The sequence below is a fragment of the Wyeomyia smithii genome, chromosome 1 (assembly GCF_029784165.1).
Source record: "Wyeomyia smithii strain HCP4-BCI-WySm-NY-G18 chromosome 1, ASM2978416v1, whole genome shotgun sequence".
Classification (NCBI taxonomy): Eukaryota; Metazoa; Arthropoda; class Insecta; order Diptera; family Culicidae; genus Wyeomyia; species Wyeomyia smithii.
This window is the reverse complement of record NC_073694.1, coordinates 127413145-127485233: the sequence shown is the minus strand read 5'-3', so window position 1 is coordinate 127485233 and position 72089 is coordinate 127413145. Positions and strand designations below refer to the sequence as shown.

Here is a 72089-nt window from a genome sequence, read left to right as displayed (position 1 = left end):
ATGTTGTCAATAAATCAGAATTTATTTCGGGTTTATTGGTAGCCAAAGATTGAAAATTCGCCAAGAAATCATCGAGGTATGAATTTATTAAGTAAGGGTTTGGCGGTTTTTCCCTGATGGGTACTATATTTCTTTGAGCTTGCAGTACTCTAGCAGAATTCAATCGAACATTGTGGGTGGGTAGGTCTTATTAAACCAAGCAACTTTGCAAACTTGCGTTTGAAAATTTATCTGGATTAACATTTGAAAAGGTCAGATTATTTTCACGCGGATTTTCTCTAAATGGTTATTTATGCAGATTTTCAAATTATCGTGGTATTTTGCGCGAATTTTTGAATTAAAGCGGTTTATCAAGCGGATTTCTAAATTAACAAGGTTTTTTCACGAGGCCTAACTGTATTTGAATCTTTTCTTATAAATCAATATATCTTAGTAAAAATTATCTGAACTTTCCTTCAAAAATATAAAAAATGAGTTTAGGATCCTACTCCGACAAAAATATAATTGTAAAAACAAAAAATGTTTTTAGAAAATATAGGTGATCTCAGATTTTTTTGAATGAAGTATTTTAGATAGACAATTTAGTTGCCTAAAACGTTCCATGCGTTGCAAAAATGTACACTTTGACACACATTCTTGAAATCCGAAACATTTTCGGTGTAGGTTGGTCACACCAAGTTCCCAAGTAATACTAGTATAATACTGTTCTCCAGTAAAATGAAACCGGTTATCAAAATTGATTCATTTTTCGTAAAGTTCTGGCCATTTAAAATTCGAGAGAATTTTTCTATCTCAATTATTTTGTCTACCCCCTGTATAAATCAAGATATTTTTTTGGCGCAACAATTTCGTTGATTTGGATTTTTAGTGGAACTAAAAATTGTTTGTTGGGTAACAGATACTTTAAACTGAAACAGTTCCAAGTTAAACTAAACAATTACCAGAGAAATACCAATAGACTGCCACTATGCATGTCCATCATATTATAAGAGTTAGCAAGCCAAAGAAAATGAATTTTATTACAATTTCGTATCATTGCTTTTTATGAGATGGTGCAAAAAGTTTGGATATTTTTTTAAACTTATCCAGTACTAAGTTGTCGAGTTCATCTGTTCTCAGGAAGCTAAAAACTATAAGTACCTTTTTAGTTACCATTATTTTTCAGAAACTCAGTGACACCTGGGACGAACCTTCACACCACCCCCAACAATGCTAAATCTTGTCGAATAGCAGCACCCAACAAATACCTAGCGACAAAAGCAACTCCTGGGGAAGGGTAGGTGAGGTCTCATTCTTTTGGGTCTCCTCCAGTAACCAGCCGCACTGACTTGTGCTCACCCTGCTCACCCTTAAAATATCGATAATTATCGTTAACGTCAAGAAATTAACGATAATATCGATGTCCTGCATCTATCGATATTATCGATAAGTATCGATAAGTTTCCCATCACTAGATGGAAGGTGATTGTTTTCTTGTTCTGTATCTAAACAAAAATGATTGCGAACAATAACATTATATATTAGGGCACAGGATGAATTTGGGAGGCTCAATTCGTATTAATAAGTTTGGATTGTTTCTGATTGCAATTGTTCTAGTAGTACTAATTTATTATTCATCGTCTGGTAAATCTCGGAATAGCTATAGTGCAAACAAAAATCCTGATGAAGTTAATCTGCGGAAGCTTTTGATTGGATCTATTCAAGCTGCCCAAAGAGGAGGGCTCGAGGTAGCGGAAGCATCTAAAATTATCGACTATAAAGTGCATAGTAAGGGTAAAACAAAAGAAGGTGCAAATGATCCTGTGACAGATGCTGATTTCCGTTCTCATTGTGTTATGGCCGATGGTCTACACAGGATTTTTCCTAAGCTGAAAATCATTTTCGAAGAAGATGAGGCGAAACAAGCGTGTCCAGATGCAAAACTATTTGATTTGGATCCAACGGTGATAAACGAAAATTCAAATGTTCCGGATGATATAATTGATAATAACGACGTAACTGTTTGGATAGATCCATTAGATGCCACACAGGAGTACACAGGTATGCTTAAATCAATCATATAAAAATATAATAGCCTCAAAGTCCCACTTGCAACTTCGCATCGTTTAACTTTTCGATGGAAGTTGTACTTGGAAAATGACATCCATGATTTTTCATATCGAAAACTGATTTCCATACGTTTTTATTGTCCATGGCAAGGCCTACTATATAGGGAAATATAAATTCTGTAGAAGGAAATGTAGGTATATTTATGATGTGAGCCGTTGCGGAACAGAGTGGTCTAAAGACCATTTCTTTCGAAAATGAGTTTTTTTTGCATAAACCGTCACATGTGATTTGTAACATGTTACACGTAATGTAACACGAAAAATGTAACATGTAAAATATTATGTAATATGTAACATCTTGTGTTACATGTAATGTAACACGTGACATCTTACATGTGACATGCTATATGTATCATATAATATGTGACACTAGCCATTTTATACGATTTACCGTCATTTTCTTTGTCATTTACCGGGTTTGTGTACATGGACCACTCTGTTCCGAAACGATTCGAGGATTCTAGTGATTATATATATATGAAGTCAGAGTGGTCTATGTACATTGGTGAGATAAAATCACCGATTTCGCAAAGAAACTGTTAATTTTATGTATCCCAATGTTAAACCACTTCATAACCTTTATATTAGAACATTTTGTTTGAAAGAATCCGTTGAACAGAATTTTATTCAGAGATTTTTCGAAAAATGCTTCTCCTGAACAATTTGCTCGATGGCACATAGACCACTCTGGTTCGCAACGGCTCATGTGTTGTGTACATCTTTAGTATTTCCTGTCTACATAGATGTAAATAGGTTTAGACAGAGGGTATCATTTCATCCACAAGTAATTCAGGAACGGAGACATTCCATACCAAGCGATCTGCATGTAAGATTCTAATATAAATCATACTAGGCCGATACAAATTTTATTTTCATTTTTTGTCGTATGAGGTATCGTGGTATGGTATTATACCGTATGAGGTGTGCAAATGGCGGAGCTCAAGACGGCGCCGTTTAAAATATATTTTTTGCCTGGCTTCCCCGTGCGCAATGCACAGGTTGCACCTATGGACGAGCCGTCCCTGTCCCGTGATTCCGTGTAAAATATTAAATAATTAGAGAAATAGTCGTTGGGTTGTCCGTTGTTACTAATTTATGTCACAACAATCTTGATAATATTTCTGTAGCTTTATTTGTAAAAAAAGACTTTAAACAAAAATAATGAATTCTAACAATCTATTATAAGTAACATTTCTCTTAATAAAGTTTCAGCACGAACTGTAGCTATATCGAGCCGTGTTTCTTGGTATTTAATTTGAAATGTTATATACTTTCCTACACCTTCCAGCTTGTTTCGCATCAAAAACAGTATGACACCGGCTTAAGGTGAAACGGGACGTGGTCGCGATCAACTCGAATTTTGCAATCTAATTTTTACTTGATTTATGAAGACTACGTACATGAAACTTTGATCAATTGTTTTCACAACTGTTGCATGCCTGAAGAAGCAATTTGAGTGCTGTTTATTTAGTGGAAGCCGAATTTTTTACGCTCAAACTACAAAAGTAAAAAGAACTCCAACCTCAAAATTGTATAGGAAAAGACCACAATCCCGTTTCACCTTAAAATTTTCATATTTCATATTTGACCCAATATTTTTTTGTCAAATATTTTGTAAGTTATGAGGGCAACAAATAAATGATTGAAGATTTAATATTTTCTCAAGAGTTAGTTACTTGGTTAGTTAGTTAGTGAATGACGAAACTTGTTTACGCCGCAAAGTGTTTGTTCCATTCCTGTTCAGTGAGTGATATATACTATGTACATATTGAAATTTGGTCTCAACTTCTCATTTGCACAAAATTTTAAACATAATCAATACAAGTGATGTAGTTTTAAATTTTTGCTAGAAAAACTTCTTTCCTAAGGAGTGCCCAGTGTTTTGCTCAGAAGTGTTTGCCAGTGTTTTGCTCAGAAGGGTTCAGGAGGCAGCTAAATTGTCTGTCTATAAAATTGTCTGTCTATAATTTTTTTTTTCAATGTAGGATCTTGAATTAAATTATTTCAAATTGTAGTTCAGACGATTCCCTAGATATGACCTTTTGGTAACTTTTCTTTAACTATCGTCGTTACCGTACCTCCAGAAGGACAGGAAAGTTTTTGTTAGAAAAACTGTTTTCTCTTAAGAGTGCTGATTGATTTGTTCAGAAGATTGTGTACCTTAGAAACTTATTTTGAAAATAATCTGAGATGACCGTTTTTTTTAAAATATTGAGAATAAGAAATGTTTCCATTCAATATCGCTACTAAAAATCGAATACCGCTCAAACTGTCATTTGTTTTTTTTAAACACTTCGTTTTTAAAATGATTCTTCTTCTGTGTAAGATCTCAAATTCAATTTTGGTAATCATTTGCAATAGAAGTTCAGACAGTTTTCTACAAGTCATGCATTGACAACTTTTCTTTATATTTTGTCGTTATTCAGATATACCAAGTTGTAAAAAAAAACTTTAGCCATTTTCAAATGTTAGTACAGTTAAATTTTCAAAAAAAAAAAATGCAAAGTTGTTTATGGTCGGGGTTCTGTGTAGATGCTGCCAACATTTGGACGAGCTGACGATCCTTTTCATGCATTTATCGGTGGACTGTATTCAAAGGTAAAATAGAATTCTTCAATTTTTAACTGTTAGTTCTATGTACTAGAGTGTACTAGTGTTGTATTTTGAGATTGTAAGGAAGGAGGTGTAACAGGTGTTGTCAGAGACCGAGTTTACCTTGGCATCTCCATGACTGCAACAGAAAGGAAGGGTTTTTTATTCTCGCTTATTTTCCGTCGGTCTAGTTCCGCCATTGTTGTTGTGCCAATCACCGACGCCCGGGGAGGCGACTTCACCCAGGACCCTAACTTACGACTCGTTGATTAACGGACCGGCGTCAACGGCTTTACTTTCTCATTCGATGGAAGGCGTGATCCTAGAGATTTTTCGACTCAGAAAATCTCCCGGTGTCGGCTAGCATTAATTCTAGACCAATTGGGTTGGATGTGAGTGAATCACGCCACCCCACAACCATCGACACCTATGTCGGCGGTGGGATTCGAACCCAGGCTACCAGCGTGGTTGGTGGAGATGTAACCAACTACGCTAGGCCCCCACCGCGAAAGAAAGGGTTGTGTTACCGTGGTAAGTGACGGAATCGAACATGTTGCACGCGAAGTTAACTCATTACGAAGATGAACGATGAGTATCTACCGCGACTCTATGCGAGCGGCACGCGCGAAAATCATCCACCACTCGAAGTTTCCTCGTGTTTGATATTTGTCTACTACCAATCCCGAATACCCTTGAGAAAACAAACGCACTTCAGTAGACGCGGTTCGTTGAAAGGTATACATTATGTAACAGGTGCTTATTACGGGAGTCACTTCACGGTGAAATCAGAGTGAAGTGAACAAAATCCTATTACGGGACTCACGTAAGTGAGGAAAACGTCGCAAAGTGACATCTGCCGCGGAATCTGGGTTATTATGAGTGTCATATCAGTGAAGTGAGAACGGAAAAAGCGACGTTTCGCGTGGAATTATTTCACGACCATTTTGAACGGTGAAATGATTCCACGAAGATGCCATAAGTCTTAAAGTTGATTGATTTGTGATCTAATGGTAAATATTGGATTTATTCTTCAGTAACAAAACGAATCAGAATTTGATCCGTGCCTTAAAGCGGTCAAATTTTCATTTTTTTGACCGATGAAAAAAATGCAAAGTAGTTCAGGAAATTTTCGATACCGAAAAAAACATTTTTTTGATGCCGAATGTCTTAAGCAGGTATTAGACGAAGCAAACATTTGCTATTTTTCAAAACAGATTTTATTTTGTGCAAATAAAAATCGTACCAAAAATCGCAAATATTTGCGTCGTCTAATACCTGCTTTAGAAATGCAGAACACGTCAAGATCTGGTGTTATCTAAAAAATCGGAAAAAACGACTTTCTGGGACTTAGAGATTTTTGAGCTGGGAAACAATCTCATTTCACTTGTCCTATTCTCAATTTCACTTCACTGTCAATCTCACTCCACGGAGGTGATTTTTGTCACCTCACTTGAGGTGGAATCGGGAATAGGTCTAAAAAAGTGAAGTGAGCGTGAGAGTGAAATATATTTCACCGTGAAGTGACTCCCGTAATAAGCACCATTCACAACAATATCGCACGCTAGCCGGTGGGGCTAATAGCGGTCTCGATCCACTAGATTAGTTGAGAGAATTCGTTATCGATATTGTTTTTGGTACATTTTGCATGCTGTAGGATAAATCATCGTTGCTGAGTAGAGAAAACTTCCAGGTCGAAAAAATCTTCGACCGGATCGGGAATCTAACCCAATATCACAACCGTACCCTTTTATTAAATTTTGCACAGTGGTCATCGACATTATTCACCGCCGAACATCAGTTAAATTAAAACCTCTGCTCGTTTTCCATCGATTTATTAGTTTTTTTTTTTTTGAGATTCCGTTTGACCAAGACCCAATAACGTTCGATAGGGTTGCTGTTGTAAGAATTGGGGCAAGGGGATAGCATAGATAGGACTGTATCTAAACTCTATACGTTCGACAGTCGCCCGGCTTTATTTAAAATAAAACCCCGAGGTAGATACTTAGCCAAAATCCCCCGGTTTTAAGACCACACGTACATATGGCCTGCCAGGCGAGTTCCCAGCAAACAAATTGGTTCATATAACTTGCACTCAACTCTGTTAAGTGAATTCTTATTTGGTAAAAAATGACCATATAAGATGCATGAAATGCGCCTATGTATACACATCTGGAGGCCATATACGTGCATTGTAAAAACAAAAGTCTTACGATTTTGTATAACTTCGCAGGCGATTTTAAATGGCCTCATTTGAAACTTCAAATTGCATTCTATATGACTTAGAGGAATGACGCGTTTTACAATTTTATATGACACGATAAATTACTTCATATATAATCTGATATTGCGACTTATAAGATTTAAATTTTATACGATATAAGCAAATTTTATGTTGCATCTTAAGCAATTTTAAACTTGGCATGCACATTTGAGCGACTTGGAAATAACATTCTTTTACGACTTCTGGTTTGCTGGGTTATTTTTCCGGGAACTTCGATAGTTAAGGTTCTGCTGGTTTTAAACAGTGTTGGCATAAACTTATGCAAAATTGAACTGAGTATCCTTTTTCCAGGTTTGAGTTTAAATTAAATTTGCTTCTTCACATTAGTTCTAGTTTTAGAATTACAAAAGACGAGGCGAGCAGTCACTGACGAGGTGAACAAAATGTTTCTTTAGGGAGCGCGAATTCGTCCAAAATCTAGCCGACTCGTCATTTGATTTATAGTCAGGCGAGTAACTCGCCGCTCGTCTCGTCTTCTGTGATAGACCTCGTTGCATCGTGCACTCTGATTGATTGAGTTCAAATGCATACAGTGCACGGTGTTTTTAACGATGCGGGCAGATTGAACTGATGCGATGAGTTTTGGTTTCTAGATTGAGTGTAGGTTTCAAAGGACAGTAAAACAAACTGGTGCAGCAAAAACATCACAAATTTCGTCGCAATTAAATTTTTAGATATGAGTTGTTACGCAGGATTGAATATCAAACCCAACGCGAGAGTACTGCACTGTTAGTAGGGTTTCTGTGCAACCGAGTAATAGATGTGCACGCAAACTCTTGCTTATTTTTCATCAATCTGTGTTACCAGGGCGTTGAAATTTATGTGTTATTTCTATTGCAGAAAAATTATTCAATTTCGTCACGACTATGGTTTGCGTGGCAATAAAAGGCATCCCCACCATTGGAGTGATTCACAATCCTTTTACCAAGAAAACTGTTTGGGGTTGGTCTGGCAAAGCCATGTCGGAAACTTTGGATCTTGTAAAAAAGGTGTGTAGAAATAAAAAAGGAAACGGAAATTGATTGTTTTGTAGTCTGCTTATTATACAAATTTGCCACACATTTGTTAACTATCTGCATGATTTATTATTCAAAGGAAGACGACGTAAAACATCTCATTCTCGTTCTCATAGTGGAGATGTAAAAACCATTGCTAAGGATGTGTTTGGAGAAAATTCGAATGTTATCTCCGCTGGTGGTGCAGGTTAGAATGCAACAGTTATGCGATACATATTAGTGTGATATATTTATGTTTTCTGTTTATTACTTATAGGATACCAAGTTTTGCAGGTACTTCATAACAATGCGACAGTATATCTCCATTCGACAGCTATAAAAAAATGGGACATTTGTGCGGGTAACGCGATTCTTGCTGCTGTGGGTGGTAAAATGACAAATCTGAAAAACGAAGACATATTATATAACTACAAAGATTCATATGTGAATGAAAATGGACTGATTGCAACTGCTGTAGAAAGTACACACGAGTTATATATTAAAAAAATTATTGAGAAGAAAGTATTCATTTAAAGCCTCAAAGTGAAAGGCCATTTTCAGTTGTAATTGATGTTGAAACACATCTTATGTCAAGTTTGTGCGAATTTACTTTTCGGTTCCTCAGTGTGTCGGTTGCTTTTTGAAATAAGAACGTAAAAGTCAACTACAAGCTTATATTCTTGTAATACCGAATAAACATAGCATCAATAAAAAGGTAACGCACCTGTTTTCTTACCATGAAGCAAAACGTCATTTTTCAAATTCGAACATTGCTATATTAGCATTCTCTTTATTATTTTAACATTTTTTTTGGAATGCTGTAAGACCCCTACCTGCGAATGACATGATTCCAAATGATTTAAGCTCCCGGAAAAATCTTGAAATAGCATCAAATAATAGGTAGAATTAAACAGGCCTATGATACAAAAATGTCAAAAATGCAAAAAAGTTATTGTCCCTGCTTTGTCCAAAGTATTTATAGTAAGTCTTTTGCCTACTAGAGTTGTTTTTATTCCAAAGGTAAATAAAAAAGATACCTGTTCGCCCAAATCATACAGTCCAATAAGTCTGGATTCAATTTTCCTAAAAGTGATGGAGAAACTTATCGATGAATATGTTAAAAGAGTTCTACTTTGTAAACGACCGTTGAATATAATGCAACTTGCTTATCAAAGCGGTAGTCAATAGTCACTGTACTTCACACTTTGGTAACAAAAATAGAAAGGACTTTCGAAGCAAAAGAAATACTATTAGCAGCATTCTTGGATATTGAAGGAGCATATGTTTCAATAGAGAAAGCTATAAAAAGGCATGGATTCGAAGGTTGCCTGGTGAATTGGATTGTTGAAATGCTCTCAAAACGTGTAATTACAGCAAAACTAGTTGATTTTTCAATAAATGTAATATCTTTCAAAGGTTGTCCACAAGGGGGAGTTCTTTCACCGTTACTTGGGTCTTTAATAGTTAATGATCTTTTAAGGAACCTAGGAATACAAGGCTTCGAAATGATCGGTTTCGCGGATGACTTGGTCATTATAGTCCGCGGCAAGTTTGACAATATTGTCTCAAAACGAATGCAAATAGCATTATATTTCACCGCTTCATGGTGTAAGAAAGAAGGGCTAAATATAAATCCCTCGAAAACTACCTATAACTTTCACAAAAAAGAGGAATACTCATCTCAATATTCTCTACTTAGATCAGCGGTTCTCAACCTGGGGTACGCGTACCCCTGGGGGTACTCGAAAGTCTTCAGGGGGTACGCGAAAGAAAAATCAGTAATGGCGGAAAAGTAATTTTTCTCTATAATACTTTATTTTCTGTTCATTCTTGCTTCTAAAACATTTGAAACCTAAACTAGACTACCACAACATTGCCACTGCCACTGCCTCTCTCCTACTCTGCGAGAAAATTCCAAGCCAGGGGGTAGAATCGATATGCAAAAAATCGCCAAGGGGTACGCGGAAAAAGAAAGGTTCAGAACCGCCGACATAGATGAAAGTCCTCTAACGTGTCCCAATGAAACTAAACACTTAGGAGTGATCTTGGATGGTAAACTAAACTGGAATGCTCATCTGGAGCAAATCATTAATAAAGCCACTTGGGCCTGTAAGCGAACGTCTGGTAAAAAATGGGGTCTAAACCATCAATGATACACTGGATCTACTCTGCTATAATAAAACCTCGAATTACGTATGCAGCACTAATTTGGTGGCCGAAAGTCAAACAAAAAAGTGCGAAAATTAAACTTGAAAAACTGCAAAGGCTTGCCACTATGGCGGTAACTGGGGCAATGGGGACTACCCCGTCTAAGGCCCTAGACGCACTACTCAATCTACTGTCACTATCTCAAGAAGTTGTATTGGTTGAAGGTAAATTTGCCATAAGACTCAGTCGCATGACTAGGTTGCTTGATGGAAATCATCTAAGTTTTTTTTTTCAAAGATTTTAACATCAATTCTCTTATTTCAAAAAATGAAGATTCGATGGTTAAGAAATACGACTTTAATCATTTATTTATTGTATTCGAACCAAATCGTAGTGAATGGGAACGTGGAGGTCCCAGCACCCGAGACGGCTCTATAATTTTCTATACTGATGGCTCGAAATTAGGAAACATGGTAGGTGCAACAATAGATGGTGGGTGCAACAATAGATACAACAATAGATCTAAATACTGGTCGCAGTGGTAATATGTCCCCGACAGGGAAAAAAAAGACCCTTACCTATGAAGCTCTATTTTACTTCTGTTGTCCTCACCTAGCAACAGTTATAATTCCGTTTTCTGTTGTATTTTTTCCTGAGTTTAACCAAGACGTTTGAATCAATCATATACACTAACTAGTTGAATATTCCCGGTATTACTCGTGACCAAATGTTTTTTATATTTCACTGTCTCTTTAGTTTATTCCAGAAATATTACATTAACAATATCCATAGTGACCGGTATTTGGCCATTTTAGGCCAAATACCGGTCACTATTTTTACAGCGCAAGCCAAGCCAACAGGACATCCTCAAAACGAACAAAACTAGGCTGTCATGTCGGAACGAGCAAAATACATGCGCAAGAAAGAGCTGTCGCGTGCAACACAAGATAGTTTCGTTGCCTTGTGTGAGCTTCAGTTGTATGTGAGCTCTCATAAATAGCCTCGTGAATAGGCTGTTAGAGTAAAAAGAGAGAGCTGTTGTAAGTTTGGTGTCGCACCCAGTGGCGTAGACAAAAATGTGGGCCCAATGAAAATGGCTAGGCAATTTTTTTCATTCATAAAAGGAATTAAAAAGAAGCAAAAAATTTAGATTTTTCTACTTATTTTTCTGTTTTCCGTAAAAAATAAAAATTAGGGTAATTGAGATACTTACTCTCCGTCCTTTTTGATTGGCAAAATCAGAAATTACAGATTTAAAATCAATTGAATCAGTGATTTCACGTTCAATTGATAAAATGGTAAGGTTTGTTAATCTTAAGTTACTCATCGTTGACCTCAAATAGTTCTTGATCAACTTTAACTTAGAGAAACTTGATCAACTTTAACTTAGAGCCAACTGTTTTCGGGTGCATATTAGAGTGCCAATAAAAATCGATTTTTCGAATATCGTTTAGCGGTAGGGCTCAAAAGTTTCGGCTTCTCGAATACCCCCATGCCAAACTTCAGCTCGATCAGACATCGGAAACACGTGGCTCAAAGCGGTCAAAGTTTCACGAAAAATATCGATGAAAAAAAGCACAGGTAGTGATACATGAAATTTTCGATATCGAAATTTATTTATGCCAAATGTCTTAGAAATGCATGAAATGTCGAGATTTGGTGTCAACTCGGAAAAATTTTTTTTTCTAAAAAATCAACTTTCTGGGTCTTAAATAAATACACTTGCAGTGATGGATAATTTTTCGTATTTGCGCACTGATTTCAATTGTTGTATGATGTTATGTTACGTCATTATGATCCGCAGACACTCTTTTTTAAAGAGGCACAGAGAAATGACTGGAGTAATTTCTTTGTCGGTGATTCCGAAAAATTTTGCGTGAGTTAGTGTTTTTAAAGTGGCGACAAAAATAAATACACTATTGAAATATATATACAAAACAATCCAAATTAGCTTCATTTCTCTACATATCATTACCAAAGTGACCTTTAACGTTACAAAACTCACTTTCAAAGTTTTGTGGCTTGTCCTTTGTTTTGTAAAGCCATATTCAATCATCCGGGTATGTTTACCACCAGGTTTTCACGAGTAGAAGCTGAACTAGCATTTAACGCTGCCTGTCCGACGTGTCATAAGTCTGTTTTATTCTTTGGATGATGCTATGCAACCTAGACTTTCCCAATCTTCCATAAAATTTCTGAAGGATTTAAATTAAAAGTCTACGCTGGTCAAACTAATAATTTTATATTTTCGTTTAAAAATCACCTTCGTGTTTTCAATGCAGTATTTAGGAGAACAAAGTAGTTAAAAGCGATGTTTAAAAACTATGAAAATACGAAGTTCCCGAAGAGTCCCGATTTTGAAAAATATGTGTACTTGTACCTCAAAACATGCCCAAACCAATAACGTTGAGTAATACTTCACAAGCATTCACAATTTTAAATAATTTGATTCTGAAAATTGACATAATTTCACCTTAAAACCGCTCTATCTCGGAGCTGGTTCAACAGAATTAACTTCTTTTTTTAGTAAAATTTGTATTTTGTTATTATCCTAAACTTTCTAGAACATCTCAAGTTGATCAGAAGTAGTTAAGATATAATTTAAGTGAAAAAAATAGTTTTATGGTAGTCTTTCAAGAAAGACAGTTATATCTCTTCAAATATAAGACCTGGAAATTTAGTTTCTTAAGCAAAGTTTCATGAAATTGATAGTTCTACAACTTTGCCGAATACAGAAATTTAATATCTCGTAAAATAAAAAAAAATTAATTTTTTTAAGTGTAATACTAGCTTAATAAGCAATTCAATGAAAACGTTAAAATATTGTAATTAGTATTCTGAACAACTCTTCCGACAACACCAAACCCCTAAAATGTAAAGAAAAGTGAAAAGAGACTTACTTTTGACCGTCTTTTTTCGAAACGGCCTCACTGTGCGCCTTCTTATAATTTAAAATGTTGTCTGAGGTCGATTTGTGGCTTCAGTGCATCATAACAATCCCGGAAATACCCATATTGGGTGGTATTTGGTCATTTGCCGCTGTTTTTCAGAAACCAGAAGTCGCCATCTTGGATTTCAAAATGGCATTAGGAGACACTTTTTGGCCTCTGAGCGTCATTCTGGTTAAAGAAACACTCATATTGGGTGATATTTGGTCATTTTCGGCTGTTTTCCAGACACCGGAAGTCGCCATCTTACAATTCAAAATGTTGTCTGAGGTCAACTTATGGCTTCAGTGCATCATAACAATCCCGGAAATACCCATATTGGGTGGTATTTGGTCATTTGCCGCTGTTTTTCGGAAACCGGAAGTCGCCATCTTGGATTTAGAAATGACATTTGGGAACAATTTCTGGCCTCCGTGCGTCAATCTGGTTAAAGGGACGCTCATATTGGGTGTTATTTGATCATTTTCGGCTTTTTTCAGACACCGGAAGTCGCCATCTTACAATTCAAAATGTTGTCTGAGGTCGATTTGTGGCTTCAGTGCATCATAACAATTCTGGAAATACCCATGTTGGGTGGTATTTGGTCATTTGCCGCTGTTTTTCAGAAACCGGAAGTCGCCATCTTAGATTTCGAAATGGTATTTGGAGATATGCCAGAAGAAGGAAGGGTGTCGTAACATTATGGACATGTTTGTTACACCTAAAAACATTCACTTGCCAAATTTGGTTATATTTGCTTGATTGGTTCTCGAGCTGTGCGAAATTTGAGTTTCATTTGTATGGGACCCCTCCCTTATAGAAGAGGGAGGGGTGTCAAACCATTATGAATATATTTGTCAACCCTAAAAACATTCACCTGCCAAATTTGGTTCTATTTGCTTGGTTAGTTCTCGAGGTGTGGAGGAATTTGTGTTCCATTTGTATGGAACCCCTCCCTTCCAGAAGAGGGAATGGTGTCGAACCAATATGGACATACACTAAAGTCGCTTTTTACGCGGGGGATACATGCCACGGAAAAAAACCGCGTAAATTCCGGAATCCGCGTAAAAAAAACGCGTAAATTCCGGAATCCGCGTAAAAAAACGCGTAAATTCCGGAATCCGCGTAAATTCCGTAATCCGCGTAAAAAAAACCTGCGTTATTTTTGCGATCCGAGTGAAGATAAACCGAAATCCGCGTAAAAAAAAACAAAATACCGCGTAAAATCCGGGATCCGCGTAAAAAAAAACGCGTAAATTCCGGAATCCGCGTAAAAAAAAACGCGTAAATTCCGGAATCCGCGTAAAAAAACCGCGTAAATTCCGGAATCCGCGTAAAAAAGCCGCGTAAAAAACCGCGTTAAGAAAACCGCGTAAAAAGCGACCTTAGTGTATTTGTTACTCCTAAAAACATCCACATGCCAAATTTGGTTCCATTTGCTTGGTTAGTTTTTGAGATGTGCAGAAATTTGTATTTCGTTTGTATGGGACCCCTCCCTTCCAGAAGAAGGAGGGGTCTCAAACCATCATAGGAACCTTTCTCAGCCCCTAAAACCCCTACATACAAATTTTCACGTCGATCGGTTCGGTAGTTTCCGAGCCTATATGGATCAGACAGACAGACAGACAGACCGACAGACAGACCGGACTGCATTTTTATAGGTATAGAAGAGAAGATAGAAGATTTCATAAAATAAGACAGTAGATACAATTGGCTCCGTAATCAAAAATATATAGTGTGCCGTGTCAAATAAATGTTGTTTGTAAAAAAACCCAAATCAATCCACCTAGCGGTTAGACCCAGCCTTTCTCATTCAAACATATCATTTGTTTAAGTAGATTTAAACGAGCACTTCAATTTTCAGAAAAAATACACCTTGATAACATTTGCTGGATTTATTTATCACTATAAATAACAAATTTTTGGCAGCCAGCAGTGAAACTATGCCGAACATTAAAAACATACAATAACACATGCAAATAACATGAAATAAATATGTTTAAAATAAATGACGCGAAATTTGTTTGATCGTGGTATAATCGAAACGTCACTGTACTCATATTTAGGTTGGACTTGATTAACGTATGAGGAAAAAAATCCGAACAAACTTTCAATTCCGATTTAAAATCTTGTGCATCTTATTTTTCTATACCTGTTTGTTTATTCAAGTAATGTAATTCATTAACAAATCTCATAGGAAAAACTCAGCTCCACATCGCGCAGATTTCGTGATCCTCTGGGTACTTGCTTTATAGCTTCCTGAATTCCGGATGCTTCAATTGTTTTGAGCTCCTTCTTGATTTTTCTATCAAACAATCGACGTTTTTTACTCTGTAACCTTTATGGTAGACCATTTGCTTCAAATTTGCTCAGAAAGTTTTAATAGACTGCAGCTGTGGCACATTTTGAGGATTGTATCCTTCCGGAATAAACCCGAAATTGCCTTGTCGCAAATCCGCTAAAGTCACATTAGCATAGTGTGACAATGCAAGGTCTGGCCAAAACACTACTTTGTCATTTTTATGGTATTTATATTTTAAATTTTAGACCCATTTCGTGCAGATACTTGTTCACCGTTTTTGAATCAATCTGATATTTATTGCCCAGCCAAATTTATCTGCAGGAGGACTATGGACAGAGTTGCTGTAAAGCTTTAAAGCTTAGGACCTTAGGGATCATTCATATAATACATAACGCGCTCAGGGGTGGGGGGGTATTCAGCGAAGCGTTACTTTGCGTGTGTAAAACATATAAAATTGTGTTACGTGGGGGTGGGTGGGTATTAAAAACTGCCAAATTCCGCGTTATGTAACATTTGAATGGTTCCTTATTCTCAAATGAAAATCGCCAAAAATTGGTGGATTCTCGAACGTAGAAGGAGGAAGCACAGATGATGATGTACGAACATTTGGACGAATTTAAACAAGAACTCATCGTTCGTAAGAAAGGTATCATTGAGATCATGGGTTTTTTTGCAGTTTTCCAGTACACACACACACACACACATACAGAAAATGCTCAGCTCGTCGAACTGAGGCGAGTGATATATGACATTCGCCCCTTTGAAGCACTTTTATACCTTCGGTTTTGCAAGTGATTGCTATACCTTTCTAAGAGGAAATCAAAAACATACCAATCTATAGATTGTATTCTCAAACGTATTGCAAGAAATATATTGACATAATGCGATCGTGTCTTATGAACAGCTTCTTCAACAATTTTATTCCTATTGAGTAAGTACCGCATCATCTATATCTTTCTTATATCGGTAAAGATGGGCCAGCAATGAAAAAACTATTGCAACCAAGTACTAACAGGTTTGTGTTTCAGGATAAGAAACGTATATTAACTGGAGAATTATGTATATTTTGCTTTTTCATATATTTTTATTTGCAACTTACAGTATTGGCCTGTTTCAATAGGTGAGTATATGATTCAGTTTTTCATTTAATCTAACTATGTTTTTTTTCTGGTTTGTATTTGCGATTGACTAGAGTTAAACAAGTATCACAGCTTTATTAGTGCACGACGTCGCCAATCCAATTGGTGAACTCACTGACTCGTGTATATATTCCTGGAAAACCAGCCCTGGCACAGCCAATTCCGGTCGATACTATACCAATCAGTACATCAGTATCAGAAACAAGCGGTCCACCGGAATCAGCCCAGCACGAGTCTACACCGCCCGTCCGCTTCCCAGCACATAGCTGTGTATCCGCTATGCTTCGTGGTCTTTTGCCATCACGATAGAAGATTTCACATTCCTCGTTTTGGAACACATCCACCACTGCACGTTGTAACGTATCAGGTTTGTTTCCGTCCCTTTGGTTCTCTTGGTTCCAACCCCAGCCAGAAACGATCGCACTCTTACCTTCTACTTGACCGGAATTATCATACTTACTAGCCAAACAGATCGGCCGTACGTGTTGATCAAAAAAAATTACTTTGGATGCTTCCAATAAAGCAATATCGTTGTACGGAAGATTGCATGAATACTGCGGGTGTGATACTATGGTTTTGATGCTAGATTCGTATGCGGACTGGAGGCTACTAACGCCGTTTTCAATTCGATTCCGGTTAAATTCGGAGATCTTGTACAGCCCGAGGATTGCTTTTATCTGACTGGGACGAACTGGTTTATTCAGAGCACTGAGAAAAGATAATAGTAATTGATTGACGTTTCATAATACAAATGACGTTACCATACAGAACCGGAAATAACTTTCAAGTAAACTGTCAATGCTCGGAGTTGTGTGATATAATATTATGCAAAAATGTTAAAATAATAGATATGAGGGCTACATGACTCTGATTAAGGCAAAATTATAACTTCTTCAAAATCGATCGCCATGGTTAGTTCGTTTTCAACAGACTAGATTGGCAAGTTATTCAAGCGAGACTACGCTATAACCGATCTTAAGTAGTTCTTAATGAACCTAAGCTTCGAAAATACCTTTGTTTCTCTGAAATCTCACTTCACGATAAATGCGAGTATTTCACGTGAACTTCAATTGAGAACACCTTCTACTGCTACTCCTGCAGCGATTATCCGTCTTCGCAATTTTGGGATTCCATTAGAAGATTTTGTTCTGAAGCTTTGTTGTAGCATAACGGCAGTTAACAAAATTTACAATTGTTGTTTATTGACAAGAAAAAAAATTTTAAGCTGAAGAGCTGCAAAAAGCTTGATGATCCCATTGATACCGATGAGTTCTTGTTAAAAGCTGTCCAAACATTCGTACATCGCAGCCTGTGCGTTCTCCTGCAACTTTCGAGAAGTTACACCGGGTTCTAGTTTTATTGACGCTGATGTGTTTTTCGTCACATACTATGAATGATTCCTTGCGCGGTACCTCTCGTGTTAATATTCCCCGTTTGATCACGACGAAGTTGTAAAGCTTCAATGGTGCAATCAAAGTTACCTTGGGTTAGCTTGGTTGTGTAGGGCAAACAAAAAACACGTAGGTACCTGCAATGCTTCTAGAATCCCAAAAAACTTTACGCATAGCGTAATAATAACAAAAGAATACTTTCCACATAGATAAAAAGAGTAATCTATGCACCTATCTAACAGCCCAGTAGGAAACTGTGAAAATTTATGACGTAAACCAGTTATAATGACAAAACTCCCTCCTTGTTTGAGGTGAAACGGGATTGTGGCCTTTTCCTATACAATTTTGAGGTTAGAGTTCTTTTTACTTCTGTATTTTTATCGTAAAAAATTCGGCTTCCACTAGATAAACAGCACTCAAATTGCTACTTCAGGCATGCAACAGTTGTGAAAACAATTGATCAAAGTTTCATGTAGTCTTCATAAATCAAGAAAAAATTAGATTGCAAAATTCGAGTTGATCGCGACCACGTCCCGTTTCACCTTAATCTCCGACTAAGCGGGAAAGAGAGAAAGAGAGACTTCACTCGCTAAAACAGGAAAGACCATCCAGAAATCATAGTATTCAATGGAAAAGTTAGCGTTAACAGCTGGATGCTAGTGTACCTAGAAAATAGGTAGGTGGTTTACGCTGAATGGTTATGTACTTAGTAGTGTGAAGGGTTTTCAGAAAATTTTGACCTAATTTTCGACGTAGAATATGTCGTACGACAATATATACAGGGGATCCCTGTATTTCGAAATACTACAAGGTATACAGTCCTAGGGTTGTATGAAATGGTGACGTGGGACTAAACACTGTAATTAGGGAATTTTTGTTACAAAATATACAGAGTCTGCAGACAGAATCAATGTGTTTGCTTAGCGACTGTACGTATTTTTATTTTCAGCCTCCCCTGGAAATCATATTTTGAAGTATATTCAACAACACTGGAAAGAACATCGTTTATATTTCATGATATTATGCCTGTAGTATTTTTTTGTGCAAACAACTTGTATTCGACAAAGCACAAGCATATCGTGCTTGTTGGAGAAGCACCAAGAATTTCTCGTAATGCGTCTAAGTCAGAATTAACTCTATATCCTCTAAAACCTAATCCAATAATACTTACGTTATTATAATGAATAATTTTGTCTTATTTAACTCTGATTAAATCAAATCTATAGTATAGATGTTACTTTCAAAATAATATGGAAGTCCTCACAAAGGTTCATTAATTGGCAAACATAAGAAGATATGTTAAAAAAATTATTGACAAGTTCCAGCAGAAAATCGTAGCAATCAACAATTCCGTTTTTGTTTTTTGCTTGACAATTTTTTTCATTTGCCTACAACTACATTCGCTGCATTACGAAGACATTTAATATACGTTTATTATGGTAAAGCTTAGAATAATAATATATCATCTAACAATTGTGAAATGTAAAAAGAGATTCTGAATGAGGGGAAGGGAAGTAAATAAACCAAAAACTCACAAGCATTCGCAGGCTCGTACTCTTCTATAAATGTTAATTGGTGCTTATTACGGGAATCACTTCACGGTGAAATCAGAGTGAAGTGAACAAAATCCTATTACGGGACTCACGTAAGTGGAATCTGGGTTATTATGAGTGTCATATCAGTGAAGTGAGAACGGAAAAAGCGACGTTTCGCGTGGAATTATTTCACGACCATTTTGAACGGTGAAATGATTCCACGAAGCTGCCATAAGTCTTAAAGTTGATTGATTTGTGATCTAATGGTAAATATTGGATTTATTCTTCAGTAACGAAGCGAATCAGAGTTTGATCCGTGCCTTAAAACGGTCAATTTTTCATTTTTTTGCCCGATGAAAAAAATGCAATCTAGTTTAAGAAATTTTCGATATCGAAAAAAAAATGTTTTTTGATGCCGAATGTCTTAGAAATGCAGAACACGTCAAGATCTGGTGTTATCTAAAAAAACGGGAAAAACGACTTTCTGGGACTTAGAGATTTTTGAGCTGGGAAACAATCTCATTTCACTTGTCCCATTCTCAATTTCACTTCACTGTCAATCTCACTCCACGGAGGTGACTTTTGTCACCTCACTTGAGGTGGAATCGGGAATAGGTCTAAAAAAGTGAAGTGAGCGTGAGAGTGAAATATATTTCACCGTGAAGTGACTCCCGTAATAAGCACCAATATTTGGGAATTTACTCTTTCGATACTATCTGGTCATGATTATTTAGTGAATATCGAAGATAAAATTAAATAAATATCCGTTGCAAAAATTTACAATTCTTGTTGAGTAATTTATGGTAATCATATTTATGAGATAAACTTTCAATCACCATCAACAGCAGCATTGCAGTTTTCCTCAATTGCACACGAATGGAAATGTACGAACAAAAGTGTACCACTGCAATACGGATAGTACCGCTGCAGTACAAATAGTACCGCTGCAGTACGAAGAAGTGTACCGCTGAAATGTACGAATATAAGAGTGCCACTGCAATCATAGACGACGAGAGACCCGCGGTTCTTTACTCCACTGGTTCTGTTGCTTTTACCTGCATCTTTTCTTTGAAGACATCAGTTTTTATTACGTTCTGACAGCAGGTTTGGTAATTGTTCAAGTATGGGGATTGTTTCAAACTTTACGGAAAACTTTTACCTTCGAGACATCACATTAGTCTAGGCTCATGAAAGCAAAAATGAATTGACCTATTGGGACGGGGAGACTCTGTCAATTTTTTTTCGTTATTAAAACAGAGAATACAACAGGGAACGGTTGGTGTCCATTCACGTCGTCTGTGCTAGGAATGCTTGCATGTTATTGGTTCATTGTTCGCGTGAATTTGTCATTGAATCTTTTTTATCAATTTTACCGCTTAGCAATGAAATTAGAGTGATAACTAGCATATTACAAAATTGTTATACATTTTATCTATCCAACAACATATTGGTTATTGTTATCCATCATGTGGTTATACTGTTATCATCGTTTGAAATCTGACGCGACATTTGCCAGTTACATTTCCAGTTTTACAGAATGCATCTCAGTATAGTAAACAAAGACGTTGTCCCACGTCAAAACCGAAACGTCACGAAAATTGTCCACTTTCAAACGTTCAAAACTTAGTCGGTTTCCAACCGGTTTCCTTCATTCTTACAGCAATCGATTGGAAAATCATCTATGTACCCGCCCAAACGTAGTAAATTGTAATTTGATTTTTCAAACTATTGTATTATTGAAAATTGTCAGTTTCGTCAAGATACGCAGATTTTGACCTCTGATTGTTCGCTTAATGCTTGCTCTCCCTAACATGGTCGACGGAATATACCTAGTTAACCGGGAATGCACTACCTGTGATCGCATAACTGTAACATTCGACATTTTATGGGATTCCTGTTTCTATGGGGAGTTGCTCAAAATAGTATGTACTTTTACATCTGCAAAAATATGTTTATGTTTGTTCGAAAAAAGTCGTAAAAAATACCAAGTTGTTTTGTCACATAGCGTAAATAAGCACATAATTGTCACACTACTTTACTTTTTTTGCTTTTTTTTTTTCAAAAAAGTTGCCATCTGAATCTACATCAGCATCAACTGGAACTTGGGTGTTATTCTGGTCCGGTAATCAACCACCGGTGATCCGTTTCTGGTGTTCAGCTCATGATTGTTGAATCCAAGAAATAAAATAATTTTCGCTATGGTGGCATCCATAAATTACGTAACACTCATAGGGGGAAGGGGGTATCCTTGAGCGTTACGATTTGCTACATAGGGGTGAGGGGGGGGGGGAAGTAAGATCAGTGTTACGTAACAGAGGCACTCTGGAGAGACTCTCCAAAAGCGAGCAAACAAATTCTTCTATAACGTTACGTAATTTTTATGAGAGGTGGGTGTTGGCGTTACGTTTGGTTACATATGGTTACATAATTTATAGATGTCGCCTTAGAGGTTCCTCAGAGCGCTTAAAACTTTAGTGAGTGCCCCTCGAAAATTGACATTCCTAATAGAAAATTGTGTTTAAGATGCCAAATAAACATTAAAAGGATAAAATAATTTCATGTTTTGCACATTTCTGGTATGTATTACTTGAAGTGGTGGAGGAGGCTCAAATTTATCTGCAAGAGGACTATGGACAGAGTTGCTTTAAAGCTTAGGAACTTATTCTCAAATGAAAATCGCCAAAAATTGGTGGATTCTCGAACGTAGAAGAAGGAAGCACAGATGATGATGTACGAATATTTGGACTCGTCGCTCGTAAGCAAAGTATCGCTGAGATCATGGGTTTTTTGCAGCTTTTCAACCCAAAAATTCTTATTCTTGTGAATAAACAACAATTGCTGAAAATTGTTCGAGAGCTGTCGTTATTTCACAGTTACGAACAAAACCTCCTAATGGAAATGTCAAGATTTCGAAAACACATTATCGCTGCAAAAATATCAGTAGTGGACGTTTTCAATTGAAGTTCACATGAAATACTCTCATTTCCTTGGAGTGAGATTTCATGGAAACTTTACCAATATAAGCGCTGCATCTGACATTATTTCTAGCGATATGTGTATCTGTAGCGTCCAGTTAATAGGGTTTTCGAAGCTGAAGCTCATTAGGAACCATTTCGGCTGAGCTGCCGTGGGCTGAGATTTTGACGTAAGCGCCAAATTCACAAAATCGCTCCACAAGCGATTTATTTTAAATCGTTCGCAAATAAACAGAAGCGCTTTATTGCGCAATCTGATCTGATATAATCTGAGTAAATATGATGAAAAACGTACCCCATTGCTTTAACACGTTCATTTCTGTAAATGCATTGAGTTCTATTGTCAACGTCACGTCTTCTGTAAAATAGCAAAACCATTTCAACGTTTTGCACGAAAAGTGACGTCGATGCGCCTGAGCAGTCTAGTTTGCCATGCGTACTGTCGGTAGTCAGCAGCAAGGATATAATTGAAAGAATACACTCCACAAGCATGATACTCTATCGTTTCCGTACCTCAACGTCACTTCTATGCAAAATGGCGCTAACGTCACATCGTATCTTTGATATTTCTCAGTTATTTATCGAATGTTTTAAAAACGGCAACAAGCATCTTAAAGGTGATTACATATACTATAATAATTCGTAAAAAAATGAAATTTGAAAATTTGGCGCTTACGTCAAAACGCCAGCCCACGGCAGTAAGACGCAGTATTACCTGAATAACTTGTCGATCTTGTTTGTTTAACGTCAAACGAAGTCGAATTAAGTGTTATAACTACACGCGAAAAGTTCAAGTCTTGTACAATCATTGTAGCTTCCCGATTCGCACAAATTTTGCACTAAAATCGCACAATAAATGTGCGAAAAGGATAACGCAGCAGTTGTACTGCGAATACATTGACATAGATTGAAATCCGAATATGTATCATATACGGACACTTTATTTCTCGAATCGAGTTTATTAGTGACTGCTCTTTCTCTCTTGCTCGTAGATTTTCCATGTACGTGCGACAAGACTAGATACGTCACATATAATTTGCAGGTTGCTCTTTCGCTTCTTTTTCGGTTCGGATTGCGACGCGCAAGACGATGTCTCGTCGCTTTACGAAATGAGCGAGACACCCGTGCTGTACATACTTGATGCCAGTGTTGTTAGTCTCACTCATACTGTCGGTGCGTGCTTGCTGCTACTCAGGGGAAAGCGTGTGTGCAAAAAAATGAGAAGCGTAGCATATGTCTCGTTCTGAAGCAGAAAGGAGGAGAAAGGTTTTCTCGCTCGCTTTGCAATGCTGCCTGATACCAGCTGAAACTGTTTAGGTGTAGTAGTTTGGAGCTGACAAATACATTGAAAAAACGCTAGAGCATTAACTGCGTAATGCCCAACACGCAATCATTGTACTGGTTCTAAATCACATCAACAATTGCGCTAAAAACGCACAATTTTGTACCGGTTTCGCACCATCCAACTTTTGCGTGTACATTGGCCCCTTGAAGACATGTTTCGGTGGTCCTGAATTTTTCACTTGGTTTGAATTATGCAATCAAATATCCTAAAGAATAAATGGAACGCATTATAATGATTATATTAAACAAAATAAAAAATTAGGCTAGATAAATTTTGAGTAAAATGCTTATTTTGTGAAGCATTAGTTGTCACAGTTCAACCGGAATTTAGAATACAACATTAAGATCAATTTCTTGTAGTACAAAGTTTGCCAGGTCAGCTAGTATATAATAAAACAGTTTGAGCGAGGATATAATCTGAATATAAAGAAACGGGTTTTAAATCTACTGAATTCTGTTTTTACGCGGCCTTTTTACGTGATTTTATTCTACACGATCATATTTTACACGATTTTTTTCACGCGATTATCTCAAAAAAACGCATTCTTTTACGCATTTTTTACGCGATTTTCTTGAAATTACGCAATTTGCGACATGGAAAACATTTGTATTTGAACCAAGATATAACACACACTTACATACACTCATACACACATATGAACACATACACGCACATATACACACATACACACACTTACCACGTAGCGAAAAAAATTTCCAAAACCACGCGATCTTTTTACACGATTCGTTCAAAATTACGCGATTCTTTTTTTGCGCGAACGCATCAATCGCGTAAACAAAATCAGTGTAAATCATTGTAATTTGAGGATTTGGTGCATTGGTATGTGACTACACATGGAGAATAAACTTTCGATTTTTTCCAGTTCAACAGTTCAAATCTTACAATATACTTCATTGATAGAAACGGAACGTCATTTGCTTGTAGAATGCTACCTTTAAAAGAGTATGTACCTACCTGCAAACGCAGTGGCCAGCGGTAAGAAACCATCGCTCGTTTAGTATGCTTGCAGCACAAAAGTGCCCTCCACGTCTCATTAGACTAGCGATGTATGTAGTCTGCCCTCGAGCGGAATCATGTCCTCCTACTATTCTTTGCTGCCGACTACTGCTGACACATGGGGTTGATGAAACTATCGGTATATGAGTATATGTGTAAAATTGACATAATTGATATAGGTATAAGGTGTCGGATTACTTCGGAAGTGGTTTTCATTGGCATGTTTTAAACAGTTTTCCAATTGGCAATTTGACGAAAAATTTGACCTTTGAACAGATGTTCTTATGAGCTAAAGATGTCATGTTGTGCTATTAGTTTTTTTTTTTGAACCACGACTTATTTTTTAAAGTAAAAATGGTATTGATGATTAAATTACAGTATTAAATATTTCATGACCTTGTTTGAAGATTCCTCTCCCTTGTGGACGATTATATTTTTGTCTTCCTAGAAAAAAAATACACCGTAGGACAAAAGAGACTAGTGTCTTGAAACACCACTTTAATAAAGTATGATTGGTTTCTACGAAAACTTCACAATGTTAGCTGAACATTAATAGTTGTTTGAAATTGTAGAAATAAAAATAAAAAAGTCAAAATTTTCGACAAAAAAATATGTTAAACTTTTTACAGTGTATATATTTTTGGAAGGAGACGTTTAAAATCATGTTTCTTTTTCATGAAAACCTTAAATTTTTAAACTTTCCATCAGCGTTGCCACTAAGTTTTAAATAAAATCTGGCAAAACGAAAATAAAAAGCTGAGCGGGGGCCTAGTGTGGTTGGTAACGTCTCCGCCAACCACGCTCGACGCCTGGGTTCGAATCCCACCGCCGACATAGGTGTCGATGGTCGTGAGGTGGCGTGATCCACTCACAACCAACCCAACTGGTCTAGATTCAATCCTAGCCGACACCGGGAGATTTTCTGAGTCGAAAAATCTCTGGGATCACGCCTTCCATCGCATGAGGAAGTAAAGCCGTTGGCGCCGGTCCGTTAATAAACGGGTCGTGAGTTAGGGACCTGGGTGTGGAGTCGCCTCCCTGGGCGTCGGTAATTGGCCACAACAGTGGCGGAAATAGACCGACGGAAAAAAAGCGAGAATAAAAAAAGAAAATAAAAAGTCTGGAACTCATTTATGGATAAAATGCCTTGCCTGAATTGAAAGTGATGAGGATGACCTTTTTTTTTGTTTGCTCTCGCCGGGTGTAGGTAGGTAAATGCCAGGCACGGTTCATCTCGCAGTAATGACCTTTTCGCGAGACGACGCGGATGAAATCTGGCAAATATCTGGCTCATTTACAAATATTTGGCAGATTCTGAGGTTTATCTGTTTGTCTGGCGCCCAAACAAAAATCTGGCAAATCCAGATTTATCTGGCATACTGGCAACGGTGCTTTCCATACTCATCCAACCTATTTGAGTCTGTTATGTACATACTATGAGCAAGTTGTATGAGTTTAAATCTCTTTTCCACCTTCTTTGAAGTATGTTTTAATGTGAATCGCAAAAACAAATCTACTTATAACTCTAGATATTTTGTTAATTTTGAAACGAGTTTTTGTGAGTTAAAACTGAACCGCGTTTGGCATCGTTTGACATCAAAATCCAAAATGAAAAATTTTGAGGTGTGCCGTTGTTGCACGAAACTGACGATATCCCCAACTGACTGTAAGGACGTGGCCGGCGCCGTTATTGGTCTATAAAACATCGGGTCATTGAATGATGCACAGTGAGGGGAAATGGCCACTCCCAGTCATTTCTTCAGTTGATTCATTGTGCATCTTGAATGGCTCGGACCCATCACGGAGTAGCAACCATTGATATGTATATAGAAGCTAAGCTAAGCTGTATATATTTTGGAAGGAGAAAATTACTTTCTACAACTTTGCCGAAGATACAATACCAAATTAATGCACCGTTTAGGCTCTCGAGGTACGATGCTGGCCTAACAAGCCAGTCGTCGTAGGTTCGAGTCTCGGCTCGGGAGAGACTGTTAGTGTCAGTAGGATCGTAGCGCTAGCCCCGCAATTGTCCTGTACACTAAACAGTCGGCTGCGAAGTCTGTGTATTAATGAACAGAAGGTCAAGTCCCGAATCCGGAATGTAGCACCAAGGCTTGGCTTGGCTTAGCAGTGGAGGTGGAAACTTTTTTGAAAGACTGTCAATCAGATTGCCCCATGGTTCCGTCCATACAAACAACTCTCTGTGAAATATTAAAAAGTTTAATGGATCGCTTCATGAAGCCACAGCTCTTGAAAATAGGTGTCATCAGTAGCAATGGAAATGGTAATGGATGATAACAATCATTTACCGTCCAAAGATGTCGGTCTCGGTTTTGACACAAAGAAAGCGCTCAAAAATGAAAGAAACGGATTGAAAGAAAAGGATAAGTTAATATTTCAATCAGAATGCAAGAGTTTTTTAAAAACGCTTATATGCAAGCTGCTCGTTAGATCGCCATTAACATATTCTTTAACGAGAGCTTGCAGTGCATTAGATCCAGCTTTAATATCCAACAATACAGAATTAGCAAAGCGTCGAATGGAGAATTTGTTAACCATTCTATCTGACTGCGGCCGAATTGCTGGATCATCAGCTGATGCTGCATTTCGAAAATATTGTCAGTTTACGGAGCTAAGTAAAAAAGGTTTCCAGTCGTACAACAAAAGTGAAATGCGTCTCGATACATTTTGGACAAATAAGTTGGGGGACGACGCACATGAACTTCTTTCAGTAATTCAAATAATATGCTGTCTTTCACACGGGAATGCAAACATCGAAAGTGGTTTTTCAGTAAACTCATTTAGTCTTTTCGAAAACATGAGAGAGGAATCAATTGTGGTTCGTCGGCAAGTTTATGATGCGGTTCAAACAAGAGGAGGCATTGATAAAATAGAAATCACCAAGAAAATGATAATTCATGTAAGGAACGCACATGGATTATACATCGAAGATTGCGATAGACGCAAGCGGGAGGTAGCAGTCACAGATGAAATGAACATGAAAAAAAGACTACTAGAAGCTGAAGCTCGAGAGCTTCAAGCTAAAAAAAAAACTTCCATTCTGGAGGATGCGAAGCGAGAGGCTAAAACATTAGAAGAAAAAATCTCGCTTTTGAAAAGAAACTTGTAATAAATGTTTTTTGAAAAATAGAGAAAAATAGAGAAAAATGCTGATTGGTCAAACCAATGCTGATTGAATAAAAATTTTATTTGTTTTTGTTGATAAAAAACCTGGATTTTGTTTAAAATCAGCCTGGAAAAGTCAGGTAATTTTATTTTCAAAAGTTAGTCGACACCCTGTTGAACCATTAGAAGCTATGTCAAATAAAATTATCAACAATTTTCAACAAAAATCGTTGCAATCCTCAATTGCTACGATAAGCTCCCATATAGCTCCCAATAAGTTAGCAATTAAGTTAGTTGTAAGAGTGCGTCTTGAACTGTCCTACAGATCAGACGTTTTTTCGGTTGCTTGTGGACTGGTCTTTGACTGCCTATAGCTTCAAAGTTTGTGTTTTGTCAGTGTGTCTTTTAAAGATTACCTGAAAGTTATTTCCCATCAGTCTTTCTCAAGACTACCTACTTTTGAATTTAACATTTGTTTTAACTTTTTTCGTATCACCTGAAATGGCTGGACGGAAAAAGAAACCTCGCATCGCTGCGGGGAGGAAAAGAGAGGCATCTCTTTCTGACACATCGAGTGTCTGTAGTGACAATCCTTTTGATATTTTGCCTGAGCAAGAAGCTGGTGAAATGGAAGTTACCAATAATGAAACTATACAAAATATAAAATCTTTAAAAAAGGAGAAAGTTCCACCTATTGTGGTAACTATTTCTTCTGAATTTAATATATTCAAAAAGGAACTTTCAACGTTTGTTTCTGACGTTAAAGTTACCTATCAAATTGGCCGTAGAGGTGAATGCCGCTTATTAGCCGACTCAGTAAAGGGTCGTGATCGTCTTGTTCAGTATTTAACTGACAAGATGTACAAATTTTTTACATATGACACCAAGAACACCAAGCCGTTCAAGGTTGTCTTGAAAGGTCTCACCAACGATCAAACCGTTGATGAGATCAAACTTACTTTAACAGAATTACTTGGCATAGCCCCTACCCAAGTAATTCTAATGAAACAAAAATCACGAGGCGAAAACAGTCAGAGAACTGGAATTTCCCTTGTTAATTATTTAATTCATTTTAACCGCAATGAGGTTAACAACTTAAAATTTTTTGAAAAAGCACATGCTTTGTATAATGTGCGTGTAAAGTGGGAAATTTATAGGAAGTATGGCGGAGGTGAAAAGCATATCACCCAATGCCGTACTTGCCAACGTTATGGCCATGGTTCCAAATTCTGTAACATGGACCAAAAATGTCATAATTGTGGAGACTCTTCTCACAAAAAGGACACATGTCCTGTGAAAGAGAGTAAAAATTTTCGCTGTGCGAATTGTAACGGCAACCATATGTCAAATTTTTATCAATGCCCAGTCCGTTTAGCAATTGTTAAGGCAAGGCAAGGTAAACAAAATTCAATTTCTCAATTAAAACCAACTTCAAAACAAAATTCTCCAAGCGTACCAGTGACGCATAGTTTACCTACTCCTTTGCATACCCGTTTAACTTATGCACAGGTTACAGGTAGTTCGAACATTATACCGCCTAGTGTTGGTAGTTCGAAAATGACCGTTAATATGGGTAAGCAAAACAGGCTAGAAAATAATTGTACACCTATCACTCCAGCTAATATTGCTGCCGAAAATATTTTTTCTAATGTCAACTGCCTGGGGCCTATTACGGCAGGTAAACTTTCTTTTTTGCAACAGGCAATGTTCGATCTTATGAACGCCATGTTGCAGGCAAAATCAATGTTTGAAGCCATTCAAATAGGCACAAATTTTACTATTAAAATTGTTTCTAATTTAAAATTTAGCAATGATTTCAAATAAAACCATTAAAATATTAAATTGGAATGCTCGCTCATTGAAGGCCAATGAGAATGAGCTTTTTAACTTTTTAACAGTAAATAATGTGCATATTGCAATTATTACTGAAACATTTTTGAAACCTAACATAAAATTAAAATATGATCCCAATTACGTGGTTCATAGATATGATAGGATTCAGGGTTCCGGCGGTGGAGTTGCAATTGTTATTCATCGCCGAATCAAACATCGTGCTCTTCCCCATCTTGAGACGAAAGTTATTGAAACTTTGGGAATTGAAGTTCAAACTGAACTTGGGATTTTATTTATTGCCGCAGCATATTTACCATTTCAATGCACACGCGAGCTCAAAAATTATTTTAAAGGTGATTTACAAAAACTCACCAGAAATCGTTCGAAATTTTTCATAATCGGCGATTTTAACGCTAAACATCGTTCATGGAATAATTCTCAAAGTAATTCCAATGGCAAAATTTTATTCAACGATTGTTCTTCAGGATACTATTCTATTTTGTCTCCGAATAGTCCTACATGCTTTTCTTCTGTAAGAAACCCTTCAACAATTGTTTTGGTGCTAACAGATCAAAGTCATGTATGTAGTGATTTGATCACACATGCTGACTTTGATTCTGATCATCTTCCAATAACTTTTTCTTTATCACATGAATCAGTTTTAAACCCTATGAGCTCTGTTTTTAATTATAACAAGGCTAATTGGGAAAGATACAAAACTCATATTGAGAGAAATTTCAATAATGAGCTTGATTTGCAAAACGAAGTGAATATTGATTCCGCTTTGGACGCATTAAAATGTGCAATTGTTGATGCCAGGAATTATTCTGTTCCAAAGGCTCAAGTGAAATTTGATTCACCAATAATTGACGAAAATCTTCAACTTCTAATTCGTTTGAAAAATGTCCGCAGACGTCAATATCAACGTTCTCGTGACCCTGTTTTTAAAACTATTTATAAAGATTTACAGAAAGAGATTAAACATATATTTACTCTTCTGAGAAATCAAAATTTTGAGACTAAAGTTGAAAAATTGAAACCATATTCAAAACCATTTTGGAAGCTGTCGAAGATTCTTAAGAAACCTTCAAAGCCTATTCCAGTTTTAAAAGATGGTGAACGTTTTCTTGTATCCAATGAACAAAAGGCTCAAAGACTTGCTCAGCAGTTTGAGAGTGTTCATAACTCAAATTTGAATTTTGTGAGTCCAATTGAAAATGAAGTCACACGTCAATTTGATTTAATTTCTTCCCGGAATTTTTTACCTGCAGAAATAATTGAAACTAACTTGAATGAGATTAAATCAATTATTAAAAATTTCAAAAATATGAAAGCACCTGGTGACGATGGAATCTTTAATATACTAATCAAACATCTCCCTGAGAGCACAATGGAATTTTTAGTGAAAATTTTCAATTGCTGCTTCAAAATTGCATATTTTCCCAAATTATGGAAAAATGCAAAAATTACTCCCATTTAAAAACCGGATAAGAACCCAGCTGAAGTTTCAAGTTATCGACCAATCAGTTTGCTTTCTTCAATAAGTAAACTGTTTGAGAGAATTATTCTTAACAGAATGATGTCACACATCAACGAAAATTCAATTTTTGCAAATGAACAGTTTGGATTTCGCCATGGGCATTCCACAACTCATCAATTGCTCAGAGTTACTAATATGATACGAGCTAACAAATCTGAAGGTTATTCCACTGGAGCTGCTCTTTTAGACATAGAAAAAGCATTCGACAGTGTTTGGCATAAAGGTTTGATTGCGAAATTGCAAACTTTTAATTTTCCAATTTTCCTAATCAAAATTTTAAAAAATTATCTTACTGATCAGAATTCAAAATCTGATAGATTTCCTGTCAGAGCAGGTGTACCTCAAGGTTCAGTCTTGGGTCCAGTCCTGTACAACATATTCACTTCAGATCTTCCTGATTTGCCTCCAGGATGCACAAAGTCATTGTTCTGCGATGACACAAGCATTTCCGTAAAAGGAAAAAGTCTTCGTGTCATATGCAGTCGATTGCAGAAAAGTTTAGATATTTTTTCTTCCTACTTGCAAAAGTGGAAAATCTCTCCCAATGCTTCTAAAACTCAAATGATAATTTTTCCGCATAAGCCTAGGGCTTCTTTCCTCAAGCCAAACAATAATCACGTTGTCAAGATGAATGGAGTTATTTTACGTTGGTCCGACAAGGTTAAGTACTTGGGACTAATTTATGATAAAAAACTTATTTTCAAAGAGCACATTGAGAGTATACAAGCCAAGTGCATCAAATATACGAAATGTTTATATCCTCTCATTAACAGGAATTCTAAACTTTGTTTAAAGAACAAACTTTTGATTTACAAACAAATTTTTAGACCAGCAATGCTTTATGCTGTACCGATCTGGTCAAGTTGCTGTTCAACAAGGAAGAAAACGCTTCAAAGGATTCAGAATAAAATTCTGAAAATGATTTTGAAGCGTCCTCCTTGGTTTGGTACACTCGAATTACATAGACTTACTGGTGTTGAACCATTAGAAGCTATGTCAAATAAAATTATTAACAATTTTCGACAAAAATCGTTGCAATCCTCAATTGCTACGATAAGCTCTCTTTATAGCCAATAAGTTAGCAATTAAGTTAGTTGTAAGTTTACTTCCCCTTTTCTGACAAGTAGGTTTAAATCCCTACGAATGATAAGTCCTAATTGCGAAAGCAAACAAATCCTAACAATTAAAATTACAAATTTCTAACAGTGTTGAGAAGTCACCATTTGTGATTGGACACACATACTCATTATTTACTAATATTTATCATAAATACTTAAGCTACTAACAAATCCCCCCTTTAAAAAAAAAAAAAAAAAGTTAGTTGTAAGTTTACTTCCCCTTTTCTGACAAGTAGGTTTAAATCCCTACGAATGATAAGTCCTAATTGCGAAAGCAAACAAATCCTAACAATTAAAATTACAAATTTCTAACAGTGTTGAGAAGTCACCATTTGTGATTGGACACACATACTCATTATTTACTAATATTTATCATAAATCCTTAAGCTACTAACAAATCCCCCCTTAAAAAAAAAACTCTTAATTTCGAACAATTCTATCACGAGCGATACCGGGAACGTTCAGATAGTACGATACCACATTTAAATCATGTTGGGGTCATTTATATTGATCAAAGCAGGTATAGTGTTGAATAGTCTTTGAATTTTTCTTTCCAAAACTTTTGAACAGCATATCAAATTGTTATGAAGTTTGTTGTTTGTAAGTTTGAGAGATGACTCGTTTGTAGGACACTAGTTATGTTCAAAAAAGTCGTGTAATACTTGCGATAATAGACTTTCGTTGTTTTGACAATTTAATACATAACGGTTGCTTAAGTTCGATTACAATCAAATGAAAAGGGAACGTATAGGGCGGCCAAACTTTGAAACCACGTGTTCAATCATAATTCATCAGTTAACCCTTAACTAGCCCGTTCATCTGATATCAATATTGTTCAAATCGGTTGTGCAGTTTCTAAGATGATGAAGTTTCGTGATTTTCACATTTCGATACATTACAGACAAAGTTACAGTCCGATTATAGTAAAATTCAATAGGGTGTTATGAGGCAGCTAGACCTTTCATTTGATACTAATTCTATGGAAATCGGGTCAACCATCTCTGAGAAAAGTGAATGAGTCCAAGTAGTCTTCGGAATATGTTTCTTTTCATAACTGGATTTCACATTTTTAAACACAACAGGCAAAGTAATAATCCGTTTGCAAAAAAATCATTAGAGTCTTATGGGGCAACAAGACCTTCCATATGACACTGATTTTATGAAAATCGGTCCAGCCATCTCTGAGAAACATAAGTGAGATAAAATAGTCTCCAGAACACGTTTCTTTTCATAACTTCTGAACCACATGTTCAATCTTCATAAAATTCAAAAGTCAAGGTTTTTTAAGTAGCCCGTTCATTTGAAACCAATTTTGTTCAAATCGGTTGTGTAGTTTCTGAGATATTGATGTTTCGTGATTTTTACATTTTGATAAATAACCTTTAAACTAGAAATCAAATTACAATAAAATTAAATAGGTTCTTATAGGGCAACTAGACCTTTCATTTGCAATTAATTTCATTGAAATCGATCCAGCCATCTCTGAGAAAATCGAGTGAGATTGGAAGAGCGTTAAACACACACACACACACACACATGCAGAAAATGCTCAGCTCGTCGAACTGAGTCGAGTGATATACGACATTCGGCCCTTTTGAGCACTTTTATACCTTTATTTGCAGTGATTGCTATACCTTTCTAGGAGAAAGGCAAAAAGTGAAATGATAGAAATGACTTTTAATTTCAACTTCAATCCCGAGCAAGGCCTTGCGGCACATTGAAATAGTACAATATCAAATTGAAATGATGTTGAGGCCACATATTTTGATTGTAGCTATAGTTTTAAACAGTCTGCGGGTTACGTTTCTTTCTATAACTTTCAAACCACATGTTTAAACATTATGTGATTCATTGTTTAAGGGTTTAAAAGCCCATTAATTTGAATTCAACTATGTTCATAGCTTCTGAGAAATAAAAGCGATTTGTACATTCTGACGCAGCGCCAAAACTAAAAGCTTAATTACAATGAAATTCAATAGCAACCTAAACGGACCCTTCATTTGACACCAAGGTAGAAATAATCGACCATTTCTGAGAAAAGTGAGTGCGAATAAAAGGTGCACATACACGCGTACACACCCACACACAAACATATACACCTATACATGCATACATGCAGAAAATGCTCGATTCGTCGAACTGAGTCAAGTAGTATATGACACTCGGCCATTTGGATCACTTTTCTACCTTTTAATTAGCCAGTGATCGTTAGGCGAAAGTCAATATGTTTACTTTGTGATGTGATTTCACATTTTTATGAACAACGGACAAAGTTACAATCCGATTATAATGAAATTCAATAGCAACCTATGGGGCAACTAGACCTTTTATTTGAAACTAATGTTGTGAAAATCGGTTCAGCCATCTCTGAGAAAAATGAGTGAGTTTAAACAACCTCAGGATAACTTTTCTTTACATAACTTTTGAACCATATGTTCAATCATAACGAAATTTAAAAGTTAAGGGTTCTGAAGACAGCCCGATCATTTGAAACCAGTTTTATTGAAATCGGTTGTGTGGTTTCTGAGATATTGATGTTTCGTGATTTACATTTTGATACATAACCTCTAAACTAAAAATCCGATTACAATGAAATTCAATAGCAACCTATGGCGCAACTAGACCTTTCATTTGCAATTAATTTTATGCAAATCGGTTTAGCCAACTCTGGGAAAAGTGAGTGAGAAAAAAAGTTGCACATACACACACATACACACATACATACAGAAAATGCTCAGTTCGTCGAAAGAGGTCGAGTGGTATATGACATTCGGCCATTGGGACCACTTTTATACCTTTGGTTTTCTCTATGATTGCTATACCTTTCTAGGAGAAAGGCAAAAATGTGAAGCTATGAAAAGGAACATATTCCTTTTCATATACTTGGACATATACTTGGACTCGCTCACTTTTCTCAGAGATGGCTGACCCACAAAATTAGTGTCTACTAATAAGTCTAGCTACTTTGTAACACCCTATTGAATTTTACTGTAATCGGACTGTAACTTCGTCTGTTATGTACCAAAATGTGAAAATCACGAAACTTCATTATTTCAGTAACTACACAACCGATTTGATCAATATTATTATGAGATGAGCGGGCTAGTTAAGGGTTAACTAAGAAATTATGATTGAACACGTGATTTCAAAGTTTGGCTGCCCTATAAGTTCCCATTTAATTTCATTATAATCGAACTTAAGCAACCGTTATGTATTAAATTGTTAATAAAACAACGAAAGTCTATTATCTTAAAGATTACATGATTTATTTGAACATAACTAGTGTCATGCGAACGAGTCATATCTCAAACTTACAAATAACAAACTTCATAACAATTTGATATGTTCACCGAGAAAGATCAACCATCCAAAGGGAATAAAATTATACGGTGACTAAAACCTCAAATAAATTTGATATGTGGCTCAAAAGTTATGGAAAGAAAAGAAATTCAAAGACTATTTAAAACTATACCTGCTTTGATCGATATATGTGGCCTCAACATAATTTAAATGTGGTATCGTACTATTTGAACTTTCAAAATTCATTGATTCCTTGCGATGTGTTTAAAGTCTGCAAATGGGCTTCTGTACATCACCTTAAGGTGAAACGGGACGTGGTCGCGATCAACTCGAATTTTGCAATCTAATTTTTTCTTGATTTATGAAGACTACGTACATGAAACTTTGATTTATTGTTTTCACAACTGTTGCATGCCTGAAGTAGCAATTTGAGTGCTGTTCATTTAGTTTATTACAATCCAAAATGTTGCCTGAGGTCGATTATGGACATATTTGTTACCACTAAAAACATGCACCTGCCAAATATGATTCCATTTATTTGATTAGTTCGCTACATGTGCAGAAATTTGTGCTTCCAGAAGAGGGATGGGCGTCGAACCATTATGGACATATTTACACTGTTCGTTCACTAACTGGGCTGAGGGCATAGCCCAGTTAACGAATGTCGCTCGCTAACTGAATGACATTTCAAATGTCGTCAAATATCGAGGGGGATTCCGATGTAATGGCGCTAGGGAAAACTCTCAGCAAAAATTGGAAAGTGTTTTGAACAAATACACTAAAAATCCTGATTGATGAACAGAAAATGAGAAAAAATTAATTATTAGCCTTGCGTGTGCTTTATATGCACTAACCGTTGCCTGGAAACATATTCTTTTCATAAAACATTTATTTGACCTGGAAACGAATAGATTAATATGTAGTGGATCGCATGTGTGATGACAACCAAAATCCATTGAACTGAAAAAATCAATCTCAATTCCTTATTCATGTGCCCCTATCTCGTTTTGACAGCAATATGCCAAACGCTGATTTTTGACGTTCATCCGCTTTTTAACTGGGCTATAGCCCAGTTAGCGAACGCCCAGTTAAAAAGCAGCCCAGTTAAACAGCACCCATTTAGCGAACAGTTACTGTATTACCCTTCCACATGCCAAATTCGATTTCATTTGCTTGGTTTGTTCTTGAGTTGTGCAGAAATTTATGTTTCATTTGTATTGGACCCCTCCTTTCCAGGAGAGGGAGGGGTCTCAAACTATCATAGGAACCTTTATCGGGAGCAAAAACCCCTACATACAAATTTTCACGTCGATCGTGTCGGTAGTTTTCGAGCCTATATGGATCAAATAGACAGACAGACCGGCCGACAGACCGGACTACATTTTAATATGTAGAGATTACATCAATATTTTTAGATAATTTTTTCTCTTTAAACATATTGTTTTCACAGTGTTTTTTTCGGGAAGACAAAATTATTATCAACATTTTGCCAAAGATTTTATATCAGATGTTATTAAGCAAACATTTCTGGCTGTGAAAATATTTGTAATCATCAATACAATTAGAAAAAATCCTTTCAAAAAACTAATTGTTATTCAAAAAAAAAAAAATTATAATAGCACAAAATGACATCTTCAGCGTATAGCGTACATCAGTGCAAAGTTCCATCCAAATCAAAAATCAATAAATTATATTACTATAAGCGCATTTTGTATAGAACTGCGCAGCTTGTTTTTTTTTTTTTGTTGAAAACAATTAACGCATCAGTTTCGTACAACTTAGCAAGCATGGTTATACTAGTGCAACTTAACAGCGAAAGTTCTTTGGTAGAAGTTTTTATAAGGTTTTGTAAATAAGTTGAAAATTATATGTTTTTAGTCTAGCATGATATTTTCTTGTTATTCCATTTAAACAAGTAATAAAAACAAAACCTTGGTTTTACATTCCGGTTTGAAACTTGACCTCTTTATTACACATAGACTTTGCAGCCAACTGTTCAATGTACGGGATGATTGCGGGGCTGGACTGTGACAGTTTAAACAAGTAATATTTGTTTTAAAAGCGTATTTTGATTTTTATTTCACAGCTTATTAAATTATTTTTCTCAATACATAAATGTCAATATTTCCGATACTATTAAATAAAAAAACTGAATTGATTTGTAGTCAATATTCGAAGGTTAAAATTAATAAATAATTGAATTGTATTACAAGGATAGAAAAAAACTTGATAAACTTTTGCTCTTTACAACGGTGGAATTCAGCAATTATTTCTGTTAAAACACTGGTTAAATAGCAAAACAAGATTATGCTAGTTCGACTGTGAGCACGTTTTGTCATCATTGTACATATGTACATAATGGAATGAATACAACTGAATATTATGTCAAAAGACCACGTAACGCAATGGGGAGCCTCAAGAGCATACCATGTGGTCTTTTTTTAATTCTGACTTTTATTTGGTGTAAGTATATCTGGTTTGTTTTGGTATACCGTTAAATGTTGATTAATTCAGATGATTTCCTAAGCACCTATGAATTTTATAAAATTCAGTCAAATTCAAACTACAGGAAACACGGTATTTAAATTCGATCTTGAAAGTTTACATTTCTGAGAAAAGTAACAAATCCGTTTCAGAAGAGGACAAAACAACAGTTGTAGATATTTGCATGGAATGGAAAAAAATGCTGTAAGTAAGAGCTCGATAATTTTCGAAAAAAAAATTCAAAATGAAAAATTTTCACAAACTTTTTCTTTTGGATTTATCTTTCTCGATGAAGATATAAAATTCACCACAGCTATGAACGAAAGCATTATTGATTAAACTATTAAAAAACACATTTTTTAGTTAAGAAAATAGTTAAATTTAAAAAGTTCAATGCACTAGCACACACTATTCTCAACACAATGAGAAGTTTTTTTTAGTTTCAACCACTCTTAGTTATAGTAAATATATGACTGTTAGTCACTCTCCCAGCTGGCCTCGAAGCACGATGCTGGCCTAACAAGCCAGTCGTCGTAGGTTCGAGTCTCGGCTCGGGTGAGACTGTTAAGGCCTAAACACAATGAATACGTTGCGGCTGCGTTTGCGGTAATTTGATAGTTAGCCCATACATTTTCTGTCAAATTAACGTCAACGCAACGCAAACGTATTCATTGTGCTTGAGCCTTTAATGTCAGTATGATCGTAGCAAACAATATCGCACGCTAGCCTGTGGGGCTAATGCGGTCTCGATCAACTCGATTATTAGTTGAGAGAATTCGTTATCGATATTGTTTTTGGCACATTTTGCATGTGTAGGATAAGTACAACGATACACCGTGCCCCAGTGCTAAGTCGAGAAAATTTCCAGCTCGAAAAGATCCTTGACCTCATCGGGAATCGAACCCGACATCACAACCGTGTGGGAGAGCTAGCCGACCGACATCGCTAACCACAGAGCCACGAGGACCAATGATCGTAGCGCTAGCCTCGAAACTGTCCTGTACACTGAACTATTGGCTGCGAAGTCTGTGTATAATAAACAGAAGGTCGAGTTCCAATACGAAATGTAGCATCAAGGCTTTGCTTTGCTTATGACTGTTAATTATTAAACTGGCCAATACAGGTGCACTCTAAAAGCTCAAACCGGAAAAAACAGATTATAGTCTAATTAACCATTCCTGTGAATTTTGGTGTCCCTAGCCATTTCCGTGTTTTAGAGACTCTAATGAGTTTCCTCGTTAACATAATGTTAAAGCGACGAACCCGGCGAGCATTGTCTGTAGACACTCTCACGTAAGTTGGCGCGTTTTGGTAATGGCTGAGGGCACCAAAATTCACTGGAATGGCTTTTTGAGCTGAATACTGAAAAATATCAGAGAAATTAATGTTATATTTCAGGGAATATCAGGGAATTCGATTTTGAAAGCTTTTTTGCCACCCTGTTTATTTTTTCCGGTTTGAGATTTTGGAATGCACTTTTTTCATTTTGTCGGCCAGTGTTCTATATGTTAAGGCAATAGATCATTGATTATGCTCAAGGCAAGGTTTTGATATATTTATTTTGATATAGAAGTACGTCTTACAGTTTATCTGGCAATGAACCCCACTGCTTAGGAATGGAGTAACAACGGCGCTGCACAACCCGAACCAAAAGCACTGCCGCAACTCCATTCTACTGCTCCTTCGTGATATCCTGCCGCTAGTGGTTGACGGTTATATCCGACAGCAAATTTTGTTCACCACCGCGCGGCAGTACACTCGTAATGAAAACAGAACGAAATTGATTCCGTGCAATGGAAAAACTTGCACTATTATATCCATCGTGAAGGTCAACCAGAATGAAAGAAGTAAACGTACACTCCTTCGAATTCTTTTGTCAATTCAGCGATTGTTTCGTTTCCTGGCTCACAATCTCTAGTAGCTCCCACCCATCTTCCACGCGAGTAATTCGTGTATTTTACCCAATAAGCACCTTTAAAACGTCATTACCCTCCTTATCGTTACCAAGTACAACGTCCCCGGCTTTAAATGTATCGGTTCAAAAACATTCAAACAATAAATATTAAAGAAAAAATATTGTATAAGTATATAGTAAAACACAACCCCGACCAACACAATATTTTTGCCCACAATGTTTTCTATTTGTAAAGTTAAGACAGAGTGTATTTCCTGCCGCGCATTCATTCAACTTTTATTTAAAATCATATACCCATACACTAGATAAAGTGTCATTAGCTCGTACTCATTATCCAGCAGGACTGAAAATAACGGGTGTGTTCATGTGTCAACAAATATATGTGTAGGTATGTAATGTTAATACCACTGTGCTACTCAACTATCAGATCCATCGTTTTTTGTTACTGTCGTCTACTCCGGAGCAATACTACGCAAAGCGTTATTAAATGTTTTTAAGTAATGATATCGAGCAAAATCATTTCAAATCGTCTGGAAATACGCGAAAATTTAATCGACCATTTTTGATTTGAATGAAACTTTGCACACGTATTTGGCTTAGCAAACTGAGCATTTTTCGCAGGTGGAGAGATTTTTTACACCCATGAGTTACATTCTAAAAGGGCTTATGCCTTTTGGCATAGGTTTTATTCGAAGCATTTTAGCCCAGAAACCGTTGGTTGTATAAAAAAACTGTCTGAGAATGAGTTGTAGCGAATCGACAATGCATCATAAAAAAAATATACACTGTACAAAAAAAAATTTTTTTGACCACAAAAAATATTAAAAATAAACATTAAATTTCAATTTAAAAAAAAAGAGTTGAATTTTTTTTTATTTTTTTTCGAAGAAACTTGACGTTAATACGCAACTTTTAAAAAAAAGTCCAGGATGGAGAAATGAAAAATAATTTTTTTATGGTAGATTGATTTTTTCATGAAAATTCTAATTCGAACATTTTTCAAAATATTTGTATTCTGATTATTTTAAAACATGCAGAGAGTCATTTTGAATCGAAAAGCTCTTGGTAGTAAACATTCTAAAGGCATTGGTTTTCGAGTTATTTTTAATTTATGCTCGAAAAGGTATTAATATTTCGGAAAATACACGTTTTTCTTAATTTGTCAATGGTTCTCCAGCAAAAACCATACGTTCATTGGAATGCTTGATCAACAATATACAATTCATTCTTTGACAACAAAACGATTGGATAAATAACTCAAGCGCTAAACCTTCCCTTCCGCTTCCGCTAAACGTTCCCCCTTTCCTAATGTTTTATAAAAAAATATGCTTGTCGTGCAGTTATTTTTAATTTAGGCCGGAAAAATATTAGTTTTTTAGGAAAATACACGTTTTTCTTAATTTGTCCATGGTTCTTCAGCAAAAACCATACGTTCATTGGAATGCTTGATCAAAAATATACAATTCATTCTTTGACAACAAAACGATTGGGCGACCGGTTCTCAAGAAAAGAGTTAAATGTTCTAAGTGATATAAATATATATAAGAATCAAATATTTATTTTCGAGTTTTATTATCTTAGGAACATATTATTTTATGACATAGATACTTTACAGAACAAGTTGCACCTTACACACTAAATTTTTATTGCTGGAAACCAGCAAAATTTTGCTGATATTCTACATGCTGGAAAATCAGCTATGATATCAGCAAACTTTCTCGCTGAAACGATCAGCAAATCGAAACGTCAAATTTTTGACACCATTTTGCTGAAAATCAGTTGTTTGAATAAACTACTGCCTGTTCAGCATTTGAGCATTTGACATGAATTTGCTGATGTATCTCAAAAGTTAGAAAACACAAAGAATGTTCTTTTGTTTTTTGTTATTTTACTAAAAAAAATGTTTTACATTGCGAATATTTATTTTAAAGTTATCTGATTTTGAATCTGAATTTTCAGTATGAATTTTCAAATGTCTTTGTAGCCCATCGACATAACCTTCCACTAATTGGTAGCAGAAATAGCATTACAGTATATTGACCATATTCCCAAATTCCTAGAAGAGATTGAAAATTAACTTATCAAACACTTTATTTATATCACAATTATTCTATTTAAGCGCATGCAATACTTTTTCAAATTCCACATCCATGATACATACGCTTATAAGCTCATTTTTATTTCTCTATAGTTTTGTTAACTTTTCACGCACAAAATGGCGACTGTAAGATTTTGGTGTGTATATTTTATATACATCATAAGTAAATGATTCGTCGTCTTTTGAAAACAGCTTCGTTTGTATCTTATTTTCTGAAATCGTAACAAAACAGTAATACTTTTGTGTGGCAGCTATTATTATAGATTTTTTGAAAATATTGCTCCATTCTGTTACTCCTTGTTCATATTCTTCATATGATACCCAACTAAATGACATTTTTGATGAATTTTTATTACTTTTCTGATTAGACCAAACATACAATTCTTTTGCGCTTGTAATGGAATGTTCATGTTCTTTAGCCAAACTTGCATTTCCTGCCATTCGTTTTAATATGCCACCAATTGCTTCGCAGGGGCCTTTAACATGAGAAGTCGCAAAAAAATGCTATTCTGCATCGACGTTATATTTTGTTTTGAACTTGCACAGACTTGCAAAGTTTTTTCTATTTTTATATTGTGAGGCAGCTCCATCAGACATTAATATCGCTTTTTTCAACTCTATTGTTGTTTTCAAAAAACTCATTAATTTGGCAATGAACACCTGAACCGCAACAGTATTATGATGGAGTTCTTCCGATATTATGATGAAGCTGATATTCTTAAGTGTTCCAGATTCTGAATAGTAAACAACGAAGGGATGAATGGTGGCTTGACTATCATTCCAATAACTACACGAATCACAAATTGATAAAGACGTATTAAAATGAGCGTGACTGTTCAATATTTTTATTTTTCAATAACGTTTTCGTTTAATTTGCGTACGCTTGATTAGCACCGATGATCAGGAAAGGGTTTACAGCATTTGGGCTTGGTGTATTCCATTTTCACTTTTTTTTTCTTCATCTATAATTTATTTGACACGGCACAAATACAATTTAATGTTTAACGGCGCCAATTATATCTGGTAGCTTACTTTCTAAAGTATCTTAATAACTAAAAGCAAACTTTTTATCCTCGCTGCCGACTACGAGCTGAAACTAAATCTAACTTAAAGCTAGAATGTTTTGCATTAAAAGCACTGATTTGTTGTTTGATGGTTTTCCATCGCCATAGGTAAGCAGCATATTGAATATGTTCCGCTGCTGGGCCAAGATATTACGGACTGGCATATTGGGTTGTCTCCCTCGGGACCTGAGAGTATCGTGCGGGTCTAGTTGCTGTTTCCGGATCCGGGGTCTTAACGTGTTCTTGTCGTTTGGTAGGATGTAGGCGGAAGGAAATAGGATTAAACTGGGGCGTGGATGGATTTCAGGAAAACGTATATAAGGGACATGTAGGATAGGTCACGGCTCGCCAAGACATCACGAACAGGAACAGCCGGCTGCCACCTTTCGGCCTGCAGGGAAGCTATTAATTTAGACCTGGCGTCACGGTGTACAGGGCATGACCAAACCACATGCTCTATGTCGTGATAACCCTCACCACAGGCACAGATACCACTTTCTCCGAGCCCAACACGACGGAGATGCGCGTCAAATCTATAGTGATTGGACATAAGCCGGGACATCACGCAAATGAAATCCCGACCTACATCCAACCCCTTGAACCCCGGGTTCGTCGATACTTTGGGGATTATGGAATGTAACCACCTTCCCAGTTCCCCTCTGGTCCAAGCATTTTGCCAACTGATGATCGTATTCTGACGTACAAGTGCGAAAAATTCATTAAAAGCAATTGGTCTTTCAAAAATATCACCGTTTGTTGCGCCCACCTTAGCCAAAGAGTCCGCTTTCTCATTGCCCGGTATCGAGCAGTGAGAAGGGACCCACGCTAAGGTAATCTGAAACGATTTTTTGGATAAAGCACTCAGATGTTCCCGTATTTTCCCCAGGAAATACAGAGAGTGCTTAACATCTTTCATCGATCGGAGAGCCTCAATGGAACTGAGACTGTCCGTAAAGATGAAATAATGGTCCGTGGGCATTTTTTCGATAATCCCTAGGGTGTACTTAATTGCAGCCAATTCTGCGACGTAAACAGAAGCAGGATTATAGAGCTTATGGGAGACGGTTAAATTGTTATTGAAAATACCGAAGCCAGTGGACCCATCAAGAAGTGATCCGTCAGTGTAGAACATATTGTTGCAGTTGATGTTTCGATATTTATTGGAAAAAATTTTGGGGATCTGCTGCACGCGTAAATGATCCGGGATTCCACGAGGTTCTTCTATCATGGATGTATCGAAAAAACACAGTAGAATCAGAAGTATTTGATAAGTCGACACGATTTGGAATATTCGAAGAAGGGTTAATATTTTGGGACATGTGATGGAAATACAATGTCATAAAACGGGTTTGAGAATTAAGTTCGATTAACCTTTCAAAATTTTCAATCACGGTACGGTTCAAGACCTTACATTTGATTAGAACACGAGAAGACAGGCTCCAAAAGCGGTTTTTCAATGGTAGTACTCCAGCTAAGACCTCCAAACTCATCGTATGGGTCGATTGCATGCAACCTAAGGCGATACGCAAACAACGATATTGTATTCGCTCCAGTTTGATCAAATGTATGTTTGCTGCGGAGCGGAAGCAGAAACACCCGTATTCAATAACAGACAATATCGTTGTTTGGTAAAGCCTTATAAGGTCTCCTGGATGGGCTCCCCACCATTGTCCGGTTATTGTACGAAGAAAATTCACTCTTTGTTGACATTTTTTCATCAGATACCTCACGTGACAACCCCAGGTGCCTTTAGAGTCGAACCAGATACCAAGATATTTGTGTACCAAAACCTGAGAAATCGTTTTACCCATTAATTGTGTTTGAAGCTGAGCAGGTTCATGCTTCCTAGAAAAAACTACTATCTCAGTCTTCTCCGGAGAGAATTCGATACCTAGCTGTAAAGCCCAAGCAGACAAATTGTCCAAGGTATCTTGCAATGGTCCTTGCAAATCGGCAGCTTTGGCTCCTGTAACAGAGATTACACTGTCGTCTGCAAGTTGTCTTATCGTGCATGAATTTGCCAGACATTCGTCGATGTCATTTACATAAAAGTTGTAAAGAAGGGGGCTTAAACATGAGCCCTGAGGAAGACTCATGTAGCTAATGCGAAAAGTTGCCAAATCGCCGTGCGTAAAATGCATGTGCTTTTCGGACAACAAATTGTGCAAAAAATTGTTTAAAATTGGAGAAAATCCTTGTCGGTGAAGTTTGCCCGAAAGAATGTCAATAGAAACGGAATCAAAAGCCCCCTTAATGTCCAAGAACGCAGACGCCATTTGTTCTTTGCGAGCATACGCCAGCTGAATATCTGTTGAAAGCAGCGCAAGACAATCATTCGTCCCTTTGGCACGGCGGAAGCCAAATTGAGTATCCGATAGTAGGCCATTTGATTCGACCCAATGGTCTAAACGACGGAGTATCATTTTTTCCATCAATTTCCGGATACAGGATAGCATTGCAATCGGCCTATAAGAGTTGTGATCTGAAGCTGGTTTCCCTGGTTTTTGGATGGCGATCACCTTCACTTGCCTCCAATCCTGCGGTACAATGTTTTGCTCCAGGAACTTATTGAACAAGTTCAACAAGCGCCTCTTGGCATTGCCGGGTAGATTCTTCAACAAGTTGAATTTGATTCTATCTAACCCAGGCGCGTTATTGTTACAGGACAGGAGGGCAACTGAAAATTCTGCCATCGTAAAAGGTGATTTTATCGCGTCGTGGCCCGGAGACGCATCACGAACAATATTTTGCTCAGGAACAGAGTCCGGACATACTTTCCTGGCAAAATCAAATATCCACCGATTTGAAGACTCCTCGCTTTCGTTGACCGTTACGCGATTCCGCATTCTTCGGGCTGTGTTCCAAAGAGTGCTCATCGATGTCTCCCTCGACGTCTCGTTCACGAACCGACGCCAATATCCGCGTTTATTTGCTTTAGCCAAGCTTTTAAGCTTGGTTTCAAGCTCCGAATACCGTAAATAGTCGCCAGGTATACCTCCCTTCTGGTAGGCCAAAAACGCGTCGGATCTTTGCGTGTAGACATCGGAGCACTCTTGGTCCCACCACGGAGTGGGAGGCCGTTCTTTAATCGTTACGCCGGGATATTTCTTCGTTTGGGCTTGCAACGCGGCGTCGGGAATCAAGCCCGCGAGGAGGTTGTATTCTTCAAGTGGTGGATGATGTTGAATCGAATCGACCGCTTTTGAAATCATTTCCTCGTATAACTTCCAATCGACATTCCGTGTGAGGTCATACGGAATGTCAACTGGTCGCATGCGAGTTGAGCCGTTATTAATTGAAATAAGAATAGGCAGATGGTCGCTACCGTGAGGATCGAGGATTACCTTCCATGTGCAATCCAACCGTAGCGACGTCGAACATAAGGATAGATCCAAAGCGCTTGGACGCGCTGGAGGTTTCGGGATACGTGTCATTTCGCCGTTGTTTAAAATAGTCATGTCGAAGTCATCGCAAAGGTTATAGATTAAAGAGGAGCGGTTATCATTGTAAGGGGAACCCCAAGCCACGCCATGAGAGTTGAAGTCTCCCAAAATCAAACGTGGCGAGGGAAGAAGTTCTATTAAATCAAAGAGCAGCCGTTGCCCAACCTGTGCCCTGGGAGGAATATATATTGAGGCAATACAAAGCTCTTTACCTTGTATTGTCATTTGACATGCGACAACTTCGATGCCTGAAATCGAGGGGAGGTTATTACGATAGAAAGAATAGCACTTTTTAATCCCTAAAAGTACTCCTCCATATGGGGTGTCTCGATCAAGGCGAATAATATCAAAATCATGGAAGTTGAGTTCAATATTTGAAGTAAGCCAAGTTTCACAAAGGGAAAATGCATCGCATTTGTTTTTATTTATCAAAACTTTAAACGAATCAATTTTTGGTAAAATACTTCTACAATTCCACTGTAAGACAGAGATAGAATCCTTCATATACGCAGTTGAATTAGGCATCGAAGGATACAATCGCTGCAAGGAGGGGCCATTGGGCAGTCAACTGCTTCAAAAATGATCTAACTGTTGGGAGAAATGCTGTAAGAAAAATTTTAATTGGATCGGGTACATTGAAAGTTTCAAAAATCCAGTCCACAATGTCAGAAAATTTCACTAATCCAGAGTTTGTTTCATCAACTGGATGTGCAAAAGGAACAACTGGGGTTTTAGATGTTCCTGGCAGTGCTGGGGACTCCTTCTGGGACTTTAAATTTGCAAGCCCAGGAGGAGTTTGCTTCGGTTTTTCCGCAGCACTGTTGGGTTTGCTTGTAACTTTCATTTCACTTTGAGAAATCTTAGGACCTTTTCTGGGAAGTTTAGGAGAGGAAATATTTTTCCTCTTTCTAGACTCCCCAGGATTGGCGTAAGATGTTCCCGCTGGTGAATCGTCAGAATCGGTTTCATCAGAGGACAACAGATCATAAGGGTTTGATGTAATGGGAGAAGTGGTAACGGTCTTCTTCAGCATCTCAGCGTAAGAACGCTTCGAACCCTCTTTGAGAGACCTCTTTATTTTATCCCTGCGCTGCATGTACACCGCACATGTCGAGAGCTCATGCTGACTCTCCCCACAGTGAATGCATTTTTCAGCATTTTTACTGCAGGAATCATCCGCATGATTCTCCCCACACTTGCCACAACGTGCCTTATTGCAGCAGTAGGCGGCGGTGTGGCCTAACTGCTTACAATTCAGGCAGTTCATGACGCGAGGCACATATAATCGCACAGGGAGACGAACCCGGTGGATCGAGACGTGGCTTGGTAGCGCTGACCCGGCGAACGTAACTCGAAACGAGTCTGACGGGGTGTATACTGTTTTGCCACCGATGATCGATGCTGACCGCAATTGCTTGCAGTCGAGCACCTTTACATCGGGACAGGTTTTGTTTTTAAAGCACCCTTTGGCACTTGCCAGTATACACTCGACGGACAGACTCGAATCGGTTATGACACCGTCGATCTCCACGTCTCGTGCGGGTATGTAAACGCGATACTCGCGTGTGAAGAGCTCAGAGCAAGCTATATCGTTGGCCTCTTTCAGGTTACTGACCACGACACGGAGCTTGTTAGGCCGGACCTTGGAAATTTCGGTCACGCCCTTGTACTCCTTCGTCAGGTCTTTAGAAATCTGCAAGAGGTTCAACTGTTTCGATTTCGGTCCCGCCTTTGGCCGAAAATAGACAGTATAGCTGCCCTGGGCTCCGTCTGGGTAAAGCCTGGGGCGAGGGGGGACTGAAGAATGTACAGGGGAGGGGGTAACAGAAGGGTCAGGGTCAGAGGGGTTCGGGGATGGTGGCGCGGGAGGCGAGGGATCTACATCCATCCCGCTAAGTCTAGCGCACTAGCGCCGACAAGAGCACGTACCTTTTTACTTCTCCCTTCCAGTAAGGTTGGTTGTCCGATCGTTCGAAGTTGCAGCCGTTACAGCCAGCAGCACCAATACAGCAGCACCAAACAGCCACCAGCAGCGAGCCAGGTGTGAGATCACTCCATACAGCGATACAACTCACTGTCAACTGATGGCTTCTTCTTTTTCCTCTTTTGTGTCTCGTCCACTGCTGTAGCACAATTCAGCCAGCAGCCAAATCGGCTTACGCACCAGCTGGTAGTCACGATGCGAAACAGTTGCACAAAGGGGCGACCTTGAACCCGGATTTATTTCACTCGACCAGGCAAACAATGCCAACACTTGTTCACACGTTTTTTGTTATATATTATGTCGGAGCGATCACCGATCACACGTCCGATACTGATGCGTGTTCTGCACAGAATGATTTTTTCACTTTATTCATCTTCACAAAATGCAAACTGTTACTAACACATCTGGAGTAGTGCAATCATATTTATATACGAAAACAGATATTATAGGTAACCCAGTAGTTATTGGTTGCGTACTTACAAACAGTTATTATTAGTAAACAAGTAGGTAGTGTTGCACGACAAACATATTTTTTTATAAAACATTCGGAAAGGGGGAACGTGTAGGTAGGCTAAGGTTTAGCGCTTGAGTTATTTATCCAATCGTTTTGTTGTCAAAGAATGAATTGTATATTTTTGATCAAGCATTCCAATGAACGTATGGTTTTTGCTGGAGAATCATGGATAAATTAAGAAAAACGTGTATTTTCCGAAATATTAATACCTTTTCGAGCTTAAATTAAAATTAACTCAAAAACCGATGCCTTTAGAATGTTTACTACCAAGAGCTTTTTGATTCAAAATGACTCTCTGCATCTTTTAAAAATTTTAGAATACAAATATTTTGAAAAATGTTTAAATTAGAATTTTTATAAAAAAATTAATCTACCATAAAAAAATATTTTTCATTTCTCCATCCTGGACTTCTTTTTAAAAGTTGCGAATTAACATCAAGTTTATTAAAAAAAAAAAAAAAAAATCATCTCTTTTTTTTTAATTGAAATTTAATGTTTATTTTTAATTTTTTTTGATCAAAAAATTTTTTTTTCGACAGTGTATATTTTTTTTATGGTGCATTTTTAATTCCCTACAACTCATTCTCAGACAGTTTTTCTATACAACCAACGGTTTCTGGGCTACAATGTTTCGAATAAAACCTATGCCAAAAGGCATACGCCCTTTTAGAATGTAACTCTAGGTGTAAAAAATCTCTCCATCTGTGAAAAATGCTCAGTTTGCTAAGCCAAATACGTGGGCAAAGTTTCATTCTAATCAAAAATGGTCGATAGGCCATTTGGCGCGATCTTGCTCTATCCTTAATGTTTAGTTGAAATAATTAGAATGGTTTGAATAAGTCAACATAATATCAAAATATACCGTTACATCAAGATTAGTTTGTGTTGAAGCAGTAAATTGCGTGACACTCAAAAGCGGTAAGCTCTTCCATTTTAATATAAAATATTACGAACATTGTTATATCAGAAAGGGGGAGCAATAACTAACTATTTTTACATCACATAAGAGTGACAAAAAAAACCGAATGGAGTATCGATTGTTTCTTGAAGTTTGAAATATTTGAATATTGTTTATAACAAATGATAAATGTTTATTAACTTATTACTTCGATCTTTCTTCATTGCGTCAAATCACTTTCTGAGAGAACTATAGAGTATGAAATTTTTCGGCGTCAAAAAAATGTTAGAATCGTGGGAATTTCAATGCGACAAGAATTGTTAGTTTTAGTTGCAGAATCCGGAAAAGTTTAGATTCGAACATGCGGTTTTAAATGCCAGCATTAAGGCATCTTCAGCGGTTGTCTATTTTTGAAACAAATTTATACTAGATTTACACCAGCGAAACCTGAATAGAACCAGTTAATGTAGACCAACTTTTCGTTCTTCGCACCGGTGTTGTATATCTTGTTGTTTTAAACCGCTGACATCTGTCACACTGTCAACAATTCAATACCCCATGTTATCAGTTTGTGAGACTTGAATTGAAAAGCACTCAATATTTAACAAACGGAAATTCGATAATTTTTACGCACATTAAACGATTACTTTGGCAAGGCACTTTATATCCTCAAGACTTTATATATTTGACGGTTTGACCCAAGCGTCAGTGACATTTCTCAGGATGGAATGGTATGATCGAAAATTTTTTGCTACAAGTAGGGCTTCGGAGGATAGCGCAAAATATTTGATCGCGTAGATGTTCATCATTCGTTTTCGTCTAATCAATCTTTCAAAATCTTGCAGTTCTTTAAACTTGGGTTTGGTTTTGAGGATATTGAAACAGGCCTGCATTTCAGCAACGTTTTCAGCTCAGTGTCTTCGAGGAATATTTTTCTGGCCTTTTGAGTCCCACCACAATTAGGGCGATTAACAAATAGCCAACATATTTGTCATCCCTGGTGGCTGATGGTTGCAAACCAAGTAGTTGAACCTACGGTTATGGTATTCCCTCTTTTGCTGGTCGGTTACCTTGAAATCAAAAACGACAAACCTATTTATTTTCTTCTTAAAAAAAGCCACAAAAAGAATTGTGAATTGTCATGAAAAATCTTTGTTTTATTTACTCTCCAACACTCGCAAAACGCTTATATGGAAATAGCTAAAAATGAGGTATTCAAATGAAATATGACATTTTACCCATCTATTGGTAGCGTACAAAGGGTTATAGAACGATCTATTTCTTGTTCCAAAAAGCGACAATATTTCTTAAAACGGATACATAATGGTAAACTTATTGTTTCAATGAAATGTTTCAATAATCATCGTGTTTCAATGAAATGTTTCAATAATCATCGTGCCATACTGAAATCATTTCTTAACCCTTATCAATTGTAATATATATGTTTTCATACAACTTGCATTGTAAGATGTCTGAAATCATATATATTACACTTACTACATTTACCCTTCCTTTACGCTGAAATCTACAATACCTTTGCATGACTTCCTCTTAACAAAAAATAAGTACCCCTTATCAATCAAACTGGCCAGAAGGACGCACGACGAAACTTCTCCAGGGAATTATAATTGGTGATATTTGGCAGGAGGAACGAGGCTCGGTATAGTAGAACAGTAAGTGTGTAAAAGGAAGAGTAACATCACATTACACACAAGCACTGATAAAATAATAATAAGCATGCCACTTCTCAATAGCGGTATTGCTAAAGTAATAATAAAAGTGCGGGATACAACAATCACCCGGGCATATCTCACAATAGATCTACGATTCTGGTCGCAGTGTGGAATAAAATAATATATGTTAGAATTGATAAAAAAGGGATAAACACTGATTCTAGTATACCGTAATTGGGACTCGACCCTCAAATACGTATTTGCAATGCTGCTCGTTCTATTGAAAATTATCGATGTTTTCTAGAGATGTAGGCATTCAAACACTTTCTGAGAGTGTAAAAAAATATTTTCGGATGAAGATAATATTGGTACCGTAAACTGAAGTAATTTTGATCACTCTACTCCTTTTTTGAATTTGTGATAAAAACGCTCCACAGCGGAGCACTTAAAACATCAAACCTGATCATAATTATTTTAATATTTTTTTGCTTTGAAAACGTATCACATAGTCATAATAAAAACTAATGAGTGTGTTTGGATAATTTTTTGAATGGAGTAACCCAGTCAAAAGTGATATATTACATTTCTTATGAAATAAATTAAATTCAGCCTTTGTCGGCTCAAAGTTCATCCATTTACTTCAATTTATCATGGAATGACTTTTCAGTACACTTTTCCGTCGTTTGACAAGGTTTTATTTTCATAATCAAGGCTACAACTATCCCAGAAGCGAAAAAATAAATTTTTTTTGATTATTTTCACAGAGCGATAAAGCATGAAGCCGGGAGCATCCGGAAAGTTTTTCTTCACCACTATAACCAGAACTATTAGCACTTTTACATAATATACTGCCGTTCCAATCATAGTAGTCCTATGTTCTACACAAACCTTATGCACACTGGGACAACTATGCTTGGAAGGGCAGTATAAGCAGCATGAAATACTATACAACAAAGTTAATTTACTTTGAGTTTTTCACTTTTGATCAGCTTTGAAGTATATTTACTCCTATGTGGCGCTCGTAGAGCTTCAGATTTGTCGTAATTTTCGCTGATTGTGTTTAGATATGTATAATTTGCTACTTTTTATGCGTTTCCTGCTATTTAAAGAGTGTTCCTCATGCTAAAATATGATTTTAAAAAAAGTGATTTTGAGCTATTTTTATTGCAAGCAAACAATCGGTTCGAACAGATACAAAACAACAAGCTGCGATACGTAAAGTTTGTTAATTCGGTTCCCAGGTTAGTTTTTAAGATAAGAAAATAATAATACAACGATTTTTATTATATTTTTTGCATTTTTTCCTCAAAGGCAATGCTGAGTCCCAATAATCTCTACAGCGTATTACATGTTTCCTTCCTCACGACAACTTAAGATGTCATGTAACATGCACCTTTTATCTATAGGATAAACCATATTTCACGTGGACTAGTTTTTGGAGATTTTAGATCCCCTTCTCTCTTCATGGACTGTCGTTCATACATGTTCTAAAAATTTTGTATGAATCTTGGACATTCGCTAACATGTACTGTGCACGTGGAATGCAAAGAGCCCCCATATATATTCTTGAAATATTTCATATATTCACAAAATTGATCAAAGTCACCCCAGTTTACGGTAATAAACTCAAACTCAAATCAGTTTTCCGGTAAGCAAACGTAGAAGCGACAGATCTGCGAGCAATTCTCGCGTAACTTTTCAAAGGACCTAAGTAACACTGAGAGACTCTCTTTGTTTACTTTCTGTTTGATTGATATCTAAGTTATCTTTACATTTTTCATGATACTATTTGCATAATAAGCTAGGCAATAATCTTTCGATTACTAACAAGAAATTGTTGAAAACTTTTATGATGATGTTGTAATTGATGGGACTGAGTGAGAGAGGAGAAACTCTCATTGTTACTTAGGTCGTTTTGAAAAGTTACGCAAGAATTACTCTACGGCCTTTTGGCGCACTTTTTAGGGCAACTTGTTTAAGCATTAGTGCAACTTATTTTTCGCTTTTGTCGACCAGTGTAATGTTGTGTACTGAAAAAATGGTCGGAATGCAACCGAACTGAACCAAACGCTAAAAACATTGTTTTGAGTAATTGTTATAATAAATTACAAACTGTACAATGATTTATTTTTATTTATTTTTCATGAAGGATAAATTACTACTATGGCGTCGTACACAAATTACGTAACGCTAAAAATCTAGATTTCAGACCCCCTCCCCCCCCCCCCTATGTAACAATAGGTAACGTTCGACATGACTCCTCCCCCTAAAATTACGTAACGCTGATCAGCCTGACCCCCCTCCGAAATTTTCAATTTCGAGTAAACATCACAGTTACGTAACTGTCTCTACTACTTCCCCTCCCCCCTATGTAACAATGAGTAACGCAGACATAACCCCCCCCCCCCTCCATGCGTTACGTAATTTGTGTACGACGCCTTTCCACATCAACAATTGTTAATAAATTAATTTGAAAATATGGGACTTGATTTCTTTCGGTTGCATTCGAACCAAAAATCTTTCCTCGACTATCTCCAATGATGTATGTTGTTATGAAAATTTCCAAAACTATTACAGTACTATTCTCTATCATTCTCTATCAATATATAGTGTGTATTGCACATGTGGGACATTGACATTGGTAGACTAAACGGCGGTTTGTCAGTACTAATTTGTGTGTTATCACATCGTGAAGAGGCATGAATATGTTTACACTAAGGCGCCAGAGAAAATGGGTAGATAGATTGGTTCCATTGGTTGGTGGAGAGGATGTTTTGTAATGAATGCATTATTTACTAATATTTATTCAGAATTCATATTGTCCTCTGCCACAAATGGTGACACATCAACACTATTAAATATATTTTGAATTTTATTATATTTTTTTGTAATGGCTATAATTGGCTTTGGCTATGAATGATTGTAGGAAAATTATGAACCTCATTCTCAATTTCCCTGCGATTTAAACTATCCGCATATCCAGGTCGCTAGAGGGTTTAGCATACGAATAAAAACTTCAAATTCGGATGGAAAAACTGATGATATCATAATTAATATAATTTTTCATTCTAATAAAAAATGGTATGTTATATTTTGTTTAACAAATAATTTGAACACAGTACTTAGAACACTGTAAGATAAACAAGTTACTGCCACTGTCACCCTCGCATATTTTTATGAATAAATGCTGGTTTGCTAGAGTGTGTGCGAAGCTTGTTTGGTTTGCGATACGACACGACTCGTAAAGACGTAGACTCAAGCGCTACGTATACCGGTCTAGGGCTTCACCTATAGAAACAAAAGTTCCATTGCATCGTAAGTCACTGTATTCTACCCGTTTTCTTAACCCTTAAATACGCACGATGTTAAAAAATCATCTAAAAACATAAAATCTTTGCTCAACAGGTTAACTGATATAAAACTAACCAATATGCATAAAAAATGGAAAGATTTACTTTTGATTGTGCAAAAATTATCATGTTGTTTTTAAACAACACTGTGACTTTATCGCAGAATAAAGTCGGAACAATTACTTTTGTTAACAGTATCTTCAAAATTAACCTTTTGTTAGTTTAATTACTGATAATTCAAACATTTTCATTAACCACTAACCTTATTTTAAAATTTATTTTCAATGACAGTCAGCACCAGTCGGAAATCTCGACATGTTTTTTTTCGTTTCCGAGATTTTGACACCAAAAATAAGAACAAAACATTCAAATACAGTGTTTCCATCTGTTAAGTTTTCTTCGTTAGAGTCTAGAGAGTTGTTCTAATGAATTTTATTTCTAAAAAATACTAAAATACTTATATTTTAAAACGTTTTTAGTAGTGTTGTTTTAAAACAACATTGCGCATTTAAGGGTTAATTTCTCTCATTCATTGGACAGGAAAAGTGCAACGCTGTGATAGGGTAGATGATGGCTTCGCCAAGTATTTTCGCCAATCTGCCAACAAAAGTTTACCGCAAAAATTTTTCACTAAAGCCAAAATTTCTTACCTTCGAAGAATCTTCATGGCATAATTTTTGAGCGATTTTCTTTGTCTGAATGATTGGTTCGAGACTACATATTGGAAAATTGAATACTGCGAAATCGGTTATTTTACTTTCTTTTCTGGATACAATCACATAATATATTTTTGTTTGAGTCATCTTTTCCCTGCTGCGGTCGATTTCTCTGTTAGGTTGTACAGAGGAAGTTTAATGAACTCATGCGGGTTGACTATGCAAAAAAAATTATCACATTACCAATACAACATACACTGTCGGGCATTGTTCAGTATGAATGCAAATACTGTTCTCGGTGACCAGGATATATTCACAGGTCCCCAATATATACATAACTTCAGCGAATGCTCAAGCGAATAAGCATTGTTGCGCGACGTCAATGAGTTCGAACATGCATCGCAAAGTTCAAGTTCATCTGAGGGGGTAATGAACGGAAGCGGGCCTTATACGTCAGCTATTCTACTGTGTATATTGTATATTTTTGCATTTAACATCAACAATACCAACACTCTGACGAGCTGGTTTATTTCATAGTTCAATATTTACAAATGAGTACGTTTACCCTGAAGCTATGAGTAAATACTCTAAACTTACAATGTTACGACATACCTAGTATGTTCTTACGTTGACTTGCATTGCATGCATTTAACCTTCATCGCATCCTCAAAAAAACTTACGTTGTCTACCCTGGTGTGTGGTTTTCCACACATACAACATTTTAATTTATTTTGGACAAGAAACAACTTAATTTTTCTCAAGACATATTTTTTTCATTGAGTGCTTACATACCTGAAGCTATAGGTACCAAAAAATCCTGTTTCGAAAATCGAATAAGGTATGTATGTGTGCGCAAGTATGGTGATGTGTGTTTATTTTCATTCTTGTGACCTTTCATTGGATTTTTCCCACGAAGCGTGGATGATAGCAATGATACAATTCTAGCTCTGCTAGAAAGCCAAAACGAGGGACTGGTGACTGATGCACGGAGAGTTCTTACTTACTTTTCTAGTTGATGGTATGTCCCTTCAAACAATTAAAAAGAATAAATATGTTTTAGCTTAGCTTAGTTCTGACTGTACATATCAATGATTGCTACTCCGTGATGGGTCCGAGCCATTCAAGATGTACAATGAATCAACTGAAGAAACGACTGGGAGAGGTCATTCCTCCTCACTGTGCATCATTCAATGACCCGATGTTTTATAGACCAATAACGGCGCCGGCCACGTCCTTACAGTCAGTTGGGGATATCGTCAGTTTTGTGCAACAACGGCACACCTCAAAATTTTTCATTTTAGATTTTGATGTCAAACGATGCCAAACGCGGTTCAGTTTTATCTCACAAGAACTTGTTTCAAAATTAACAAAATATCTAGAGTTATAAGTAGATTTGTTTTTGCGATTCACATTAACATATACTTTAAAAGATGGTAGAAAAGAGATTTTAACTCATACAACTTGCTCATAATATGTGCATAACAGACTCAAATAGGTTGGATGAGTATGGAAAGTTTAAAAATTTAAGACTTTCTTGAAAAGGAAAAATGATTCCAAACGAAAATTTCCGAACCCGTTTCTCTCGAAACTATAAATTTCGTGTTGTGCCTAGACCTGTGCGCCGACCATATCATCGGCGGCGGCGGCGTAGAAAACATTTTACCTCGGCGGCGACCGGCGCGCCGGCGTGACGCCGTTGGCTTATATCGGCGGCGGCGGCGGCGGCGTGTATCGGCGTGACACTAATTACCACTTATAATTGCACATAATGTGTGCTTTGAACTCTCATTTTCGGTTTTTTGTTAATTCAACGTTAATAAAAAAATTATTGCGTCAGGGTTGACATGATGTCAAAACTAGAAATAAAAATGGTACGAAATCAAGTAAATAAAAAATTGAGCAACCAGAAAATAATAAACCAAGCAGAGAAAGTAAAACAAGTGTAAATCCCAAAAAAAATGCAAGGAACACTATTTCCAAAGACGTTCAGTTTTGAAAAAAAAAAGATAGATAGTTTGTCGATGATTTCATTTTGTTTAACCGTAGACCGACTTTGGGAAAATTCGATAGATCTTACGTTAGAAAGTTTTCAACTTTCATATATTTTGTTAGGTTACCAATGGAAAAACTGAAAAAAGGGGATACTCTTTTCTTTCAAATAGACTTCTTCGTTAAACTCCACAGGTTCTTCATTGCCATCTGGAAAATTTTTGTTTGCTCGAAATAGCGTTGAAAAAAGCAAAAAAAAAATCACATGAACTTTGTGATGTCATTACTATGAAAATCACCCTTAAATATGATGGGTCGAAGGCGATCCATTCTGACCGAAAAATCCGCAAATATCACCATGGTAATGGAAAATAGCTGAAAGTGTTTTTTTCGATGCCTTAACGTTCAAGCAACAAAGTAAGGAGAATTCAGCAAAAACATAGTCGATTTTCAGTGAATTCTCGCATATTGATTTAAAAAAAAACTTAGTATTCTAGAGAAAACTAAAATCTTTACCAAAAAAAAAAAGAATAACCACTAATCATTTTTCTTAATTTTTTTTAACATTCCCGGATTGCTCATACGTTTCCATAAAAATTAAAAATAAAAATAAACATATAAACATATGTTATAATGACTGAAACGATACTCTCGAAGCAAACTGGCCCCGTGCCAAATTATTAATAATGACTTCGAAATTTTTTATATCTTTCGATAAAAAAGACTAAAGTCTAAATATTGAATGTCAAATATTGTATCAAATTCCTGAAAATTAAAATAATTTACACTTAGGGAACATTCGTAAATGATAACAACCCGTTAAGCATACAGATGGAAGGCATACGGACGCAAGGCATAGAACGCTAGGCATAATGGATGGCAGGCATACAGGCACGAGGCATATGGACGCGAGGCCGAAGAGACGCGAGGCCGAATGGACGCAAGGCCGAATAGACACAAGGCCGATGGGAAGTGAGGCAGAATACGGTATTATCGTCATCATCACAGTCCTCTTTTAATAACATGTATTTCGCTTCAGGGTGTCATTTAGAAAGCAATACACTCGCGGCCTTCGGCCGACTCGCTGTTCGAGCGAATGATGTCCTTACTCGCTACCGCTCGTTCGGACTTAACTAAGGGAAAGAAACTCTGTTTGAGTAGACCTAGCAAATCTGTAGATCAGTCGTTTGTGTGCAAGAGGCCGCCGCTTCCGACGGCGGGTCGGCAGCCGGCACGGACTGTGGAAACCACGGCAGCTTAGTGCCGCCACGTTTCCTTGCCCTCGATTATGCTTCTGCGCCGCATGATTTGAAAAATATGGTGCCCAACCTAAACTCTTTAGGAATATATTTACGCTTAAACTACATACGTAGAGTAAAACATATCTGAGTTAAATATAGAATTCATTGAATGACACTTTTTGTCAATCATCAAGGGTGCAACATATTTTTCAATAGACTCTGCTGCGGAATGTATGTTGCAATTCCGGAACACATAGTCATGATAATTGGATCTCATGCGATCATACAATATCGTATTCAGCCTCGCGTCCATTCGGCCTCGCGTCCATTCGGGCTCACGTCCATTCGGCCTCGCATCCGTTATGCCTTATGGCAATATGTCTCGTATCCATCATGCCTCACATCCATTAAGCCTTGCGTCTGTATGCTTAGCATACTATGCCTAACATCCATATGCCTCGCGTCCATATGTCTCGTGTCCCGTACCCTTCGTAAATACGTAAATACAGGGGAGGTACTTATCGAAGTGTTACACTGCGTGAGGCCACCATGCAAAATTGCGTTACGTCGGAGTGAAGGGGTATTAAGAATTGCCAAATTCCGCTCTACTTAATATACGAGTGTTCCCTTATCGGCTGTGATTTGCGGTATTTCTATAATCAGGAAAAAATCCAGCAAACACAATCACTATCGGCGCGGTAAAAATTTCCTCGGCGGCGCGCTAAAAATTTCTCGGCGGCGCGCCGAGTCCAAATCATCGGCGGCGGCGGCGTGCGTAAAAGTGTCGGCGGCGGCGGCGCGGCGTGGAGGCGCACAGGACTAGTTGTGCCAGTGCCGCACGAAACCTACAATAGGGAAGGAATGTTAGAATGCAGTCTTTGCTTTGTTAGAGACCGAGTATACCTCAGCATCCCTACAAAGACCACGGATGGGAGTTTTGTTAGAAGGGTGGGTTTCTGATCAGGATTCACTTTGATAAGTGATATGACCATAATTCATTTAATTAATTATAACAATATAAAAATAATCATTGACATTTATAAGTGGGATGAATGAAAATTTATTAAAATGCAATAAGAAAAATAAGAATATGTAAATAAGATTTCGGGTGACTTCCTTTCAAAGCTGAAACTTTTAAATTTTTAACGTACAACATGCAAAAAAAGTAATAGGAAAATATTCGTAAAACAAATGGAGAGTGTACGTTATGGTTTGCTGAAATAAAATAGATGAATTCATATGAAACTAGTTCATGTCAATAGTGGTTGCTCTGCTGCTTCATGCGGCTAAAAGAATATATATTGAAATAAGTTATTACTATGTGTTGCTCCCTTCTCCAACCATTTAATGCATGGAGTCATCCGAACAGATAATCCACACAATATATTACATAAGCTCACATCAATTCCAACGCAGTTCTATATTCCTGACAAAAATCTACACGTTCACCAATGAAATTTGCTACGGCCCAAAAACATACAAGGAAGAGCTTTGATAGCATTCTTCCACAGCTGAAATTATAATGTGCAAGGGTATAATAAAAATGTTACGTAAAAAAATAGTAAGTGAACAATTATAAGAATATCCACGAAATGTCAACGGTGGTTGTTGTGCTGCTTTTGTGGCTGAAGAAATTAATTCAAATAAATTGTCACTATTGGGAAGAAAATATAACACTATATGTTTCGTACGTAAACCGGCGGCAACGATAGCAAACACAGACACAAGAATTTATTTCTTCAATTTTCAGCCATGCTCTTTGGAAACAGATGTCTAAATGATTCTTGTAACCTGCTATACGACGCAAGAGTTATCTATTAAATAGAAAAACTGGCAAAGCTCCAAGTAATCAAATCCATATGAATTTATAAAATGTAGAAACACATATTCGCCAAATCTCAAATCGTCAATGTCTCAAATTTGTAGTCAAAGCGCTCAAAAATAAGACATATTATATAACACATTTGTTCAAATTTTGAACTTCAAAACTTCTGAACTTCAAAAGAAAGAAAAATCGTAAAATAAGAGCAAAAGTTCCCGGTTAGCCGGAATATTCACGTAAGAAAAGACACGCGTTGCGCCCCCTACCTATAGCGAAAAGGCACGAAAAGAAACGGGTAACAAACTCGTTCTCACACTCCACACGCACACAGCCGCACCAGCGCCTACACACCGACCACCGAGCAATTGATCAAAAAAGCAAGACTCCGCATCGACTTCATCACATCTGCACAGACACACAAACATAATTCGGGGATAGTGAACCCGTACGTCAGAGAATCGACAAGGCACCCACCGTTAAGGCAACTGTCACACCCAGGGCTGTCATTCGCACACGGCGGGTCGGCAGCCGGCACGGACTGTGGAAACCACAGCAGCTTAGTGCCGCCACGTTTCCTTGCCCTCGATTATGCGTCTGCGCCGCATGATTTGAAAAAATATGGTGCCCAACCTAAACTCTTTAGGAATATATTTACGCTTAAACTACATACGTAGAGTAAAACATATCTGAGTTAAATATAGAATTCATTGAATGACACTTTTTGTCAATCATCGTCATCAATCATCACGAAATGTCAACGGTGGTTGTTGTGCTGCTTTTGTGGCTGAAGAAATTAATTTAAATAAATTGTCACTATTGGGAAGAAAACTTAACACTATATGTTTCGTACGTAAACCGGCGGCAACGATAGCAAACACAGACACAAGAATTTATTTCTTCAATTTTCAGCCATGCTCTTTGGAAACAGATGTCTAAATGATTCTTGTAACCTGCTATACGACGCAAGAGTTATCTATTAAATAGAAAAACTGGCAAAGCTCCAAGTAATCAAATCCATATGAATTTTTAAAATGTAGATACACATATTCGCCAAATCTCAAATCGTCAATGTCTAAAATTTGTAGTCAAAGCGCTCAAAAATAAGACATATTATATAACACATTTGTTCAAATTTTGAACTTCAAAACTTCTGAACTTCAAAAGAAAGAAAAATCGAAAAATTAGAGCAAAAGTTCCCGGTTAGCCGGAATATTCACGTAAGAAAAAACACGCGTTGCGCCCCCTCGTCACTAGTACCTATAGCGAAAAGGCACGAAAAGAAACGTGTAACAAACTCGTTCTCACACTCCACACGCACACAGCCGCACCAGCGCCTACACACCGACCACCGAGCAATTGATCAAAAAAGCAAGACTCCGCATCGACTTCATCACATCTGCACAGACACACAAACATAATTCGGGGATAGTGAGCCCGTACGTCAGAGAATCGACAAGGCACCCACCGTTAAGGCAACTGTCACACCCAGGGCTGTCATTCGCACACTCATTGCGCTCAGTGTGTTAATTTTACGTCAAGGCACAACGAGCCAAGTATGATGACAGTTCTACAAGGTGACATGACACAAAAATGTAGCATTTTTGTCTATCCACGCACACAAACAAATCTCGTTATGAAAAATCTCGCGTTTTGTATGGAATTCAGAACATTTTTGGAAATTTCTCGTTTTATGTTGTTTTATATCCGATTTTTTTGGTTGGAGAGTGAATCTCCAGTTCAAACACACTAGAAATTAATATTAATTTAGATTTAGTGTGAAAAATTGCGACAATATGTCGAAATAAAATATATAAAAATGCTATATTTCTAATAGTTGGAGCATAATCTTAGTCATTGTCATAGCTCATGATTTTTGTTACTGTATGAAACATAAGCGACTCTATTTAGAAGCGCTATTAGAGTACAAGAAAATAACGAAAAGTGCAAAAAGGTTACCGGCAAATTGATGAAAAACAGCATATTTTACCTAAACCGCATCATGTTTATATATTCCCCACAAATAAAACATGTTTCAACATCATTTCTATAACTTTTCAGGAAGGTATGTTTTATAAGTTTAGTTTAAAATGCAAAATCATTTCAAATTTCATACAAAATTGGAAAAAGTTCATAACGATCACTAATACTAATGCATCGACGTGAATAGCATACCTTGTAGAACTGTCATCATACTTGGCACAACGAGAACGGTACCTACACATTTTGACAACCAACAGGCACAAAGAAAAAGAGCGAAAACGAAATGACTATGAAAGATACCACCAAGTGAGAAATATTTCAAGAGAGGGAGAACGAACAACACTTTGTGCTGCTTTTTGTGACACATTAACAAAGCGTGATAACAAAGAGCTTCAGTTTGAGCAGTTTGCGTTGCGTTGCGGGTAGAAAAAACAGCAGAGAAAAGGAATCAAGAACGGACCATATACATTTTTGAGAATTCATTTACACACGGTTCTCAATGGCGTGGACGTGTTTCTTAGGACATATTACGCACGTCCAGACATGTTCCTGCCCCGGTATTCATATACAATCGCTTCATGCATTCACTACTGTTACCGTTCATTAGGGTGGTAATGACTTGTATGGAAAAAAATTATCCTCCGTCGCATTTAGAAGTTCGGTCAGTCGAAAAGTGAAGCTTTAACCGATCGATTGTTTCATTCTTTGTTTTTGGATAACACCAGATCTCGATGTTTCATGCATTTTTAAGACATTTGGCATCAGAATTTTTGATATTCAGAAATTTATGAACTAACTGTGCATTTTTTTCGTTGCTCACAAAATAATGCTTTCGTGCTCCCAAAGTCAGATTAAGCTGAAGTTTAGTATGGGAACTTTTTTCGAAGACAAAACTATTGAGCACTACTTCTAAACGAAATTCGAAAAGTCGATTTCTATTACCACCCTACTGTTAATGTACGAGACATATTGCGGCTATCTCCGGGAAGAAACCATTTTTAGTTTTGAAACAAAACCCATTGAGCAGCATTGAAAATTAGCTCCTAAGTTATTTCAGTAGAGTCAAATGAAGTGTAAAAACCAAAAAAAATAAAAATAACACTATAATTATTCGTTTGTCAAATCCGATAATCATTGCCCAAGCAATACACAAAGTAAGACACAATGGGTGGAGTCGCACATTTCGGCAAATGCACTAAGAGTACTCAGTCGCTTTTTTTTCGGTGCGAAAGAAATACAAAAGAGCGAATGGGGAGAAGAGAACACAAACGAAATATTGGGAGTGGCACGCACGGTTCGATGGCAAATGTGTTGTGTACAAACTTGTGTGGTTCTGTCTGCACTTGAATTCCAGCCCTGGTCACACCAAAATGATCAACAGCAATGCAAAGTTATACAGCTCGCCCGTTCTGATGTTGACAGCCGCCTCAACGGCTAGCGCCCCGCCGACTGTCCAACATACATGCTCTCCATTCGGGAACAACACAAGCTAACAATTTTCATACTCAACCAACACTTAGTTCACGTACACAGATGCGCTAAACACTGTACTCATCACTACTTGGAATGATAATATCAGTATATTTTTGGTAATTTTAGTATGTACTTATCATGAAAGGCCACATGGAGCCCTAGATCAAAAACTCTTTCCAGTGCCACAGTTACTCGTGGTACATGCAAAACATCACCAATACTTATCCTTTGATCTTCGTCTCTCCTACGTGTCTCGGCGCATCCGTGCAAGCAGCAGCAAAAGGTAGGGAACCTGTATGTGTACAAGCTGACTAGCAAAAGGCTTTGCCACCGCTATTAGATGATTCGTGCTCCCGTACACAACACACACTAACACCACGACACTATGAAGACGCGTATCAATCTCAAAATTTTCAACTTTTATTAATGATTCTGCGGACTTCGATTTTCACTAATAGCCACACTTTCACTTTCAGCGACATGGTGCACTAATCTGATTTAATTGCACTCGACTCCGGTGGCCTTACTTCCTGAAAACTATGTATTTTTTCGAGACGGTTATTTTTTCTTAAAAAGAATAAATATGTTTTAGACTATAAATTCGGTGATGCTCGAATACGCAAACAACCTCCGAAAAAACCTGTGCCACAATCGAATGGTAAGCAGGGAGATGGAGGCGGCAAGAGCGATAGCGGTAGTGGAAGACAGAGGCAGAAAGTCACCGACGACTGCCACAAAACCTTGTTAGAAGCTGGTGTAGCCTCTAAGGATATTGGAAAATCCTGTGAGGAAGTCCCAGCAGAAGACAAGGTTATTGTCACAGGTCACAAAAATACCTCAGGTCTAACCACTGTGACGCCAATATCCTCTGTTTCGAACAGACTGAAAATAGTTAAAATTACTCCTGAATACAGAGAGATAAATTTTTCAAATTTTTCTGGTAATGTCGTGCCCATTGAGAGGGAACATGAAAATCCCCCAAATAACGGCCAAAATTACCATCGTGAATAATGTCTTTAATATTTATAATGCGAATCTTGTTATTGCAAAGGGAATACCATGGAACGGGGTGAAATTGATCAATTTTTATAACAATTTCCAATTAACTAGCTTCATGTAAATGTTTCCCGAAATAGTATAATTTTAAAACAAGTACTAGTATGTGCTCCAGTAAACCTCTATGGCTATTGGTGAAATTTCCATCGTCTACTTCATTAAATAAATTCGATAATTCTCAAAGGTACTATGAGGTAAATTGGGGTGAAATTGATCACCATTGAAATCTATACATTCTTCTGGCAATGTGCTTTTTTTCGATATGCTAAAAATAAATGATGATTTCTTTACTGAAAAATATCATTAACAGCTAGTTTGGAAACGAAAACAACGATAGAAGGTTAAAATTTGTTTATTTTGGTTCACGAGCTGCTTGTTGCTAAATTTGCTCTTATTTGATCGTCGTTAGACCGATTTCAATTCGGTTTGTTGCAAAAGCTCAAAAACTAGCTTTGAAATTAAAATCTTTGTGGTTTCCTGCGGATTCATTAGTATTTCTTTAAGGGTATGGAATGATCATTGTTGAAAATTACATTTTTTGAGCTTTTATCAAACTTTTTACAGTGTATTTATTTATCTATTTATTTATTTATTTTCGTCAAGCAAATGTAGACTACAGTTATAATAATACAATGTTTTCTTATATTCTATACATTATTTCCAGTTGTTAGTCGTTTTTTGATTTGATTTCTGCCCATAGTGATGTCGATATTTTCGCAGTGCTGATTATAGTGACGCATCATGCGATTTATTGGGCCATTTTTTGAGTAGTTAGTTCTGTGAGAGTTTTCCGAAAATATTTTACGATTTCTTAATTGACGACTGGGTGCATAAAAATTTAGTTGCGATAATAATTTAGAAGATTGCACGCGTTGAGAAATAATGTCATTGATAAAATAAAGCATTGAAAGTTCGCGGCGTTCTTTAAGTGCTTGTATGTCTATAAGCATGCAGCGTGCTTTATATGATGGTAAGGGAAATGCTGTCCAATTCAGTTTACGAAGCGCGTACAAAAGAAATTGTTTTTGGACAGATTCAATGCGTTCTTCATGTGTTACAATATAGGGATTCCATACAATGCTACAGTATTCCAGAATTGGTCGGACGTATGTAATATATAATAGTTTGATTGTATATGGGTCTTGAAAATTGTGGCCGAAGCGTTTTATAAAGCCCAGCATACTATTTGCTTTGTTGATAATTGTATTATAATGTTCTATGAATGTAAGTTTGGAGTCTAAGATTACGCCTAGGTCCCTTACGATTTTGCATTTTTCTACTGGTTGGTTTCCTAAGAAAATGTTTGTAGGTGGTGTTACTGTTTTTCTGCTAAATGCTATTGAATTACATTTTTTGATGTTGAGTTGCAATAGACTTTTGTTGCACCAAGTGTAGAATACATTAATTTCATTCTGGAATATTTCGAAGTCTTCTGCATTTATTATTTCTATAAAGAGCTTCATGTCGTCAGCATATATAAGCACACGTAATGATTTGAGAAGAAAGGAAATGTCATTCACGTATAATATAAAAAGAAGAGGGCCCAGGTGACAACCTTGAGGAACCCCGGAAGTTACTTCTATTGGGTTTGAGAAGGAATTTTGAAAGCGGACTATTTGTGTTCTCTTTGTTAAGTATGACTGCAGCCATTCCAAGAATTTTGTTTCCGTTCCGTATTTTTCGAGCTTGAAGAGCAATAAAGGTATGTCGATTCTGTCAAATGCCTTGCTAAAGTCCGTATAAAAAGCTTCTACGTGGTTGCCGTTGTCCATTACAGTCAAAGTAAAATTTTTGAATTCCAAAAGATTTGTGGTAGTTGATCGGCCTTTATAAAAGCCGTGCTGTTGAGTTGTGATTTGGTTTTTTACTTGCTGAAAGATTTTTTCATTAATTATTGATTCAAATAATTTTGGTATGCATGAAATAATGGCAATTCCACTATAATTACGAATGTCTGATTTAGCGCCAGATTTGAAAATTGGCACTAAGTATGAGGTTTTCCAGAGTTCTGGAAAAATTCTATTCTTCAGAGACATATTAAAGAGGTGTAGTAAAGGTGTAGATAGTTCTTCTGCCAAGTTTTTGAGAAAAATTGAAGCTATTCTGTCAGGTCCAGGACCTTTCGTAGCGTCTAAGTTTTTAAGTGCGTTCTGAATTTCGAATTCAGATATTTGATTGACAGATAAAGAATTCGAAAATTCAGGAAAAAACGGGAAATATTCGCCCGTCGCGGTCTGTTTCTTTAAATGTGGTGTATATTTCTTGAAAAAAAGTGGCAAAAAGACTACATATTTCATTACTAGTGTGTCCTACATTACTGTCAAGATGCATTCGTGATGGAAAGTTGTTGCTTTTTAGTTTGGTTTTTACGTAATTGAAGAAGTTCTTAGGGCAGGACTTGATTTGATGTTCGACTTTACGGTTATGCTCTTCATGCGCAATTTTAACGGCTGCGTCAAGTTGACGGCAAATTTCTTGGTAATTTTGAAGATTTTCGCTATTGTTGTCTTTTTTGTATATTTTATGTGCTTTTTGGTTTCCTTTTTTTTAGGTTCTTCAATTGTGGATTAAACCACACAGAATATTTGATTAATTATTTCATAAAATTTTAATACTTCTTCGTTGATATTTCCTTCTTTACAAATAAAACTACGCCAATTTATTATGCGTACTCTACGTTTGACTTGTTCGAAGTCAGTTTTGTGGTATTCCGGTACATCCTCGTACTCGCAGTCGCTAGGGTACGAACTGTTATTAATTACTATTGAATATTCAATTGCTGTTTGAAATGCTTCATTTTTCCAGATGGGAGTCAATGATGCATCTACACAGAAGTCTTCAGTGCAGTTTGTGAATAATAGGTCTAAATATGCATTTAGTTTGTTTTTGACATGATTGATTTGATATAGACCGAGTTCTGAGGATTTGCCAAAAAGATACTGCAGTGTTTCGTTTTCGCCTACGACTGGGAGTAAGATAGATTCATTTTCAATGTCTACGATAAAGTCTGCATTACGTTGGTTGAAGTCGCCATAGACATGCAGTTTTACTTCTGGTTTCATGTTAGACATAATAGATTCTAGAGTTTTGAAAAATAATTCATATGAATGTTTATGAGCATGTTCCGGTGGAAAGTAGACGGAACAGAAGATATGTTCTTCGCCAGCAATAAATGCTTTGGCCCATACGTGTTCAAATTCTTTATATTTGTCGGATATTATTTCTTCAGAAGTAAATTCTACATTAATGGCAATGAGGACTCCACCGCCTGACTTTTTTTTACTGGTAGACAAATTCCGATCGTGCCGGAATACATTATAATTGATTCAAAATACTTCTTCGCTTCTTACGCTTTCGTCCCAGCTAGTTTCAGTTCCTAGAATTACTTTGAAGGTGGATGATAATAGATTTTGATTAATTTTCTTCATTTTGGCTGGACTTTTCATGCGGTTGAAATTCTGGCAGTATACCAGTATTTCAGTCTTATTCTGTTGCTCGTTCGAAGAAGTTTTTGGAAAAATAGTTTGACTTAAAATAGTATTTTCTTTCTCGAGAGAGGGTGTCGTTTTAGCATTCTGTTCGGAATGTGAAATATTTTCAATTAAATAATTACTTTCTTCCTCCAAAGAGGGTGTCATTATTGCATTCTGTGTGGAATGTGAAAATTGTCTATGTAAACTTACACTATTACTTTCCAAATTGGGCGTCTTTACTTGTGAAAATTTACGTGACTTACGCGCAATTGCTGCAGCCGATGTGTCCGTTCGCTAAGTAGAAAGGTCCTGTACGTCTGTAGGTCAGCTTTTGCTTCCGAGGGTGACAGCCCGTATTCCTGGTAGACTTCCTGGAAAATGCGCAGCAGATGTACGGTGCTTACCGGTAGTCCTTCGGAAGCTAACAGCATTCGGATACTAGTTGATGTGTAACCATCTACACATACTGTTGGTTGCTGGTCGTTCATGAACGCAAGGTACAGGCGGACGATTTTCATTATATTCGGGTCACGAAGTCTAGCCTTTAAAAAGCGCCCATCGCCGTTTGTTGACTGCTGCGTTAAGCGCACTATAGGAGGCCGCATTGGGTCCAGTTCGAATTGGCTGTCGTGTGGTGGTGTGGATGTTGACGTTGAGTTGTTGTTGCTGATGTCGCTGTTATTGTTGTTTACATTTTCAGTCTGGCCAGTGCGAACATTTTCAATTCTGTACGGGTTGATAGTTTCGCCTTTTTGAAAATTTACTCATTTCTCCAAATTTAACGTAATTAACCGTCAACTAAAATTACTTTAAGTAAATTCAATACTTTTTTTTGTTATTTGGAAACTAGTTTGATCAAATTTGATTGAGTTTTGACTGAGTTAGAAGAATTTTTCGAAAATATGAAAAATTGCACCGGGCATGCAAGGGTTAACTTTGACAGGTATGTGAATCATGCAAAAGTTGCGTTTAAGGACACGTTAACATTGCCTAGTGTTGCAAGAGCAATATCTTTTGATTAGTATTTTTTATCACGAATTTTCAGGTGATCAATTTCACTCCCCTGATCAATTCCACCCCATTCCACGGTACTCGAAATCCCATGCATGAGGTTCGTACAAAACACACTGGATGCCATGTTTTTCCAGGAGCAAACAGCGATCAAGAACATAACTTTTGTAATCAACAAACAATCATGTAAGTTGATTTTTAATCGTGTTACTTTATCTCTTAAGTCAACCAGGAGCAGTAAGACTTCATTGCTTACAGAATTATTAAAAATCATCACGGTCATCATAGATGTCTTCATCATTTGTGAATCGTTTAAAATCTGCGTGCTTCTAATTCACTCTTTGGACGACACGGCGGATACTACACATTTATTCAAGGTATGGATCAGAATTTTTAACTCTTATAACATAGGAAGATGGACTAACAAGAGTTTTTCCTTAAAAATATTGACAAAATCATCAATTTTCAAATATAAATTTATAAGTACGATAATCGACATTACAGATTACGCTGCAAAGGTTTTTCTAGCTGTTGGTGGGTTGTGGGATCCTAGATTGGTGGTACTTTGATTTGCAATGTCTGCCATCAAAGTAGCACAAATTAACATCCAACACAAACGAATCTCCCAGCTGGTTTCGAGGTACGATGCTGGCCTAACAAGCCAGTCGTCGTATGTTCGAGTCCCGGCTCGGGAGAGACTGTTAGTGTCAGTAGGATCGTAGCGCTAGCCCCGCAATTGTCCTGTACATTTAACAGTCGACTGCGAAGTCTGTGTATAGTAAAACAGAAGGTCGAATTCCGATACGGAATGTAGCACCAAGGCTTTGCTTTTTTTTACAAACGAATAGCAGCCATAAATCTTTGCAGAATAATTCAAACGGGTACTGCCAACATTGCGTTGGCCCAAGAACCTTACTTCAAACATGGAAACTTCTATGTTGGTAATCTAATAAATCCTAACTTTGATATTTTTAGTAAAAGTGGAATGAACAATCCTCGAATTATGCCACGCGCATGCATACTCATAAATAAAATAATAAATGCTACTCTTGTCTCCAGTTTAACTACAAGGGACATCTGTGTTGTCAAAATAGATGTTAAAATCGAAAACGACAATAGTCTGTCTACTGTTCTGCATATTTTCCACACGATGAGGCCTCTCCCACGGAAGACTTCAAAAAAGTTGTGGCTTATTGTGAAAATGAAAATTTACCTTTAATTGTGGGCAGTGATGCAAACGCCCATCATATAATTTGGGGTAGTTCGAATATAAATCGCAGGGGCTCTGACCTGATGGAGTATCTTTGTTCTACGAATTTGAATATTTTAAATATAGGAAAAGCTCCAACTTTTTTAAGCCACTACAAAGAGGAAGTGCTAGACTTAACACTCTGTACAAATAATGTTGTTCATGAAGTGAACAATTTGCGGGTTTCTAACGAAGAATCATTGGCTGATCATAGATTTATATTCTTTGAGCATCTAAATGATTGTTTGGAGGTAACTCGTTTCAGGAATCCAAAAAATACAGATTGGGACGCCTATGTCGACGCTCTAGCGTCGAAATTTCACGGGTATGAATCTGTTTTGGAAAGCCCACATGATCTAGACGATGCTGTTGAAATCACAACATCCTACATCATGGAGGCTTATGAAGAAAGTTGTCCCTTACGAACAATTAAATCAACACGAGGCACGTCCTGGTGGAATACTGAACTTGCAAAATTACGCCTGAATTGCAGAAGGGCTTGGAACAGACGCCGTACAGAGGGAATCATTGCTTTTTAAACAGCTCGGAAAGCTTATAAAAAAGCTCTGAAATCCTCTGAACGACGGGGTTGGAAAAACCTCTGCACAATCATTTCTAGTGTGAATGAAACTAGCAGACTTAATAAAGTTTTAGCGAAATCTAAGGACTTTCAAATTAACTCGATAAAGAATGAAGATGGCAATTTTAGTACAAAGGATGGAGAGGTTCTAGAAAACCTCTTTAGAATACATTTTCCGGGGTGCTTAGAGCTGGAACAATATGAAGTTCCCGATCACTTTTCTGTTCCTTCGAACATATGGGTGATAGCTCGTCGGCTGATAACAATCGAGTCAATAAAATGGGCTTTGGATAGTTTTTTGCCATATAAGACTCCTGGAGTTGATGGAATATACCCATGTTTGCTCCAGAGAGGCTTCCAACATTTAAAAAATAGTTTTAAAGCAGATTTTTACTTGCAGCCTTGCTACAGGATACATTCCAAAATCCTGGAGAGAAATAAAAGTCAAATTTATTCCAAAGGGG

General features: G+C 37.0%; 2 protein-coding genes across 5 annotated transcripts; one reads left to right on the top strand and one right to left on the bottom strand.

The window, feature by feature from the left end:
- The first annotated feature begins 1422 nt into the window (after nucleotides 1–1422).
- On the top strand, nucleotides 1423–8695 carry LOC129718008 (putative inositol monophosphatase 3). Its single transcript, XM_055668381.1, is given in 5 exon segments — nucleotides 1423–2040; nucleotides 7822–7970; nucleotides 8077–8092; nucleotides 8095–8184; nucleotides 8254–8695. Coding segments are annotated over 5 exon segments (1020 nt in total). The 5' UTR covers nucleotides 1423–1532; the 3' UTR covers nucleotides 8511–8695.
- Nucleotides 8696–16306: 7611 nt separating this feature from the next.
- On the bottom strand, nucleotides 16307–64591 carry LOC129718009 (trypsin-1). 4 transcript variants are annotated; one of them, XM_055668384.1, is made up of 4 exons: nucleotides 60773–61059; nucleotides 60300–60492; nucleotides 24714–24888; nucleotides 16307–17200 (listed from the first exon to the last, which is right to left on the bottom strand). In XM_055668384.1, the coding sequence occupies exons 2-4, from the start codon at nucleotides 60340–60342 to the stop codon at nucleotides 16570–16572; spliced, it is 849 nt and encodes a 282-aa protein (XP_055524359.1). In that variant the 5' UTR covers nucleotides 60343–60492; nucleotides 60773–61059; the 3' UTR covers nucleotides 16307–16569. The 4 variants fall into 4 exon arrangements, with proteins under 4 accessions (XP_055524359.1, XP_055524360.1, XP_055524358.1 ...); XM_055668385.1 differs by lacking the exons at nucleotides 60300–60492; nucleotides 60773–61059 and adding an exon at nucleotides 64390–64591; XM_055668383.1 differs by having other exon boundaries at nucleotides 60300–61059.
- Between the last annotated feature and the right edge of the window lie 7498 nt (nucleotides 64592–72089).

Excerpts from the sequence above, each read along its gene's own strand:
- LOC129718009 (XM_055668382.1), bottom strand. The coding sequence starts at position 39,827 with ATGGAGTTGCGGCAGTGCTTTTGGTTCGGGTTGTGCAGCGCCGTTGTT. Across the intron at positions 24,889-39,739 it reads GGTTCATTGCCAGATAAACT|TTTCATCAACCCCATGTGTC; the intron begins GTAAGACGTACT and ends ATATACCGATAG. Across the intron at positions 17,201-24,713 it reads GCTGGCCACTGCGTTTGCAG|TGCTCTGAATAAACCAGTTC; the intron begins GTAGGTACATAC and ends ATCTTTTCTCAG.